The 71,883-nt window shown below is 54.3% G+C and overlaps 2 protein-coding genes across 5 annotated transcripts; one reads left to right on the plus strand and one right to left on the minus strand.

Annotated features, from left to right (window-relative positions):
* The first annotated feature begins 14,215 nt into the window (after positions 1 to 14,215).
* Positions 14,216 to 47,658, plus strand: TELO2 (telomere maintenance 2). 4 transcript variants are annotated; one of them, XM_075283880.1, is made up of 21 exons: positions 14,216 to 14,330; positions 17,305 to 17,641; positions 19,375 to 19,655; positions 20,277 to 20,345; positions 23,929 to 24,076; positions 24,244 to 24,346; positions 24,478 to 24,546; positions 25,919 to 26,060; positions 26,156 to 26,292; positions 29,889 to 29,986; positions 30,070 to 30,153; positions 31,701 to 31,789; positions 32,252 to 32,340; positions 32,460 to 32,576; positions 38,572 to 38,643; positions 38,895 to 39,089; positions 39,250 to 39,341; positions 40,284 to 40,383; positions 40,650 to 40,714; positions 46,399 to 46,514; positions 47,378 to 47,658. In XM_075283880.1, the coding sequence occupies exons 2-21, from the start codon at positions 17,316 to 17,318 to the stop codon at positions 47,482 to 47,484; spliced, it is 2,499 nt and encodes an 832-aa protein (XP_075139981.1). In that variant the 5' UTR covers positions 14,216 to 14,330; positions 17,305 to 17,315; the 3' UTR covers positions 47,485 to 47,658. The 4 variants fall into 4 exon arrangements, with proteins under 4 accessions (XP_075139981.1, XP_075139982.1, XP_075139983.1 ...); XM_075283881.1 differs by lacking the exon at positions 38,572 to 38,643; XM_075283882.1 differs by lacking the exons at positions 32,460 to 32,576; positions 38,572 to 38,643.
* A 7,835-nt stretch (positions 47,659 to 55,493) lies between these two features.
* On the minus strand, positions 55,494 to 61,541 carry SMIM10L3 (small integral membrane protein 10 like 3). Its single transcript, XM_075283943.1, has 2 exons — positions 61,330 to 61,541; positions 55,494 to 56,115 (listed from the first exon to the last, which is right to left on the minus strand). Exons 1-2 carry the CDS (start codon positions 61,510 to 61,512, stop codon positions 56,095 to 56,097), a joined length of 204 nt encoding a protein of 67 aa, XP_075140044.1. The 5' UTR covers positions 61,513 to 61,541; the 3' UTR covers positions 55,494 to 56,094.
* Between the last annotated feature and the right edge of the window lie 10,342 nt (positions 61,542 to 71,883).

The following is a 71,883-nucleotide window of genomic DNA, read 5'->3' on the forward strand; positions in this document are numbered from 1 at the left end:
TCCTCCTGATAACCAGCCATGATGTCCTTATTGTGGTCGGGTTATCTTCTCATACATGTAGTGTCCTCCTGATAACCAGCCATGATGTCCTTATTGTGGTCAGGTTATCGTCTCATACATGTAGTGTCCTCCTGATAACCAGCCATGATGTCCTTATTGTGGTCGGGTTATCTTCTCATACATGTAGTGTCCTCCTGATAACCAGCCATGATGTCCTTATTGTGGTCGGGTTATCTTCTCATACATGTAGTGTCCTCCTGATAACCAGCCATGATGTCCTTATTGTGGTCGGGTTATCTTCTCATACATGTAGTGTCCTCTCCTGATAACCAGCCATGATGTCCTTATTGTGGTCGGGTTATCTTCTCATACATGTAGTGTCCTCCTGATAACCATCCATGATGTCCTTATTGTGGTCGGGTTATCTTCTCATACATGTAGTGTCCTCCTGATAACCAGCCATGATATCCTTATTGTGGTCAGGTTATCTTCTCATACATGTAGTGTCCTCCTGATAACCAGCCATGATGTCCTTATTGTGGTCAGGTTATCTTCTCATACATGTAGTGTGCTCCTGATAACCAGCCATGATATCCTTATTGTGGTCAGGTTATCTTCTCATACATGTAGTGTCCTCTCCTGATAACCAGCCATGATGTCCTTATTGTGGTCAGGTTATCTTCTCATACATGTAGTGTCCTCTCCTGATAACCAGCCATGATGTCCTTATTGTGGTCGGGTTATCTTCTCATACATGTAGTGTCCTCCTGATAACCATCCATGATGTCCTTATTGTGGTCGGGTTATCTTCTCATACATGTAGTGTCCTCCTGATAACCAGCCATGATGTCCTTATTGTGGTCAGGTTATCTTCTCATACATGTAGTGTCCTCCTGATAACCAGCCATGATGTCCTTATTGTGGTCAGGTTATCTTCTCATACATGTAGTGTCCTCCTGATAACCAGCCATGATGTCCTTATTGTGGTCAGGTTATCTTCTCATACATGTAGTGTCCTCCTGATAACCAGCCATGGTGTCCTTATTGTGGTCGGGTTATCTTCTCATACATGTAGTGTCCTCCTGATAACCAGCCATGATGTCCTTATTGTGGTCGGGTTATCTTCTCATACATGTAGTGTCCTCTCCTGATAACCAGCCATGATGTCCTTATTGTGGTCAGGTTATCTTCTCATACATGTAGTGTCCCCTCCTGATAACCAGCCATGATGTCCTTATTGTGGTTGGGTTATCTTCTCATACATGTAGTTCCTCCTGATAACCAGCCATGATGTCCTTATTGTGGTCAGGTTATCGTCTCATACATGTAGTGTCCTCCTGATAACCAGCCATGATATCCTTATTGTGGTCAGGTTATCTTCTCATACATGTAGTGTCCTCCTGATAACCAGCCATGATGTCCTTATTGTGGTCAGGTTATCTTCTCATACATGTAGTGTCCTCCTGATAACCAGCTATGATGTCCTTATTGTGGTCAGGTTATCTTCTCATACATGTAGTGTCCTCCTGATAACCAGCCATGATGTCCTTATTGTGGTCGGGTTATCTTCTCATACATGTAGTGTCCTCCTGATAACCAGCCATGATATCCTTATTGTGGTCAGGTTATCTTCTCATACATGTAGTGTCTCCTCCTGATAACCAGCCATGATGTCCTTATTGTGGTCAGGTTATCTTCTCATACATGTAGTGTCCTCTCCTGATAACCAGCCATGATGTCCTTATTGTGGTCGGGTTATCTTCTCATACATGTAGTGTCCTCCTGATAACCATCCATGATGTCCTTATTGTGGTCGGGTTATCTTCTCATACATGTAGTGTCCTCCTGATAACCAGCCATGATATCCTTATTGTGGTCAGGTTATCTTCTCATACATGTAGTGTCCTCCTGATAACCAGCCATGATGTCCTTATTGTGGTCAGGTTATCTTCTCATACATGTAGTGTCCCCTCCTGATAACCAGCCATGATGTCCTTATTGTGGTCAGGTTATCTTCTCATACATGTAGTGTCCTCCTGATAACCAGCCATGACGTCCTTATTGTGGTCGGGTTATCTTCTCATACATGTAGTGTCCTCCTGATAACCAGCCATGATGTCCTTATTGTGGTCAGGTTATCTTCTCATACATGTAGTGTCCCTTCCTGATAACCAGCCATGGTGTCCTTATTGTGGTCAGGTTATCTTCTCATACATGTAGTGTCCTCCTGATAACCAGCCATGATGTCCTTATTGTGGTTGGGTTATCTTCTCATACATGTAGTTCCTCCTGATAACCAGCCATGATGTCCTTATTGTGGTCAGGTTATCGTCTCATACATGTAGTGTCCTCCTGATAACCAGCCATGATATCCTTATTGTGGTCAGGTTATCTTCTCATACATGTAGTGTCCTCCTGATAACCAGCCATGATGTCCTTATTGTGGTCAGGTTATCTTCTCATACATGTAGTGTCCTCCTGATAACCAGCTATGATGTCCTTATTGTGGTCAGGTTATCTTCTCATACATGTAGTGTCCTCCTGATAACCAGCCATGATGTCCTTATTGTGGTCGGGTTATCTTCTCATACATGTAGTGTCCTCCTGATAACCAGCCATGATATCCTTATTGTGGTCAGGTTATCTTCTCATACATGTAGTGTCTCCTCCTGATAACCAGCCATGATGTCCTTATTGTGGTCAGGTTATCTTCTCATACATGTAGTGTCCTCTCCTGATAACCAGCCATGATGTCCTTATTGTGGTCGGGTTATCTTCTCATACATGTAGTGTCCTCCTGATAACCATCCATGATGTCCTTATTGTGGTCGGGTTATCTTCTCATACATGTAGTGTCCTCCTGATAACCAGCCATGATATCCTTATTGTGGTCAGGTTATCTTCTCATACATGTAGTGTCCTCCTGATAACCAGCCATGATGTCCTTATTGTGGTCAGGTTATCTTCTCATACATGTAGTGTCCCCTCCTGATAACCAGCCATGATGTCCTTATTGTGGTCAGGTTATCTTCTCATACATGTAGTGTCCTCCTGATAACCAGCCATGACGTCCTTATTGTGGTCGGGTTATCTTCTCATACATGTAGTGTCCTCCTGATAACCAGCCATGATATCCTTATTGTGGTCAGGTTATCTTCTCATACATGTAGTGTCCTCCTGATAACCAGCCATGATGTCCTTATTGTGGTCAGGTTATCTTCTCATACATGTAGTGTCCCCTCCTGATAACCAGCCATGATGTCCTTATTGTAGTCGGGTTATCTTCTCATACATGTAGTGTCCTCCTGATAACCAGCCATGATGTCCTTATTGTGGTCAGGTTATCTTCTCATACATGTAGTGTCCTCCTGATAACCAGCCATGATGTCCTTATTGTGGTCAGGTTATCTTCTCATACATGTAGTGTCCCCTCCTGATAACCAGCCATGATGTCCTTATTGTGGTCAGGTTATCTTCTCATACATGTAGTGTCCTCCTGATAACCAGCCATGATGTCCTTATTGTGGTCAGGTTATCTTCTCATACATGTAGTGTCCCCTCCTGATAACCAGCCATGATGTCCTTATTGTGGTCAGGTTATCTTCTCATACATGTAGTGTCCTCCTGATAACCAGCCATGATGTCCTTATTGTGGTCGGGTTATCTTCTCATACATGTAGTGTCCTCCTGATAACCAGCCATGGTGTCCTTATTGTGGTCAGGTTATCTTCTCATACATGTAGTGTCCTCCTGATAACCAGCCATGATGTCCTTATTGTGGTCAGGTTATCTTCTCATACATGTAGTGACCTCCTGATAACCAGCCATGATGTCCTTATTGTGGTCGGGTTATCTTCTCATACATGTAGTGTCCTCTCCTGATAACCAGCCATGATGTCCTTATTGTGGTCGGGTTATCTTCTCATACATGTAGTGTCCCCTCCTGATAATCAGCCATGATGTCCTTATTGTGGTCAGGTTATCTTCTAATACATGTAGTGTCCTCCTGATAACCAGCCATGATGTCCTTATTGTGGTCAGGTTATCTTCTCACTCAACCACACTCCCCAGCTCTGCTCCTTGACCAGACACCGCTGTGAAAAGTCCTGCAGCACTACCTGATGGTGGTAGTAGTTTCCCCAGGGACCTCTTTCCTCTGAGCCAGTGTGATGGTGGTGGTAGTTGTCTCCCTGGCTGTGATGGTGTTCAAAAGGGCCCCCATGGTAAGGCAGGAACGACTCCGGCAGCCAGATCCGCAGTGAAACGGGATAACTCTTTTCTCAGCCACTGAATAAGTAATCACAAGCAGCTTCCACAATGTAGTTCTCAGTGTCCAACTCCCAAGTCTTGGTCATAGGCGGTTCCCAGGAATGTTTAAGGCTCTGAGGATAACTCCACTCCGACTATAACTCCCTTCATCCACCTCTCCCAGCTGTAGATACTGAGGGTTGTAGTGCAGGGTAGTCTTGACAGGGATCTGTTTACCTTGTATATAGTGCTGGGCCTCCTGTTACAGTTCTCCACTGCTCCTCCTGGTACAAAGTGTAAGCTGTAGACAGCTGTATTCCTAGGCCTCAGTGTGCAGAGCAGCAGACCCCGTCACACTGTAACTGCTAGACAACTCTCCAGCACAGAACTGGGGCAGCAACGGTTCCCCACGAGACCTTAGTCTGCTAGACCCCGCCCAGTGATAGGACAGGGCTGTACTAAGTCTACGCCAGGGCAGTACCAAGTGTAGGCCAGGACTGTACCAAGTGTACAAGTACTCCTTCTGACCTGGACACCTTCAAAGCTTCCACCTTCCACTATACTCCACCGACAAACTGAAGAAGGTCTATATAAGACCGAAACGTTTTTGTCGGATGTAAATAAAAGTTCACAATATTTTGGAAGCATTAATTTGAGTGCAGGAAATTTATTTCTGTTTGCTATGGCTATGAGAAGCCTTTTCCTGGCACCAAACTTCTTGACCGAGTGACGGTACATTAAGATTATAATGTACCAAGTGTATGCCAGGGCTGTACTAAGTGTAGGCCAGGGCTGTACCAAGTGTACACTAGGGCTGTACCAAGTGTAGGTCAGGGCTGTACCAAGTATAGGCCAGGGCTGTACCAAGTGTAGGCCAGGACTGTACCAAGTGTAGGCCAGGGCTGTACCAAGTGTAGGCCAGGGCTGTACCAAGTATAGGCCAGGGCTGTACCAAGTGTAGGCCAGGGCTGTACCAAGTGTAGGCCAGGGCTGTACCAAGTGTAGGCCAGGGCTGTACCAAGTGTAGGCCAGGGCTGTACCAAGTGTAGGCCAGGGCTGTACCAAGTGTAGGTCAGGGCTGTACCAAGTGTAGGCCAGGACTGTACCAAGTGTAGGCCAGGGCTGTACCAAGTGTAGGTCAGGGCTGTACCAAGTGTAGGCCAGGGCTGTACCAAGTGTAGGCCAGGGCTGTACCAAGTGTAGGCCAGGGCTGTACCAAGTGTAGGCCAGGACTGTACCAAGTGTAGGCCAGGGCTGTACCAAGTGCGGGGTTTGAAACACAATGGGGAAACTACAGAGAAATACCAGGGGATGATCTGCAGAACACAATATGTAATATGTAGGAACACAGAATATAGAACAGAACATAGCAACATAATCCAGAGATACATGGGACAGACAATGAAGGCAGGAGCATTCTGGGATGCTGCACACATAACCCCAACCATCCAGGGCAGGTGGGAGGGCGATGGTCGCTGTTTGGGGTGCTGCTCCCCATGAGAACTGTAGATTGACCCTTCCCCTCACCGGCCCTTCCTTTAAAACTTTTGACTCCTCCCACATTTCCCCCACTCATCCTCTGCCTGGCCTTAACCCCTTGGTCTCCGGACCCTCTCCCCTGTCATGTCGCCCTCTTCCTTATTGTCTGCACTCTCCCCAGTATTCAGATGACATATGTGCGAGGGTTCATCTGTCTATAGCGATGGATTCAGCAAGTTCTCCGCTATAAGAGGCTGTAAAAGGAGGACTTTGGCTTTACCTGGTGGTTGTTTATTCTGAGCTCAGGACATTGACATCTCGCACAAATCACCAGCCATAGAAGATGAAGAGCGGAGGAAGAAGATCAGAGATTTGCCTTTGACAGATGTAAGATAAGATAAGATAATCCTTTAATAGTCCCACAGTGGGTATATTCAGTTTCATAGATGGTACAGTAGTATATAACAAGAGAGAAACACGTACAAGCTCATGGCAGATAGAGAAATCCTAGGAATCAGAGCAACGAGAGATGAGCGAACACTAATGAATGGAAGCGGCTACGTCCCGGCTGTTCCGAATAGTGTTCGCTCATCTCTAATAGCAACTAAAAAGAAAGTAACACAGACACACTGCAGGATCATTTAGTCAGAAACGTGATTTTTGCAGAGGTGGGGACATAGGCAGCTATCATGATAACATGTGGCAGTTCCTTTGGTAGGTGGTGAGATCTCCTGCTCACAGCTGATAGTTCGGTATCTTGTATCAGCACTATTGTCCATTAACCACAAAAAATGCCCCAAATGTCCTTCATCACAAGCTGTCCTCTTCCTCCTCCTCCTTCCTCCTCCTCCTCTTCCTCCTCCTTTCTTCTTACCACTGTGTTCTACTGCCCAGAGAGGTCTGCAGCCATCCCGGTATACATGGTGCTGCTCTCTGGCCAAGCTTCCATAACTCCTGGGGTAGGTGGGTGATGGTTTCCAGGCTGTAGCAGAGTCCCACGTGTCCACAGTAATAGAAAGAAATCCCAGTCAGCTGTAGCATCTTCACACATCAGCAATAGACGCCAGAAATCATCTCCTTGAAGGAAGAAGTCCGCATTTCCATGTAGGTTTCTCCTCCATGCCGCATGGTGTCCATGCTGTCCTTAGCTCCTGGGGGGATGGTAACAGACACATGTGCACACAGGAATCTCCAGCTCATCAGGTCTTGAGTCTTGTCCATGCTTAACAATAGAAACAAAAGGAAAAAATACTCCACAGGGTCTTCCATCCGATTTATAGCTGCTAATTCATAGTGCTAGGTTACTTGAGTAGAGGATTCTTGAAGATACAGACAAAAAGAGTGAAAAGGAAGATAAAGGTTGTTCTCAGCTTAGAGCTCTGTATCGAGGCAGCCACTCAGTGCGGCGCCATCTTAAGAGGGGCAGCCAAGGATTTCAGAGAATCCTCCTGCAGCTCTTCAGGTTTGTCGGCCATGGGAGAATCACACAAACGCAATGGGCACCGATGAGAGTCACACAACGCAGAGGCTGACATACCCACTCAATAAGAAGATAGTCCTGGTGGATAACCGGGGCTGCGCCTCAATGAACATCTATGAGGCCGGAGAGGTCTCTGCCCAACTTGGTAAGTGTACGACCCCCTGCACACAAACCTTTTCTCAACATCAGTGACACGTTGGCGATGGTGGACGTGTCCTATAAGTAGCTAGCGATGGGACCTGACATTTGTTTCAACACATATTCATTCATGACTTCCATGTTTACTCCATTAACCCCTGAATTTTTGGGGGAAATTTTGGATTTTAGGGCTATGAAGTCTGTATCACTCTCTGTCCCCTCAGTTCTTGTGATACGCAATCATCTCATTATTGTACTGCAGAAAACCCCGAGACGTGATGTGAAGGATCTGGACACGGAGCTGAAGACTCGGAGCCAGAATAGTCGATTCTAGTATGAATTATTTCTTGCCCAATTTCACAGTTCAGGAAACTTGTTGCCTCTGCACCAGCCGGTCGGGTGGAATAAAGGATTCAAGCTGGCCGACAAGATAGTGGAGGCAGAAGCCGACGTGAAGGCTGAGATCTCATTGTCCCATATTCGTCCGCCGGTATGAGATGAGACTTTCTGGCCCATGTACAATCCTATAAGATATACTTACAAGTCTTGCTCACATGTCTCAGGGTGGAAGGTCAGACGTTGTGGCTACCATGTAAAACCTTTGATAGGACGGTCACCTATAGTAAGTCACTTATAGCAGCAGAGTGTTGTGTCCTAGAATACCCCCAGGGGGCGCTTACACCCCCAGTATGATGGGAGACTTACTGTACAGGAGGGAGATGGTGGCGGAGGATTCTCCAGGATTCCCACTAACACTCTTACATGGCGTTCTGTATCATCGCACAACACGCCAAGGCGACCCAATACACAGTATATCAGCTGGGCCCTTCCTCTCCCCCTCTATACGCAGCTCTATATGTACCTGATTACACTGGAATCAATCATTTAGTATTATTCAGTGTTATCCAGTCACCAACCACCAAACTGAAGGACGAGCTAAGAGAAATCTTCAGAACTGCTCGAGAACTGACCAGTAAGTGTCTGCCGGTATGTACTGCCCCTGCCACTCCAGCGGGGGAGGGGTTATCTGTCACGGCCCCTTCTTGGCTCGTCTGCGACACATTTCTCACTTAGGTTTGTGCGGGATATTCTTAGTGTTGGTGATGCTCTTGTAGATGTATAGCGGCTGGATGAGATGGCGCCCGGCTTGTCCCTTCCTCCATGTTCTGCCGGATGTTCCATATGATGACGTGAAGGCTACGTCAGTGCAGATACAGGAATTAGAGAAGGGTCGTCTTGTCGCAGCAGCCACTTCTAACATAGGAGGACGATTCAGATTCTAACATTTCCCCCTCCAATGACTTATCTTTAGGCCCAGGTGGTGGAAACGCAGCAGAAAAAAAACGCAAAGAGCAGCAAATGAATGAGAATCTACCTAATCCCATCCAACATCGCAGGAAACATCACTGCAGAGACACACAAGGCCAGTTTCTTTTAGTCCAAAACAAAAGTAGATTTATTTTCACTCGAAAAGGTAATGCAGCAACAAAGGGAACAATACAAAAATCCCTCCCTGCCCGGCACTAACTAATCATAGAATAGGCGACCTCACCTAGAAGAACAGAAACCCAAAAGCCAGAGAATCATTCAGGACACAGCTCCAAATATATGACCTCTCTGTCAGCTCTCCAGCCAAGCTCTGCCCCCGGTCTGCTGCTGGAGCTTCTTAATCCTCCATGACGGGGAGACTCTCTGCAGCTGAGCAACTGCCGGAACATCCCCAAAGTGTGGACTGGAGCGGGGTGGAATGACAGGTCCCACCACTACCAACCTACCTGCCATTCCTAAAAATCCAGCCCAATACTGAGCATTTACTAAGCCACCATTACCCGACCAGCCATCCGCTTACAATCTATGAGGAGGGAGGGCCTGGGCACAAGAGCTTACAATCTATGAGGAGGGAGGGCCCGGACACAAGAGCTTACAATCTATGAGGAGGGAGGGCCCGGGCACAAGAGCTTACAATCTATGAGGAGGGAGGGCCCGGGCACAAGAGCTTACAGTCTATGAGGAGGGAGGGCCCGGGCACAAGAGCTTACAATCTATGAGGAGGGAGGGCCCGGGCACAAGAGCTTACAGTCTATGAGGAGGGAGGGCCCGGGCACAAGAGCTTACAATCTATGAGGAGGGAGGGCCTGGGCACAAGAGCTTACAATCTATGAGGAGGGAGGGCCCGGGCACAAGAGCTTACAATCTATGAGGAGGGAGGGCCTGGGCACAAGAGCTTACAATCTATGAGGAGGGAGGGCCCAGACACAAGAGCTTACAATCTATGAGGAGGGAGGGCCCGGGCACAAGAGCTTACAATCTATGAGGAGGGAGGGCCTGGGCACAAGAGCTTACAATCTATGAGGAGGGAGGGCCCGGGTACAAGAGCTTACAATCTATGAGGAGGGAGGGCCCGGACACAAGAGCTTACAGTCTATGAGAAGGGAGGGCCCGGGCACAAGAGCTTACAGTCTATGAGGAGGGAGGGCCCGGGCACAAGAGCTTACAGTCTATGAGGAGGGAGGGCCCGGGCACAAGAGCTTACAGTCTATGAGGAGGGAGGGCCTGGGCACAAGAGCTTACAGTCTATGAGGAGGGAGGGCCCGGGCACAAGAGCTTACAATCTATGAGGAGGGAGGGCCCGGGCACAAGAGCTTACAGTCTATGAGGAGGGAGGGCCTGGGCACAAGAGCTTACAGTCTATGAGGAGGGAGGGCCCGGGCACAAGAGCTTACAGTCTATGAGGAGGGAGGGCCCGGGCACAAGAGCTTACAGTCTATGAGGAGGGAGGGCCCGGGCACAAGAGCTTACAATCTATGAGGAGGGAGGGCCCGGGCACAAGAGCTTACAGTCTATGAGGAGGGAGGGCCTGGGCACAAGAGCTTACAGTCTATGAGGAGGGAGGGCCCGGGCACAAGAGCTTACAGTCTATGAGAAGGGAGGGCCCGGGCACAAGAGCTTACAATCTATGAGGAGGGAGGGCCTGGGCACAAGAGCTTACAATCTATGAGGAGGGAGGGCCCGGGCACAAGAGCTTACAATCTATGAGGAGGGAGGGCCCGGGCACAAGAGCTTACAATCTATGAGGAGGGAGGGCCCGGGCACAAGAGCTTACAGTCTATGAGGAGGGAGGGCCCGGGCACAAGAGCTTACAGTCTATGAGAAGGGAGGGCCCGGGCACAAGAGCTTACAGTCTATGAGGAGGGAGGGCCTGGGCACAAGAGCTTACACTCTATGAGGAGGGAGGGCCTGGGCACAAGAGCTTACAATCTATGAGGAGGGAGGGCCCGGGCACAAGAGCTTACAGTCTATGAGGAGGGAGGGCCCGGGCACAAGAGCTTACACTCTATGAGGAGGGAGGGCCCGGGCACAAGAGCTTACAATCTATGAGGAGGGAGGGCCTGGGCACAAGAGCTTACAATCTATGAGGAGGGAGGGCCCGGGCACAAGAGCTTACACTCTATGAGGAGGGAGGGCCCGGGCACAAGAGCTTACAGTCTATGAGGAGGGAGGGCATGGGCACAAGAGCTTACAGTCTATGAGAAGGGAGGGCCCGGGCACAAGAGCTTACAGTCTATGAGGAGGGAGGGCCCGGGCACAAGAGCTTACACTCTATGAGGAGGGAGGGCCCGGGCACAAGAGCTTACACTCTATGAGGAGGGAGGGCCCGGGCACAAGAGCTTACAATCTATGAGGAGGGAGGGCCCGGGCACAAGAGCTTACAGTCTATGAGGAGGGAGGGCCTGGGCACAAGAGCTTACAGTCTATGAGGAGGGAGGGCCCGGGCACAAGAGCTTACAGTCTATGAGGAGGGAGGGCCTGGGCACAAGAGCTTACAATCTATGAGGAGGGAGGGCCCGGGCACAAGAGCTTACAATCTATGAGGAGGGAGGGCCTGGGCACAAGAGCTTACAGTCTATGAGGAGGGAGGGCCCGGGCACAAGAGCTTACAGTCTATGAGGAGAGAGGGCCCGGGCACAAGAGCTTACAATCTATGAGGAGGGAGGGCCCGGGCACAAGAGCTTACAATCTATGAGGAGGGAGGGCCCGGGCACAAGAGCTTACAGTCTATGAGGAGGGAGGGCCTGGGCACAAGAGCTTACAGTCTATGAGGAGGGAGGGCCCGGGCACAAGAGCTTACAATCTATGAGGAGGGAGGGCCTGGGCACAAGAGCTTACAGTCTATGAGGAGGGAGGGCCTGGGCACAAGAGCTTACAGTCTATGAGGAGGGAGGGCCTGGGCACAAGAGCTTACAGTCTATGAGGAGGGAGGGCCCGGGCACAAGAGCTTACAGTCTATGAGGAGGGAGGGCCCGGGCACAAGAGCTTACAGTCTATGAGGAGGGAGGGCCTGGGCACAAGAGCTTACAGTCTATGAGGAGGGAGGGCCTGGGCACAAGAGCTTACAGTCTATGAGGAGGGAGGGCCCGGGCACAAGAGCTTACAGTCTATGAGAAGGGAGGGCCCGGGCACAAGAGCTTACAATCTATGAGGAGGGAGGGCCTGGGCACAAGAGCTTACAATCTATGAGGAGGGAGGGCCCGGGCACAAGAGCTTACAATCTATGAGGAGGGAGGGCCCGGGCACAAGAGCTTACAGTCTATGAGGAGGGAGGGCCCGGGCACAAGAGCTTACAGTCTATGAGAAGGGAGGGCCCGGGCACAAGAGCTTACAGTCTATGAGGAGGGAGGGCCTGGGCACAAGAGCTTACAATCTATGAGAAGGGAGGGCCCGGGCACAAGAGCTTACAGTCTATGAGGAGGGAGGGCCTGGGCACAAGAGCTTACAATCTATGAGGAGGGAGGGCCCGGGCACAAGAGCTTACAGTCTATGAGGAGGGAGGGCCCGGGCACAAGAGCTTACAGTCTATGAGGAGGGAGGGCCCGGGCACAAGAGCTTACACTCTATGAGGAGGGAGGGCCCGGGCACAAGAGCTTACAATCTATGAGGAGGGAGGGCCTGGGCACAAGAGCTTACAGTCTATGAGGAGGGAGGGCCCGGGCACAAGAGCTTACAATCTATGAGGAGGGAGGGCCCGGGCACAAGAGCTTACAATCTATGAGGAGGGAGGGCCCGGGCACAAGAGCTTACAGTCTATGAGGAGGGAGGGCCCGGGCACAAGAGCTTACAGTCTATGAGGAGGGAGGGCCCGGGCACAAGAGCTTACAGTCTATGAGAAGGGAGGGCCCGGGCACAAGAGCTTACAGTCTATGAGGAGGGAGGGCCTGGGCACAAGAGCTTACAATCTATGAGGAGGGAGGGCCCGGGCACAAGAGCTTACAGTCTATGAGGAGGGAGGGCCCGGGCACAAGAGCTTACAGTCTATGAGGAGGGAGGGCCCGGGCACAAGAGCTTACACTCTATGAGGAGGGAGGGCCCGGGCACAAGAGCTTACAATCTATGAGGAGGGAGGGCCTGGGCACAAGAGCTTACAGTCTATGAGGAGGGAGGGCCCGGGCACAAGAGCTTACACTCTATGAGGAGGGAGGGCCCGGGCACAAGAGCTTACAATCTATGAGGAGGGAGGGCCCGGGCACAAGAGCTTACAGTCTATGAGGAGGGAGGGCCTGGGCACAAGAGCTTACAGTCTATGAGGAGGGAGGGCCCGGGCACAAGAGCTTACAATCTATGAGGAGGGAGGGCCTGGGCACAAGAGCTTACAGTCTATGAGGAGGGAGGGCCTGGGCACAAGAGCTTACAGTCTATGAGGAGGGAGGGCCCGGGCACAAGAGCTTACAGTCTATGAGGAGGGAGGGCCCGGGCACAAGAGCTTACAGTCTATGAGGAGGGAGGGCCTGGGCACAAGAGCTTACAGTCTATGAGGAGGGAGGGCCCGGGCACAAGAGCTTACACTCTATGAGGAGGGAGGGCCCGGGCACAAGAGCTTACAATCTATGAGGAGGGAGGGCCTGGGCACAAGAGCTTACAGTCTATGAGAAGGGAGGGCCCGGGCACAAGAGCTTACAGTCTATGAGGAGGGAGGGCCTGGGCACAAGAGCTTACAATCTATGAGGAGGGAGGGCCCGGGCACAAGAGCTTACAATCTATGAGGAGGGAGGGCCTGGGCACAAGAGCTTACAGTCTATGAGGAGGGAGGGCCCGGGCACAAGAGCTTACACTCTATGAGGAGGGAGGGCCCGGGCACAAGAGCTTACAATCTATGAGGAGGGAGGGCCTGGGCACAAGAGCTTACAGTCTATGAGGAGGGAGGGCCCGGGCACAAGAGCTTACACTCTATGAGGAGGGAGGGCCCGGGCACAAGAGCTTACAATCTATGAGGAGGGAGGGCCCGGGCACAAGAGCTTACACTCTATGAGGAGGGAGGGCCCGGGCACAAGAGCTTACAGCCTATGAGGAGGGAGGGCCTGGGCACAAGAGCTTACAGTCTATGAGGAGGGAGGGCCCGGGCACAAGAGCTTACACTCTATGAGGAGGGAGGGCCCGGGCACAAGAGCTTACAATCTATGAGGAGGGAGGGCCTGGGCACAAGAGCTTACAGTCTATGAGGAGGGAGGGCCCGGGCACAAGAGCTTACACTCTATGAGGAGGGAGGGCCCGGGCACAAGAGCTTACAATCTATGAGGAGGGAGGGCCCGGGCACAAGAGCTTACACTCTATGAGGAGGGAGGGCCCGGGCACAAGAGCTTACAGCCTATGAGGAGGGAGGGCCCGGGCACAAGAGCTTACAGCCTATGAGGAGGGAGGGCCCGGGCACAAGAGCTCACGCTCAGATTTTTTTTGTTCTGTGTGAACACTGACGGCATCTTGTTGTAATAACACTCGGCCGCCACTAGAGGGTAGACGAGCAGCAGACACTACACGGAGCTGCACTTCCGGCCTCCTCTGTAGTTCTGCAGGGGGTGTAGTAAGATGGCGGCTCCTCACTTCCGGTGGCCGCGCTCAGGAGTTTCGCCTTGTGCTGAGTGATGGAGAAGTGTCAGAGCCCTGAGAGCCGCGGCCGCTGCTGAGCCCTGTCCGGTCCTGTCCGGGGAGTCTGGTGAGCGCTGCCCGGGCGGGTAATACATGACGTCCATGTGCCTTCTATGGGGCGGCCATACTGCCAGTGCTGGGACTTGTAGTCCCCCCGTGTGGTCCCTGCAGATCCCTGTCAGTCATTAACCCCTTCCTGCCACAACCTTCTCATCTTCGTGTTTTATTCGCCTTCTTTCCTCTCAGACGTAACTTCATTTATTGTTTAGTGTCCTCCAATAACCCGGAGAAGGAAAAACCTTCAGAATGGACCGAAATGACAGAAACCTCATTGTCTGATTATTATATTATCAGTATTATTATTTATCATTATTATTATTATTATTATATTATTATTATATTATCAGTATTATTATTTATCATTATTATTATTATTATATTATTATTATATTATTATTATTGGGGGGTTTTAGGTTTTGGAGTTGACAATGATTACAGTGAGATGTTCTTCATTTTGTTGGAGCTGATCCCAAATTTATATTTGTCTTTTCCCGGCGCGGTCCGGTCCTTCAGCCCCAGTGTCTCCCGGCACGGTCCGGTCCTGCTGCTCCGGTGTCTCCCGGCACGGTCCGGTCCTTCAGCCCCAGTGTCTCCCGGCACGGTCCGGTCCTGCTGCTCCGGTGTCTCCCGGCACGGTCCGGTCCTGCTGCTCCGGTGTCTCCCGGCGCGGTCCGGTCCTGCAGCCCCATATCTCCCGGCACGGTCCAGTCCTGCAGCTCCGGTGTCTCCTGGCACGGTCCGGTCCTGCTGCTCCGGTGTCTCCCGGCACGGTCCGGTCCTTCAGCCCCAGTGTCTCCCGGCACGGTCCGGTCCTGCTGCTCCGGTGTCTCCCGGCACGGTCCGGTCCTGCTGCTCCGGTGTCTCCCGGCGCGGTCCGGTCCTGCAGCCCCAGTGTCTCCCGGCGCGGTCCGGTCCTGCAGCCCCAGTGTCTCCCGGCGCGGTCCGGTCCTGCAGCCCCGGTGTCTCCCGGCGCGGTCCGGTCCTGCAGCCCCAGTGTCTCCCGGCGCGGTCCGGTCCTGCAGCCCCGGTGTCTCCCGGCGCGGTCCGGTCCTGCAGCCCCAGTGTCTCCCAGCACGGTCCGGTCCTGCAGCCCCAGTGTCTCCCGGCGCGGTCCGGTCCTGCAGCCCCAGTGTCTCCCGGCGCGGTCCGGTCCTGCAGCCCCAGTGTCTCCCGGCGCAGTCCGGTCCTGCAGCCCCAGTGTCTCCCGGCGCGGTCCGGTCCTGCAGCCCCAGTGTCTCCCGGCGCGGTCCGGTCCTGCAGCCCCGGTGTCTCCCGGCGCGGTCCGGTCCTGCATCCCCATATCTCCTAGCGCGGTCCAGTCCTGCAGCCCCAGTGTCTCCTGGCGCGGTCCGGTCCTGCAGCCCCAGTATCTCCGGCACGGTCCGGTCCTGCAGCCCCAGTGTCTCCTGGCGCGGTCCGGTCCTGCAGCCCCATATCTCCCGGCACGGTCCAGTCCTGCAGCTCCGGTGTCTCCCGGCGCGGTCCGGTCCTGCAGCCCCATATCTCCCGGCACGGTCCAGTCCTGCAGCCCCAGTGTCTCCCGGCGCGGTCCGGTCCTGCAGCCCCAGTGTCTCCCGGCGCGGTCCGGTCCTGCAGCCCCAGTGTCTCCCGGCGCGGTCCGGTCCTGCAGCCCCAGTGTCTCCCGGCGCGGTCCGGTCCTGCAGCCCTGGTGTCTCCCGGCGCGGTCCGGTCCTGCAGCCCCATATCTCCTAGCGCGGTCCAGTCCTGCAGCCCCAGTGTCTCCTGGCGCGGTCCGGTCCTGCAGCCCCAGTATCTCCGGCACGGTCCGGTCCTGCAGCCCCAGTGTCTCCTGGCGCGGTCCGATCCTGCAGCCCCATATCTCCCGGCACGGTCCAGTCCTGCAGCCCCAGTGTCTCCCGGCGCGGTCCGGTCCTGCAGCCCCATATCTCCCGGCACGGTCCAGTCCTGCAGCTCCGGTGTCTCCTGGCACGGTCCGGTCCTGCTGCTCCGGTGTCTCCCGGCACGGTCCGGTCCTGCTGCCCCAGTGTCTCCTGGCACGGTCCGGTCCTGCTGCTCCGGTGTCTCCCGGCACGGTCCGGTCCTGCTGCCCCAGTGTCTCCCAGCGCGGTCCGGTCCTGCAGCCCCAGTGTTTTCCTCTGCACGTGTGACTACTGTGGCCACTGATGAGGTCAGTCCCTCTGATGTCCCCAAGTCCTTTCCTTAGGACGCTGATTGACCTTAGTGGTCACTTGAATCATTGGCCTAAGGCAAGGGACCCAGAATGTCACAGCGGGCGAGGACATCAGACAGCTGAGCAGCAGGACTGGACCGCGCTGGGAGACTCCAGGACAGGGAAGGGTTTTTTTTGGTGGGAAGGCGGTGCACCTCCCTGACCTAATTTACAAAAAAAATGCTGGACAAGCACTGCGGCAGAGCGGGCGGGGTTAGCGGAGTATTTGGGGCACTGAGGCAGAGTGGGCGGGGTTAGCGGAGTATTTGGGGCACTGAGGCAGAGTGGGCGGGGTTAGCGGAGTATTTGGGGCACTGAGGCAGAGTGGGCGGGGTTAGCGGAGTATTTGGGGCACTGGGCGGGGGTTAGCAGAGTCCTGGACTGGCTTAGCACCGAGCGGTGGATTGGGGAGTCCGCTGAAGCAGCGCTGCTCCGGCAGCCTCCCCTCACGCTCAGGCAGAGAGCAGGTCCTCTCCGTGCCTGCGAACGCCGCTAAGCCCCGCCCCCCTTTGCTTCGCCCCACCTCCTTCGCTCCGCCACGCCCCCTCCGCTCTGCCCCCTCCTCCGGGGGGGGGAGGCTTTCTGTCGTTCGCCTCGGGCGGCGAAAGGGGTAGGTTCACCCCTGGTCAGACAGTGTGTGTGTGTGTGTGTATATATATATATATATATATATATATATATATACTGTGTGTGTGTGTATATACTGCGTGTATATATATATTTTCTGTGACGTCTTTCCTCTGGCAGATGTGATCAGTGTGACGAGTAATGTCTTTGTGCTTTCTTGCAGTCTTGTGCGTGATGGACGGCGCGGCGGTGTCGGTGCGCCGCGACCTGCGAGACATCATCACTGAGTTGGCGGAGGTCGCTGACGCCGACAGACTGCTGGAGGTTCTGTCCAGGGCCAGACGTTACTTTGGAGGAGGCGAGAACCCGCCGTCTGCTCAGGAGATTGCGGAGTTTAACAAATTCCATTACACCCCCCTGCTTAGGACGTTGTTGGCTAATATGGGACCGCAGTGGTGCGACCTTCTCACGGCGGAACGTTTGGATCTGTGGGACAATTATTTTTTGGAGGGTCCAGCAGACCAGGCCTTCCTAGTGTTGTTGGACAGCCTGGTGTCAAAGTGAGTATCCAGATAAGGTAGATTGTGTACTAGGGGATCGGCCATGTCCCCCCCCTCCTCCTCACTATCCTGGGCCTGGCTGCAGCAGGAGCCTCCCCCCATAACTGCCGGCCATACTGGTAGCGTCTCCGAACAGTCCTGATAATAAGTTATTAGAATAACATACTTGTAGTCCTCATGAAATATCGGCGTCTTCTCTCAAAACTCTACTGTTCAGAAGACGGGCCACGTGGGACTCTACTGTTCAGAAGATGGGCCACGTGGGACTCTACTGTTCAGAAGACGGGCCACGTGGGACTCTACTGTTCAGAAGACGGGCCACGTGGGACTCTACTGTTCAGAAGACGGGCCACATGGGACTCTATTGTTCAGAAGACGGGCCACGTGGGACTCTATTGTTCAGAAGACGGGCCACGTGGGACTCTACTGTTCGGAAGACGGGCCACATGGGACTCTATTGTTCAGAAGACGGGCCACGTGGGACTCTATTGTTCAGAAGACGGGCCACGTGGGACTCTACTGTTCAGAAGACGGGCCACATGGGACTCTATTGTTCAGAAGACGGGCCACGTGGGACTCTATTGTTCAGAAGACGGGCCACGTGGGACTCTATTGTTCAGAAGACGGGCCACGTGGGACCTACTGTTCAGAAGTCGGGCCACGTGGGACCTACTGTTCAGAAGTCGGGCCACGTGGGACCTACTGTTCAGAAGACGGGCCACGTGGGACTCTACTGTTCAGAAGACGGGCCACGTGGGACTCTACTGTTCGGAAGATGGGCCACGTGGGACTCTACTGCTCGGAAGACGGGCCACGTGGGACCTACTGTTCAGAAGACGGGCCACGTGGGACCTACTGTTCAGAAGTCGGGCCACGTGGGACCTACTGTTCAGAAGTCGGGCCACGTGGGACCTACTGTTCAGAAGACGGGCCACGTGGGACTCTACTGTTCAGAAGACGGGCCACGTGGGACTCTACTGTTCGGAAGATGGGCCACGTGGGACCTACTGTTCAGAAGACGGGCCACGTGGGACTCTACTGTTCAGAAGACGGGCCACATGGGACTCTATTGTTCAGAAGACGGGCCACGTGGGACTCTACTGTTCGGAAGACGGGCCACGTGGGACTCTACTGTTCAGAAGACGGGCCACGTGGGACCTACTGTTCAGAAGTCGGGCCACGTGGGACCTACTGTTCAGAAGTCGGGCCACGTGGGACCTACTGTTCAGAAGACGGGCCACGTGGGACTCTACTGTTCAGAAGACGGGCCACGTGGGACTCTACTGTTCAGAAGACGGGCCATGTGGGACCTACTGTTCAGAAGACGGGCCACGTGGGACCTACTGTTCAGAAGACGAGCCACGTGGGACTCCTTTTCTCACCTCAGTTACATACAGACCTCACGGGTGATTTTTAACATTCCAGGGGTAACTAAGAAAGACTTTTCACCCCTTCCTGATAATTCGGTGGGTTTGGTGAACATTGTGGTGCCGGAGCCTCGTGAGGACAATACGCGCCCGGTCTCCAGTGTCTTCATCCATTGCCATGAGGAATTACAGAGGAGCGCGTTATTGGCCTCCTGTTTGAGTGAATGAGAGCTGCAGTCCCGGCCACCTCTGTGGTCCCAGCTGTTGTCAGTTTGGGGGCTCCTTTACATGTTGATGTCCTGCCTTGTATCTGTTGATGTGTTCGGTGCCTCTGCGTTGCGATGACCCGCGTTCCTCTCGTTGCAGGCCGTGTCTCCGCCTTGATCGCTGTGTCCACGTCTTGGAGAAGTTCTTGCAGCGCGGCGCTCTGGCCAGGATCATCTGGGAGGTTTGTCGGCAGCAGCTGGAGGCGAAGCCGACCCCGATCTTACACGAGACTCTGCTGACCCGGATCTGCAACTTCCCCGACCACACGGCCAACTGTCTGCAGAAACAAAATAAGTCCCTGTTCTATCCTAAGAACTACTATCCGCTGGTGGGGAAGGCGATCCTGCACGTGCTGCACATGGTCTCCGCCTCTCTGAGAGGTACATGTACTGCAAATACACACGTGCTGCACATGGTCTCCGCCTCTCTGAGAGGTACATGTACTGCAAATACACACGTGCTGCACATGGTCTCCGCCTCTCTGAGAGGTACATGTACTGCAAATACACACGTGTGCACATGGTCTCCGCCTCTCTGAGAGGTACATGTACTGCAAATACACGCGTGCTGCACATGGTCTCCGCCTCTCTGAGAGGTACATGTACTGCAAATACACGCGTGCTGCACATGGTCTCCGCCTCTCTGAGAGGTACATGTACTGCAAATACACGCGTGTGCACAGGGTCTCCGCCTCTCTGAGAGGTACATGTACTGCAAATACACGCGTGTGCACAGGGTCTCCGCCTCTCTGAGAGGTACATGTACTGCAAATACACGCATGTGCACAGGGTCCGACTGACTGGAGCCAGTGCCGGGAGAGGCCAGTCCGGTTATTTATTGTTTCCCTGAATCCCATCTGATATTTGGTTGTTATTCCTGACAAATCTCCCCACAGCCTTAGAATAGGGGGCGCTATAGGACACTACAGGCTGATGGGGAGATATTCTCCCCCCCCCCCCCCGTCCTCCCCTCCCCCACTAACGCTCTTCTCTCTTTCCTAGAAGGTAAAGGCTGCTCCATCTCCTTCATATCTCAGCTCCTGGGGAAGGTCGGTATCCTGCGCCGCCATCGTGAGTATCGGGGAACTTGTCCAAATATCCTGTACCCCTGTAATGTAAAGGGGCAGCAGTCCTATATAGGATATCAGATAGATAGGTTACTGTCACCAGACCCAGCATATCACCCCAGCCCTGCAGATAGATAGGTTACTGTCACCAGTACCCAGCATATCACCCCAGCCCTGCAGATAGATAGGTTACTGTCACCAGAACCAGCATATCACCCCAGCCCTGCAGATAGATAGGTTACTGTCACCAGAACCAGCATATCACCCCAGCCCTGCAGATAGATAGGTTACTGTCACCAGAACCAGCATATCACCCCAGCCCTGCAGATAGATAGGTTACTGTCACCAGAACCAGCATATCACCCCAGCCCTGCAGATAGATAGGTTACTGTCACCAGACCCAGCATATCACCCCAGCCCTGCAGATAGATAGGTTACTGTCACCAGACCCAGCATATCACCCCAGCCCTGCAGATAGATAGGTTACTGTCACCAGAACCAGTATATCACCCCAGCCCTGCAGATAGATAGGTTACTGTCACCAGAACCAGCATATCACCCCAGTCCTGCAGATAGATAGGTTACTGTCACCAGAACCAGCATATCACCCCAGCCCTGCAGATAGATAGGTTACTGTCACCAGACCCAGCATATCACCCCAGCCCTGCAGATAGATAGGTTACTGTCACCAGACCCAGCATATCACCCCAGCCCTGCAGATAGATAGGTTACTGTCACCAGAACCAGCATATCACCCCAGCCCTGCAGATAGATAGGTTACTGTCACCAGAACCAGCATATCACCCCAGCCCTGCAGATAGATAGGTTACTGTCACCAGAACCAGCATATCACCCCAGCACTGCAGATAGATAGGTTACTGTCACCAGACCCAGCATATCACCCCAGCACTGCAGATAGATAGGTTACTGTCACCAGACCCAGTATATCACCCCAGCCCTGCAGATAGATAGGTTACTGTCACCAGAGCCAGCATATCACCCCAGCCCTGCAGATAGATAGGTTACTGTCACCAGAACAGCATATCACCCCAGTCCTGCAGATAGATAGGTTACTGTCACCAGACCCAGCATATCACCCCAGCCCTGCAGATAGATAGGTTACTGTCACCAGAACCAGCATATCACCCCAGCCCTGCAGATAGATAGGTTACTGTCACCAGAACCAGCATATCACCCCAGCCCTGCAGATAGATAGGTTAGTGTCACCAGAACCAGCATATCACCCCAGCCCTGCAGATAGATAGGTTAGTGTCACCAGAACCAGCATATCACCCCAGCCCTGCAGATAGATAGGTTACTGTCACCAGAACCAGCATATCACCCCAGCCCTGCAGATAGATAGGTTAGTGTCACCAGAACCAGCATATCACCCCAGCCCTGCAGATAGATAGGTTACTGTCACCAGAACCAGCATATCACCCCAGCCCTGCAGATAGATAGGTTACTGTCACCAGACCCAGTATATCACCCCAGCCCTGCAGATAGATAGGTTACTGTCACCAGAGCCAGCATATCACCCCAGTCCTGCAGATAGATAGGTTACTGTCACCAGACCCAGCATATCACCCCAGCCCTGCAGATAGATAGGTTACTGTCACCAGAACCAGCATATCACCCCAGCCCTGCAGATAGATAGGTTACTGTCACCAGACCCAGCATATCACCCCAGTCCTGCAGATAGATAGGTTACTGTCACCAGACCCAGCATATCACCCCAGCCCTGCAGATAGATAGGTTACTGTCACCAGAACCAGCATATCACCCCAGTCCTGCAGATAGATAGGTTACTGTCACCAGACCCAGCATATCACCCCAGCCCTGCAGATAGATAGGTTACTGTCACCAGAACCAGCATATCACCCCAGCCCTGCAGATAGATAGGTTACTGTCACCAGAACCAGTATATCACCCCAGCCCTGCAGATAGATAGGTTACTGTCACCAGACCCAGCATATCACCCCAGCCCTGCAGATAGGTTACTGTCACCAGAACCAGTATATCACCCCAGCCCTGCAGATAGATAGGTTACTGTCACCAGACCCAGCATATCACCCCAGCCCTGCAGATAGATAGGTTACTGTCACCAGACCCAGCATATCACCCCAGCCCTGCAGATAGGTTACTGTCACCGGAACCAGTATATCACCCCAGCCCTGCAGATAGATAGGTTACTGTCACCAGAACCAGTATATCACCCCAGCCCTGCAGATAGATAGGTTAGTGTCACCAGAACCAGCATATCACCCCAGCCCTGCAGATAGGTTACTGTCACCAGAACAGCATATCACCCCAGCCCTGCAGATAGATAGGTTACTGTCACCAGAACCAGCATATCACCCCAGCAGTGCAGATAGATAGGTTACTGTCACCAGACCCAGCATATCACCCCAGCCCTGCAGATAGATAGGTTACTGTCACCAGACCAGCATATCACCCCAGCCCTGCAGATAGATAGGTTACTGTCACCAGAACCAGCATATCACCCCAGTCCTGCAGATAGATAGGTTACTGTCACCAGAACCAGCATATCACCCCAGCCCTGCAGATAGATAGGTTACTGTCACCAGACCAGCATATCACCCCAGCCCTGCAGATAGATAGGTTACTGTCACCAGACCCAGCATATCACCCCAGCCCTGCAGATAGATAGGTTACTGTCACCAGAACCAGTATATCACCCCAGCCCTGCAGATAGATAGGTTACTGTCACCAGAACCAGCATATCACCCCAGCCCTGCAGATAGATAGGTTACTGTCACCAGAACCAGTATATCACCCCAGCCCTGCAGATAGATAGGTTACTGTCACCAGAACCAGTATATCACCCCAGCCCTGCAGATAGATAGGTTACTGTCACCAGAACCAGTATATCACCCCAGCCCTGCAGATAGATAGGTTACTGTCACCAGAACCAGTATATCACCCCAGCCCTGCAGATAGATAGGTTACTGTCACCAGAACCAGTATATCACCCCAGCCCTGCAGATAGATAGGTTACTGTCACCAGAACCAGCATATCACCCCAGCCCCGCAGATAGATAGGTTACTGTCACCAGAACCAGCATATCACCCCAGCCCTGCAGATAGATAGGTTACTGTCACCAGAACCAGCATATCACCCCAGCCCTGCAGATAGATAGGTTACTGTCACCAGACCCAGCATATCACCCCAGCCCTGCAGATAGATAGGTTACTGTCACCAGAACCAGTATATCACCCCAGCCCTGCAGATAGATAGGTTACTGTCACCAGAACCAGCATATCACCCCAACCCTGCAGATAGATAGGTTACTGTCACCAGACCCAGTATATCACCCCAGCCCTGCAGATAGATAGGTTACTGTCACCAGACCCAGTATATCACCGCACCCTTCAGATTCACCAGGCAAAACCCTTATGCAGGTGACCCTAACCTATCTATCTGTGGGGCTGGGTCCTTGTGACAGCCTCCCTATAATACTACATTTCCCAGTAAGATCCCAGCAGTAAGACCTCTTGTTTCCCGCCATTGCTTCTCTCATGTGACGCTCCCTTTTACGTGGATGACCTTGTCTGGTCTCTTACAGGGGAGCTGTACTCCGCGCTGTTACCTCGGCTGACCGAGCTTGTCCAGTCTGACTGTATCTTTCAGAGGATGTGTTGGAGAATGTTTGAGTCTGTGCCTGACCGCTGGTTGGAGCCGGTGGTGGTCGGGGTTGTGGAGATGGTAAATGGGTAAGTGGGAGACCGTGTCCCCTAGTGCGGGCGCTCCGCATGTCCTGACATCTTACAGATGTCCTCCGTCTTACCTCTTACGTCTTACCTCTTACGTCTTACCTCTTACGTCTTACCTCTTACGTCTTACCTCTTAGGTCTTACCTCTTACATCTTTGTCTTCCCAGGCCGGTCATTCTCTCCCACTTAATCGGTGATCTGGTCCTGAAGAATAGGAAGGTTGAGTTCATATTTTGTCAGAAGTTGATGTTTTTGCAGTATGGTCACAAGGTACTGTTCACACTGTGCTGTTTCTTTATGGTCCCCTTATTCCTCCCCCCTCTTTATATTCTGCACCCCGTTATTCAGCGCTGTACTTGTGTGACTGGTGAGGATTTCATACTCTTGCATTTCCCTATCAGAAGGAGACGATGATCTGCGTTCTGGGATACATGGCAATGAGTTTATCTCGCCGCCCGATGCTGGTCAAGGTGGGTACCCCTGTGTGTTGTGCTGGCCGTACCCTTAGATTAGGTTTAGGGTGAAGACTTGTTTGGCCAACACCTCTTCACCATACATACAAGCTCCGCCTGGCCGAGGGTCCATGTGCAGGGGGCGTTTGGCCATGTACCCCATATGGTAAAACTAAGGGTCATGGGGGTCTTAATGGCCTCGTCCACCAGCTGGTCAGTGCGGGTGTCGGTATTGGACTCCGACAAGTCTGAAGGATCGATTATCAATGTTGTAGTTATAGAAAACCTATTTAATACATAAAGTATAACAAGGAAAGTCATTAATGGCGGATGGTGGAGATTCCTTAGTCCTATAGTGCGGGGCTTAGTAATGTGTAGGGAGCGATGCCAGGTCTCCGCTGATCATGTGATGGGCGCACTGACCTGCAGGGAGTGATGCTGGGTCTCCGCTGATCATGTGATGGGCGCACTGACCTGCAGGGAGTGATGCCGGGTCTCCACTGATCATGTGATGGGCCCACTGACCTGCAGGGAGTGATGCCAGGTCTCCGCTGATCATGTGATGGGCGCACTGACCTGCAGGGAGCGATGCCGGGTCTCCACTGATCATGTGATGGGCGCACTGACCTGCAGGGAGTGATGCTGGGTCTCCGCTGATCATGTGATGGGCGCACTGACCTGCAGGGAGTGATGCCGGGTCTCCACTGATCATGTGATGGGCCCACTGACCTGCAGGGAGTGATGCCGGGTCTCCACTGATCATGTGATGGGCGCACTGACCTGCAGGGAGCGATGCCGGGTCTCCACTGATCATGTGATGGGCGCACTGACCTGCAGGGAGTGATGCCAGGTCTCCGCTGATCATGTGATGGGCCCACTGACCTGCAGGGAGTGATGCCAGGTCTCCGCTGATCATGTGATGGGCCCACTGACCTGCAGGGAGTGATGCCGGGTCTCCGCTGATCATGTGATGGGTGCACTGACCTGCAGGGAGTGATGCCAGGTCTCCGCTGATCATGTGATGGGCGCACTGACCTGCAGGGAGCGATGCCGGGTCTCCACTGATCATGTGATGGGCGCACTGACCTGCAGGGAGCAATGCTGGGTCTCCACTGATCATGTGATGGGCGCACTGACCTGCAGGGAGCAATGCTGGGTCTCCACTGATCATGTGATGGGCGCACTGACCTGCAGGGAGTGATGCCAGGTCTCCGCTGATCATGTGATGGGCCCACTGACCTGCAGGGAGCGATGCCGGGTCTCCACTGATCATGTGATGGGCGCACTGACCTGCAGGGAGCGATACTGGGTCTCCGGCACTGTGTACATTAGAGACTCTCTCGAGTGGGGCTGACGCTGTCATGTGAAGTGTAATGTCTTCTTTATCCAGATCCTGAAGACTCTTCTTGAAGTGTGGTCCTCTGACGGTGTGGTCAGACACTCGGCGCATCCTCTGCTCCATCACATCAGTCGCTCCATTTTTATTTGTTTGAGTCTGTTAAGTAAAGAAGAGGTTCACACCTGCAAGCAAGGTAAGAGCCTGTCCAATATGGCCGCCCTCCTGTGTCCAGACTGTTGTTATATAACTCCCATTTAATTTGCCTCTCTCCTCCTACATGGACCCCAGAGGTCCTCCTGGCCTTGACCTCCGGGACTCCCCTGTATTTGGAAAGTTCTCTTCCTTCTGTCAGATTCTTGGGAATGGTGGTCGCCGAACGTCTGAGCAAATACATAGACGCCGGAGGTTCCAGCCTGTCTTTCGAGGTAAGATTCCTATATGGAAACCCTAAAATGTGTCCTGCTGACTGGATGTAGTAATGTGCTGGAGCGAAGATGGGCGAATATTCATGATAACAATGTATATACATAGATTACATGTCCTGAGTTACATCCTGTATTATACTCCAGAGCTGCGCTCACTATTCTGCTGGTACAGTCACTGTGTACATACATTACATTACTTATCCTGTATTATACTCCAGAGCAGCGCTCACTATTCTGCTGGTACAGTCACTGTGTACATACATTACATTACTTATCCTGTATTACACTCCAGAGCTGCGCTCACTATTCTGCCGGTGCAGTCACTGTGTACATACATTACATTACTTATCCTGTATTATACTCCAGAGCTGCGCTCACTATTCTGCTGGTACAGTCACTGTGTACATACATTACATTACTTATCCTGTATTATACTCCAGAGCTGCGCTCACTATTCTGCTGGTGCAGTCACTGTGTACATACATTACATTACTTATCCTGTATTATACTCCAGAGCTGCACTCACTATTCTGCTGGTGCAGTCACCGTGTACATACATTACATTACTTATCCTGTATTATACTCCAGAGCTGCGCTCACTATTCTGCTGGTGCAGTCACTGTGTACATACATTACATTACTTATCCTGTATTATACTCCAGAGCAGCGCTCACTATTCTGCTGGTACAGTCACTGTGTACATACATTACATTACTTATCCTGTATTATACTCCAGAGCTGCGCTCACTATTCTGCTGGTGCAGTCACTGTGTACATACATTACATTACTTATCCTGTATTATACTCCAGAGCTGCGCTCACTATTCTGCTGGTACAGTCACTGTGTACATACATTACATTACTTATCCTGTATTATACCCCAGAGCTGCGCTTACTATTCTGCTGGTACAGTCACTGTGTACATACATTACATTACTTATCCTGTATTATACTCCAGAGCTGCGCTCACTATTCTGCTGGTGCAGTCACTGTGTACATACATTACATTACTTATCCTGTATTATACTCCAGAGCTGCGCTCACTATTCTGCTGGTACAGTCACTGTGTACATACATTACATTACTTATCCTGTATTATACCCCAGAGCTGCGCTCACTATTCTGCTGGTGCAGTCACTGTGTACATACATTACATTACTTATCCTGTATTATACTCCAGAGCTGCGCTCACTATTCTGCTGGTACAGTCACTGTGTACATACATTACATTACTTATCCTGTATTATACCCCAGAGCTGCGCTCACTATTCTGCTGGTGCAGTCACTGTGTACATACATTACATTACTTATCCTGTATTATACTCCAGAGCTGCGCTCACTATTCTGCTGGTACAGTCACTGTGTACATACATTACATTACTTATCCTGTATTATACCCCAGAGCTGCGCTCACTATTCTGCTGGTGCAGTCACTGTGTACATACATTACATTACTTATCCTGTATTATACTCCAGAGCTGCACTCACTATTCTGCTGGTGCAGTCACCGTGTACATACATTACATTACTTATCCTGTATTATACTCCAGAGCTGCGCTCACTATTCTGCTGGTGCAGTCACTGTGTACATACATTACATTACTTATCCTGTATTATACTCCAGAGCTGCACTCACTATTCTGCTGGTACAGTCACTGTGTACATACATTACATTACTTATCCTGTATTATACTCCAGAGCTGCGCTCACTATTCTGCTGGTGCAGTCACTGTGTACATACATTACATTACTTATCCTGTATTATACTCCAGAGCTGCGCTCACTATTCTGCTGGTGCAGTCACTGTGTACATACATTACATTACTTATCCTGTATTATACCCCAGAGCTGCGCTCACTATTCTGCTGGTGCAGTCACTGTGTACATACATTACATTACTTATCCTGTATTATACTCCAGAGCTGCACTCACTATTCTGCTGGTACAGTCACTGTGTACATACATTACATTACTTATCCTGTATTATACTCCAGAGCTGCGCTCACTATTCTGCTGGTGCAGTCACTGTGTACATACATTACATTACTTATCCTGTATTATACTCCAGAGCTGCGCTCACTATTCTGCTGGTGCAGTCACTGTGTACATACATTACATTACTTATCCTGTATTATACTCCAGAGCTGCACTCACTATTCTGCTGGTACAGTCACTGTGTACATACATTACATTACTTATCCTGTATTATACTCCAGAGCTGCGCTCACTATTCTGCTGGTCACTGTGTACATACAATAGCAGAGAATGTTGCGGGTGTACATGTGGGTAATATAACACTACTAGCAGTTACCCGCGACTTCGTCTGTGGGTTGGCAGTGGCGCTGAACCGCTTATATTTCTTGTCCCCCCCATCTCTGCCCCCAGATTCATGTCCCCCCCTTCATCTGCCCCCATCTTTGCCCTCAGTTTCTTGTCCCCCCCATCTCTGCCCTCAGTTTCGTGTCCCCCCCCCCCCTTCATCTGCCCCATCTGTGCTCCCAGTTTCTTGTCCCCCCCCCCCCTACATTGGCCTCAGTGTAGTTGGAGTCACCTTGCCACGTTCCCCCGCCGCTCGCTCGCTGCACATAGTTGTCGGGCGGCTGTCTGCGTGTGGCATATATGAGGCTGAGCGGGGGCCGGCGTCAGGTTGCTATGACAGCCGGAGCCTCGCGCTGCCTCCCTGGCCTGTCAGTCTTTCGCTTGTATTGCAGCCTAGGCAGGTAGACTGTAATACAGGCGCCGGTATTATACAGTGCAGTGCCGAATACCGGCGCCTCTATTGCAGTGTACGTGCCATACGCAGCCAGCCGCCCGACACCTATGTGCAGCGAGCGAGAGGAGAGAGCGGCGGGGGAGTGCGGCAAGGTGAGTCCAACTACACTGGGGCCAATGTGGGGGGGGGGGGGGGGGGGGGCATGAGGCTGGAGAATGTGGCTGATCCCTGGGAACTGCACTGACCTGTTATGTGTAGTGTGGGGTGCAGCAGCCTCCTCCTTAGCCGTCCGCGAGCTGTGTAGGTGGCCTGGGATAGCTGAGGCGCCGGGACCATGTGGGCGGCCGCCATCTTGCTCACTGTGTCCCTGCGCAATCGGCACGCCCACATTCAGCCCCCAACCTATGGTGCCGCAGCCCTGGCTCCAGAGCCCCGCCCACAGCCTGCCCTGAACCAATAGGAGGTGCGTGCACAGACCAGGGCTGGCGGAATGCCAGCTACTGCAGCCGAGCCCGGAGGGGTCTTTGGAGGGTCACGGTGGTGATTTGGGGTGAGTGACCCACATTTAAAGTAGCCTATTACCTTTTCCTGGGCAATATGTAGGTGTGTGTGAAATTTCCCCAAAATCCTTTCAGCTGTTTGGCTGTGATTGAGGAACAAACATCCGAACACACAAACTATTAATAGGATAATCACACTACTGCTTTGTTTCCGTTGCTCTGGTCCATTGGGGTGTGGCCCTATAACATGGCGGTAACACTGGGGGCCCGGGGGACATTACTCACTATAATGGGGTCCATGCGGTGGCGGTGGAGAACATCCGGAGCGCAGGCGTGACCGTGGCGTGACCCCGCTGACTGTCTGTAAATCCTCCATGTTGCAGTATGAAGAGACCGGTGAAATCAAGGAGCTGAAGTCTCTGATAAGCCCGTATGTGATTGAGGCGATGAGTCCGGTGAAGGGTCTGGATCCATCCCAGAGGTACCAGAGGGGGAGGAGGGGTGCGCTGCCGGCCGTGTGACCCTTCTGCTCCCGCTATAATACGGTCTATTATTGTCTCACAGCTCTCAGTGCAGCGCTGAACCCTACGAGGAAGGTGAACAGAAGGAGCCCAAACCTGACCCCTGCTCGGACTCTGACCTGGACAGGTAACGAAGGGTTAATAAGGGGCCCTAATAATCGGGACCCCAGAAGGAAACAAGGACCAGCTGTTATGTAGTAATCTACGGTGTTATTATATGGAATTATATTGTAGTGTTCTATGGAATCCATATGGCCGTATTATTAGGGGCTGTAGAACACTGTATGGTGGTATCATGTGACCTGTATATAGCAGTGTGTCATATTATCTGGGCGCTATATAGTGGTATTATATATGCTGTATATGGCAGTATTATCTGGGCACTACATAGTGGTATCATAGTGGTGCACAGCGCCGGGCCCTAAGGATCAGTGGGGCCCCAGATTAGACCCTTGTCCTCAGTGGGGCCCCAGATTACACCCTTGTCCTCAGTGGGGCCCCAGATTAGACCCTTGTCCTCAGTGGGGCCCCAGATTAGACCCTTGTCCTCAGTGGGCCCCAGATTAGACCCTTGTCCTCAGTGGGGCCCCAGATTAGACCCTTGTCCTCAGTGGGGCCCCAGATTAGACCCTTGTCCTCAGTGGGGCCCCAGATTACACCCTTGTCCTCAGTGGGGCCCCAGATTACACCCTTGTCCTCAGTGGGGCCCCAGATTAGACCCTTGTCCTCAGTGGGGCCCCAGATTAGACCCTTGTCCTCAGTGGGCCCCAGATTAGACCCTTGTCCTCAGTGGGGCCCCAGATTAGACCCTTGTCCTCAGTGGGGCCCCAGATTAGACCCTTGTCCTCAGTGGGGCCCCAGATTAGACCCTTGTCCTCAGTGGGCCCCAGATTAGACCCTTGTCCTCAGTGGGGCCCCAGATTAGACCCTTGTCCTCATTGGGGCCCCAGATTAGACCCTTGTCCTCAGTGGGGCCCCAGATTAGACCCTTGTCCTCATTGGGGCCCCAGATTAGACCCTTGTCCTCAGTGGGGCCCCAGATTAGACCCTTGTCCTCAGTGGGGCCCCAGATTAGACCCGTGTCCTCAGTGGGGCCCCAGATTAGACCCTTGTCCTCATTGGGGCCCCAGATTAGACCCTTGTCCTCAGTGGGACCCCAGATTAGACCCTTGTCCTCAGTGGGGCCCCAGATTAGACCCGTGTCCTCAGTGGGGCCCCAGATTAGACCCTTGTCCTCAGTGGGGCCCCAGATTAGACCCTTGTCCTCAGTGGGGCCCCAGATTAGACCCTTGTCCTCAGTGGGGCCCCAGATTAGACCCTTGTCCTCAGTGGGGCCCCAGATTAGACCCTTGTCCTCATTGGGGCCCCAGATTAGACCCTTGTCCTCAGTGGGGCCCCAGATTACACCCTTGCCCTCAGTGGGGCCCCAGATTACACCCTTGTCCTCAGTGGGGCCCCAGATTACACCCTTGTCCTCAATGGGGCCCCAGATTACACCCTTGTCCTCAATGGGGCCCCAGATTACACCCTTGTCCTCAGTGGGGCCCCAGATTAGACCCTTGTCCTCAGTGGGGCCCCAGATTACACCCTTGTCCTCAGTGGGGCCCCAGATTACACCCTTGCCCTCTGCTTGTCTCCTGTGCTTTGGTTTTTCTATGTTCTCCTCCATCCCAGTGACGATGACCTGACCCCGTATGACATGAGTGGCGACACCGAGCTGAAGAAAAGCAAAGTCCCCGCGTATATCCGGGACGCCATAGAAGGTGGGATAGAATATATACGTAGCTATATGTACCTAGGTAAATTATGCAAATGTCTTCTCCAGGATGTAATTAGGAGAGCAGTGCCCCTGTATACCGCCCTCTAGGGGCTGCCCCCTTATCATGCATTAACAAGCCTACTGACATGATGCAGGGTTTATTGCCAAACTAGCACCAGATTCTCAGCTGTGGACAGCGCTGTTTCGGTCTTTTGGACCTCGTCAGCCTAGGGCAGGGATACAGAGTGAGAGACTATAGACCAGGGTCAGGGGATAATCGTACACATCAGGGAGAGTGTGGGCTACATAGGTGTACGGAGACTTACAAGGCATTCCTGCTCCGCTAGGGATTCTGGGTAAAATATATGCAAATCTCTTCTCCGGGATGTAATTAGGATACATGTACCTGGTCTCACCGCCATGGCCTAGTCTATTCTTTAGCTTAGTCCTTCCTGTATTTCCCCAGCGCTGATGTCAGAAGATCTGGAAAAGCTGGAGGTGACCATGAGCTCAATGTCCGGCCTGATCCGATCGAACCCCTCCGCCACCAAAGAGGTAAGAGAGGGGGGGGGGGGGGTAAGGAGGGACTCCGCACTATACGTGACCTGCTCCGTAACGATCCCTATATGTGACCTCGTGTGTGGTAAAGATTCCTTGGCTATCGTCTTTGATAGGTCAGCACTGAACTGGTCAAAATTCTCTTACACCTCGATGAGCGCCCGGGCGTGGAGAACTTCATAGCGCTGAGATATTCTGCCATGGTCTCTGTCACCGTTATTGATCCCGTACCGGTAAGTACCGGCAATAATCGCTTCAAGGGATGTAGTAAGGAGCCTGGAAGAAATCGCAACTCACCTGGTGATGGCGCTCATACACGGGTATAATGGCCGCTCTCTGGTGATGGCGCTCATACACACGTATAATGGCCGCTCATACACAGGTATAATGGCCGCTCTCTGGTGATGGCGCTCATACACAGGTATAATGGCCGCTCTCTGGTGATGGCGCTCATACACAGGTATAATGGCCGCTCTCTGGTGATGGCGCTCATACACAGGTATAATGGCCGCTCATACACAGGTATAATGGCCGCTCTCTGGTGATGGCGCTCATACACAGGTATAATGGCTGCTCTCTGGTGATGGCGCTCATACCCACGTATAATGGCCGCTCTCTGGTGATGGCGCTCATACACAGGTATAATGGCCGCTCTCCGGTGATGGCGCTCATACACAGGTATAATGGCCGCTCATACACAGGTATAATGGCCGCTCTCTGGTGATGGCGCTCATACCCACGTATAATGGCCGCTCTCTGGTGATGGCGCTCATACACAGGTATAATGGCCGCTCTCCGGTGATGGCGCTCATACACAGGTATAATGGCTGCTCATACACAGGTATAATGGCCGCTCTCTGGTGATGGCGCTCATACACAGGTATAATGGCCGCTCATACACAGGTATAATGGCCGCTCTCTGGTGATGGCGCTCATACACAGGTATAATGGCCGCTCTCTGGTGATGGCGCTCATACCCACGTATAATGGCCGCTCTCTGGTGATGGCGCTCATACCCACGTATAATGGCCGCTCTCTGGTGATGGCGCTCATACCCACGTATAATGGCCGCTCTCTGGTGATGGCGCTCATACACAGGTATAATGGCCGCTCTCTGGTGATGGCGCTCATACACAGGTATAATGGCCGCTCTCTGGTGATGGCGCTCATACACAGGTATAATGGCCGCTCTCTGGTGATGGCGCTCATACCCACGTATAATGGCCGCTCTCTGGTGATGGCGCTCATACACAGGTATAATGGCCGCTCTCTGGTGATGGCGCTCATACACAGGTATAATGGCCGCTCATACACAGGTATAATGGCCGCTCTCTGGTGATGGCGCTCATACACAGGTATAATGGCCACTCTCTGGTGATGGCGCTCATACACAGGTATAATGGCCGCTCTCTGGTGATGGCGCTCATACACGGGTATAATGGCCGCTCTCTGGTGATGGCGCTCATACACAGGTATAATGGCCGCTCTCTGGTGATGGCGCTCATACACATGTATAATGGCCGCTCTCTGGTGATGGCGCTCATACACAGGTATAATGGCCGCTCTCTGGTGATGGCGCTCATACACAGGTATAATGGCCGCTCTCTGGTGATGGCGCTCATACACAGGTATAATGGGCGCTCTCTGGTGATGGCGCTCATACACAGGTATAATGGCCGCTCATACACACGTATAATGGCCGCTCATACACAGGTATAATGGCCGCTCTCTGGTGATGGCGCTCATACACAGGTATAATGGCCGCTCTCTGGTGATGGCGCTCATACACATGTATAATGGCCGCTCTCCGGTGATGGCGCTCATACACAGGTATAATGGCCGCTCATACACAGGTATAATGGCCGCTCTCTGGTGATGGCGCTCATACACAGGTATAATGGCCGCTCTCTGGTGATGGCGCTCATACACGGGTATAATGGCCGCTCTCTGGTGATGGCGCTCATACACAGGTATAATGGCCGCTCTCTGGTGATGGCGCTCATACACAGGTATAATGGCCGCTCTCTGGTGATGGCGCTCATACACAGGTATAATGGCCGCTCATACACACGTATAATGGCCGCTCATACACAGGTATAATGGCCGCTCTCTGGTGATGGCGCTCATACACAGGTATAATGGCCGCTCTCTGGTGATGGCGCTCATACACATGTATAATGGCCGCTCTCCGGTGATGGCGCTCATACACAGGTATAATGGCCGCTCTCTGGTGATGGCGCTCATACACAGGTATAATGGCCGCTCTCTGGTGATGGCGCTCATACACGGGTATAATGGCCGCTCTCTGGTGATGGTGCTCATACACGGGTATAATGGCCGCTCTCTGGTGATGGCGCTCATACACAGGTATAATGGCCGCTCTCTGGTGATGGCGCTCATACACGGGTATAATGGCCGCTCTCTGGTGATGGCGCTCATACACAGGTATAATGGCCGCTCTCTGGTGATGGCGCTCATACCCACGTATAATGGCCGCTCTCTGGTGATGGCGCTCATACACGGGTATAATGGCCGCTCTCTGGTGATGGCGCTCATACACGGGTATAATGGCCGCTCTCTGGTGATGGCGCTCATACACAGGTATAATGGCTGCTCTCTGGTGATGGCGCTCATACACGGGTATAATGGCCGCTCTCTGGTGATGGCGCTCATACACACGTATAATGGCCGCTCTCTGGTGATGGCGCTCATACACGGGTATAATGGCCGCTCTCTGGTGATGGCGCTCATACACAGGTATAATGGCCGCTCTCTGGTGATGGCGCTCATACACAGGTATAATGGCCGCTCTCTGGTGATGGCGCTCATACACGGGTATAATGGCCGCTCTCTGGTGATGGCGCTCATACACAGGTATAATGGCTGCTCTCTGGTGATGGCGCTCATACACGGGTATAATGGCCGCTCTCTGGTGATGGCGCTCATACACAGGTATAATGGCCGCTCTCTGGTGATGGCCGTTCATACACAGGTATAATGGCCGCTCTCTGGTGATGGCGCTCATACACAGGTATAATGGCCGCTCTCTGGTGATGGCGCTCATACACGGGTATAATGGCCGCTCTCTGGTGATGGCGCTCATACACGGGTATAATGGCCGCTCTCTGGTGATGGCGCTCATACACAGGTATAATGGCCGCTCTCTGGTGATGGCGCTCATACACAGGTATAATGGCCGCTCTCTGGTGATGGTGCTCATACACAGGTATAATGGCCGCTCTCTGGTGATGGCGCTCATACACAGGTATAATGGCCGCTCTCTGGTGATGGCGCTCATACACAGGTATAATGGCCGCTCATACACAGGTATAATGGCCGCTCTCTGGTGATGGCGCTCATACACAGGTATAATGGCCGCTCTCTGGTGATGGCGCTCATACACAGGTATAATGGCCGCTCTCTGGTGATGGCGCTCATACACAGGTATAATGGCCGCTCTCTGGTGATGGCGCTCATACCCACGTATAATGGCCGCTCTCTGGTGATGGCGCTCATACACATGTATAATGGCCGCTCTCCGGTGATGGCGCTCATACACAGGTATAATGGCCGCTCTCTGGTGATGGCGCTCATACACGGGTATAATGGCCGCTCTCTGGTGATGGCGCTCATACACAGGTATAATGGCCGCTCTCTGGTGATGGTGCTCATACACAGGTATAATGGCCGCTCTCCGGTGATGGCGCTCATACACAGGTATAATGGCCGCTCTCTGGTGATGGCGCTCATACACAGGTATAATGGCCGCTCTCTGGTGATGGCGCTCATACCCACGTATAATGGCCGCTCTCTGGTGATGGCGCTCATACACAGGTATAATGGCCGCTCTCTGGTGATGGCGCTCATACACGGGTATAATGGCCGCTCTCTGGTGATGGCGCTCATACACTGGTATAATGGCCGCTCATACACTGGTATAATGGCCGCTCTCTGGTGATGGTGCTCATACACAGGTATAATGGCCGCTCTCTGGTGATGGCGCTCATACACAGGTATAATGGCCGCTCTCTGGTGATGGCGCTCATACACAGGTATAATGGCCGCTCTCCGGTGATGGCGCTCATACACAGGTATAATGGCCGCTCATACACAGGTATAATGGCCGCTCTCTGGTGATGGCGCTCATACACAGGTATAATGGCCGCTCTCCGGTGATGGCGCTCATACACAGGTATAATGGCCGCTCATACACAGGTATAATGGCCGCTCTCTGGTGATGGCGCTCATACACGGGTATAATGGCCGCTCTCTGGTGATGGCGCTCATACACAGGTATAATGGCCGCTCTCTGGTGATGGTGCTCATACACAGGTATAATGGCCGCTCATACACAGGTATAATGGCCGCTCTCTGGTGATGGCGCTCATACACAGGTATAATGGCCGCTCTCTGGTGATGGCGCTCATACACAGGTATAATGGCCGCTCTCTGGTGATGGCGCTCATACACAGGTATAATGGCCGCTCTCTGGTGATGGCGCTCATACACAGGTATAATGGCCGCTCTCCGGTGATGGCGCTCATACACAGGTATAATGGCCGCTCATACACAGGTATAATGGCCGCTCTCTGGTGATGGCGCTCATACACAGGTATAATGGCCGCTCTCCGGTGATGGCGCTCATACACAGGTATAATGGCTGCTCATACACAGGTATAATGGCCGCTCTCTGGTGATGGCGCTCATACACAGGTATAATGGCCGCTCATACACAGGTATAATGGCCGCTCTCTGGTGATGGCGCTCATACACAGGTATAATGGCCGCTCTCTGGTGATGGCGCTCATACCCACGTATAATGGCCGCTCTCTGGTGATGGCGCTCATACACAGGTATAATGGCCGCTCTCTGGTGATGGCGCTCATACACAGGTATAATGGCCGCTCTCTGGTGATGGCGCTCATACACGGGTATAATGGCCGCTCTCTGGTGATGGCGCTCATACACAGGTATAATGGCCGCTCTCTGGTGATGGTGCTCATACACAGGTATAATGGCCGCTCATACACAGGTATAATGGCCGCTCTCTGGTGATGGCGCTCATACACAGGTATAATGGCCGCTCTCTGGTGATGGCGCTCATACACAGGTATAATGGCCGCTCTCTGGTGATGGCGCTCATACACAGGTATAATGGCCGCTCTCTGGTGATGGCGCTCATACACAGGTATAATGGCCGCTCTCCGGTGATGGCGCTCATACACAGGTATAATGGCCGCTCATACACAGGTATAATGGCCGCTCTCTGGTGATGGCGCTCATACACAGGTATAATGGCCGCTCTCCGGTGATGGCGCTCATACACAGGTATAATGGCCGCTCATACACAGGTATAATGGCCGCTCTCCGGTGATGGCGCTCATACACAGGTATAATGGCCGCTCATACACAGGTATAATGGCCGCTCTCTGGTGATGGCGCTCATACACAGGTATAATGGCCGCTCATACACAGGTATAATGGCCGCTCTCTGGTGATGGCGCTCATACACAGGTATAATGGCCGCTCTCTGGTGATGGCGCTCATACCCACGTATAATGGCCGCTCTCTGGTGATGGCGCTCATACACAGGTATAATGGCCGCTCTCTGGTGATGGCGCTCATACACAGGTATAATGGCCGCTCTCTGGTGATGGCGCTCATACACAGGTATAATGGCCGCTCATACACAGGTATAATGGCCGCTCTCTGGTGATGGCGCTCATACACAGGTATAATGGCCGCTCTCTGGTGATGGCGCTCATACACAGGTATAATGGCCGCTCTCTGGTGATGGCGCTCATACCCACGTATAATGGCCGCTCTCTGGTGATGGCGCTCATACACATGTATAATGGCCGCTCTCCGGTGATGGCGCTCATACACAGGTATAATGGCCGCTCTCTGGTGATGGCGCTCATACACGGGTATAATGGCCGCTCTCTGGTGATGGCGCTCATACACGGGTATAATGGCCGCTCTCTGGTGATGGCGCTCATACCCACGTATAATGGCCGCTCTCTGGTGATGGCGCTCATACACAGGTATAATGGCCGCTCTCTGGTGATGGCGCTCATACACAGGTATAATGGCCGCTCTCTGGTGATGGCGCTCATACACAGGTATAATGGCCGGTTGTAGCGGTGATTCCTCCATGTACAGTCTGTGACTTTTCTGTCGGACATGTTTGGGGTTTATCTATAACTTGTTGTTCTTTTTCTTGTCCAGGTGTCTCAGTATCTTACCGGAGAATTCTACTCCTTGAACTACAGCCTGCGCCAGCGCATGGACATATTGGATGTACGTCTAGAAGAGGTTTATGTGACCGCAGGGTCAGACTACACCGGCGCTGTTATCATGGAGACACGGGGCTGTAAAGATGCTAAAATCTTGTGAATGGAATACTTTACATGTCGGGTTTCCACACAGTTGCTTTGGGTGTCCTTGTCCCTGGGGATGACGTGTTACCCGTTACACGGGGTCTCCTGCCGTGTGTAGTATGACGCACAATCCTCCTCACTTACACAGGAATCCGTCTCTTTGTCCATCAGGTTTTAGCGACGGCAGCTCAGGAACTCGCAGAATCTGCCAACCCAGAAAAAGCAGAGACCCCCGAGACAGCGGCATCACCGGACCTACAGTCCACAAGCAGTGCCCGCGGGGACGGGAAGGACGAGGCGTCTCCTGTAGACTGGAGGAAGATTGTAGAGGAGCGGATCGCCAGCAAGACCCGCCGCTTTGCCAAGGTATCCGCTAGAGCGATTCTATTGGCTGATCAGTAACTTCCTGTAAGAGATCCTGTAACAGGAAGTAATCTCTAGTAATCCTGCCGCGCGTACAGACAGTATACAGCCAGTGCTGACCCCAGAGTGACAGTGTAATGTTGTGTCCGCATCCTTATTGTAGGGTCAAACCAGCACGACCGTGGCCGCAGCACCCAACAGATTCCACGCCGTGGCCGGACACTTCTTCTTCCCACTGGTCCAGCACTACGACAGGTACGTTACATGCAGATATATCCTATATACACACATGTATGACCATCGCCCGCTTCTCCTGTCCCCAGTCAGTGGCCTCCGCGCTCTCTGTTTGGGGTCTTGTCCAAGAGATCGAACAATTAAACTTGCTGAAGAAAATGTTATGAAGTAAAATCCACATATACAAAAAAATAATTGCGGAAGTTTAGACCCCCCCCCCCGCCATGGTACCGGATCTGCGCCAGGCATGTAAGGGTTAAATGACCACAGTCAGCAATTCCCGGATCACAGCTGTGATGAGCAGGGCCCGGGTGTCGGACCAGATCAGCGGGGCCCGGGTGTCGGACCAGATCAGTGGGGCCCGGGTGTCGGACCAGATCAGTGGGGCCCGGGTGTCGGACCAGATCAGTGGGGCCCGGGTGTCGGACCAGATCAGCGGGGCTCGGGTGTCGGACCAGATCAGCGGGGCCCGGGTGTCGGACCAGATCAGCGGGGCTCGGGTGTCGGACCAGATCAGCGGGGCTCGGGTGTCGGACCAGATCAGCGGGGCCCGGGTGTCGGACCAGATCAGCGGGGCCTGGGTGTCGGACCAGATCTGCAGCTTCAGCGCCACAGGCCGTGTGACCTCACAATTATTGGTGACATGACCTGGCCGCAGCTCGGTGCCCTCCAGTGAATGTATAAATGTGCCGCTGGTAAGTAGTGAAGAGGCGGCAGCGCTGCTGATCGGGGTCGGGAGGTCGGGGGGTGCACCCAGGGGTTCATGTAATGTCACTATTACCCCCTCACATTCATCCTAATAATAGAGATATAGAAGAATATACAGAGTCCTCAGCAGTGTCATTCCTACCGCCATGCGGCTGTATACCTGTGTGCTTCTATAACATGATCTATAGGTCTAGTCCTGCTGCGCAGCTCACACCAGGGACTGAGCTGAAGGACAATTTCATGCTTTTCTTCCAGGCCTGTGGTGACATTTGACCTCCTGGGGGACGATCGCCTGGTCCTGGGAAGACTGGTCCACACGCTCGGCATCCTGATGCATCTGGCCCTACATGCCACGGTAATGTCTGTGCAGAGGAGTCCTGTATTGTAGGTGTCTGCTGCACAGGACACATGGACTAATGACATCACTAGTCCTGGTATATCAGCTCCACATATAGTATATACATATAGATGTATACCGCTATGTATATAGCTCCACATATAGTACAGATGTATACCGCTATGTATACAGCTCCACATATAGTACAGATATATACCGCTATACTGTATACTGCAGATATATACCGTCTCTGCTGACCTGATTCTGCTCTTGCTCCGTCCCAGATTGCGTCTCAGATGGGGAAGGCGTTGCTGGAGTTTATTTGGGTCCTTCGCTTTCACACTGACCCGTGAGTATAAATCACACCACAATGATGGCGGCGTCACGTACTGTCCGTCTATTCCATGCAGCGCATCACTCTACGCCACTGTTCACATCTGCATTGGAGTCATAGTGGCCGTTAAAAAATGTCAGATGTGCAAGTCCTGCGGGTGCCCTGATATATACCTCATGTATACTGCTGTACGTGTGCCCTGATATATACCTCATGTATACCTGCTGTACGTGTGCCCTGATATATACCTCATGTATACCCGCTGTACGTGTGCCCTAATATATACCTCATGTATACTGCTGTACGTGTGCCCTAATATATACCTCATGTATACCTGCTGTACGTGTGCCCTGATATATACCTCATGTATACTGCTGTACGTGTGCCCTGATATATACCTCATGTATACTGCTGTACGTGTGCCCTAATATATACCTCATGTATACTGCTGTACGTGTGCCCTAATATATACCTCATGTATACTGCTGTACGTGTGCCCTGATATATACCTCATGTATACTGCTGTACGTGTGCCCTGATATATACCTCATGTATACTGCTGTACGTGTGCCCTGATATATACCTCATGTATACTGCTGTACGTGTGCCCTGATATATACCTCATGTATACCTGCTGTACGTGTGCCCTGATATATACCTCATGTATACCCGCTGTACGTGTGCCCTGATATATACCTCATGTATACTGCTGTACGTGTGCCCTAATATATACCTCATGTATACCCGCTGTACGTGTGCCCTAATATATACCTCATGTATACTGCTGTACGTGTGCCCTAATATATACCTCATGTATACCTGCTGTACGTGTGCCCTGATATATACCTCATGTATACTGCTGTACGTGTGCCCTAATATATACCTCATGTATACTGCTGTACGTGTGCCCTAATATATACCTCATGTATACTGCTGTACGTGTGCCCTGATATATACCTCATGTATACTGCTGTACGTGTGCCCTGATATATACCTCATGTATACTGCTGTACGTGTGCTCTAATATATACCTCATGTATACTGCTGTACGTGTGCCCTAATATATACCTCATGTATACTGCTGTACGTGTGCCCTGATATATACCTCATGTATACTGCTGTACGTGTGCCCTGATATATACCTCATGTATACTGCTGTACGTGTGCTCTAATATATACCTCATGTATACTGCTGTACGTGTGCTCTAATATATACCTCATGTATACTGCTGTACGTGTGCTCTAATATATACCTCATGTATACTGCTGTACGTGTGCTCTAATATATACCTCATGTATACTGCTGTACGTGTGCCCTGATATATACCTCATGTATACTGCTGTACGTGTGCTCTAATATATACCTCATGTATACTGCTGTACGTGTGCTCTAATATATACCTCATGTATACTGCTGTACGTGTGCCCTGATATATACCTCATGTATACTGCTGTACGTGTGCTCTAATATATACCTCATGTATACTGCTGTACGTGTGCCCTGATATATACCTCATGTATACTGCTGTACGTGTGCTCTAATATATACCTCATGTATACTGCTGTACGTGTGCCCTGATATATACCTCATGTATACTGCTGTACGTGTGCCCTGATATATACCTCATGTATACTGCTGTACGTGTGCCCTGATATATACCTCATGTATACTGCTGTACGTGTGCCCTAATATATACCTCATGTATACTGCTGTACGTGTGCCCTAATATATACCTCATGTATACTGCTGTACGTGTGCTCTAATATATACCTCATGTATACCTGCTGTACGTGTGCCCTGATATATACCTCATGTATACTGCTGTACGTGTGCCCTAATATATACCTCATGTATACTGCTGTACGTGTGCCCTAATATATACCTCATGTATACCTGCTGTACGTGTGCCCTGATATATACCTCATGTATACTGCTGTACGTGTGCCCTAATATATACCTCATGTATACTGCTGTACGTGTGCCCTAATATATACCTCATGTATACTGCTGTACGTGTGCCCTGATATATACCTCATGTATACCTGCTGTACGTGTGCCCTGATATATACCTCATGTATACTGCTGTACGTGTGCTCTAATATATACCTCATGTATACCTGCTGTACGTGTGCCCTGATATATACCTCATGTATACCTGCTGTACGTGTGCCCTAATATATACCTCATGTATACTGCTGTACGTGTGCCCTGATATATACCTCATGTATACCTGCTGTACGTGTGCTCTAATATATACCTCATGTATACTGCTGTACGTGTGCCCTGATATATATCTCATGTATACTGCTGTACGTGTGCCCTGATATATACCTCATGTATACCTGCTGTACGTGTGCCCTGATATATACCTCATGTATACTGCTGTACGTGTGCCCTAATATATACCTCATGTATACTGCTGTACGTGTGCCCTGATATATACCTCATGTATACTGCTGTACGTGTGCCCTAATATATACCTCATGTATACTGCTGTACGTGTGCTCTAATATATACCTCATGTATACTGCTGTACGTGTGCCCTAATATATACCTCATGTATACTGCTGTACGTGTGCCCTGATATATACCTCATGTATACTGCTGTACGTGTGCCCTGATATATACCTCATGTATACTGCTGTACGTGTGCCCTGATATATACCTCATGTATACTGCTGTACGTGTGCCCTAATATATACCTCATGTATACTGCTGTACGTGTGCCCTGATATATACCTCATGTATACTGCTGTACGTGTGCCCTAATATATACCTCATGTATACTGCTGTACGTGTGCTCTAATATATACCTCATGTATACTGCTGTACGTGTGCCCTAATATATACCTCATGTATACTGCTGTACGTGTGCCCTGATATATACCTCATGTATACTGCTGTACGTGTGCCCTGATATATACCTCATGTATACTGCTGTACGTGTGCCCTAATATATACCTCATGTATACTGCTGTACGTGTGCCCTGATATATACCTCATGTATACTGCTGTACGTGTGCCCTAATATATACCTCATGTATACCTGCTGTACGTGTGCCCTGATATATACCTCATGTATACCTGCTGTACGTGTGCCCTAATATATACCTCATGTATACTGCTGTACGTGTGCTCTAATATATACCTCATGTATACTGCTGTACGTGTGCCCTAATATATACCTCATGTATACTGCTGTACGTGTGCCCTAATATATACCTCATGTATACTGCTGTACGTGTGCCCTGATATATACCTCATGTATACTGCTGTACGTGTGCCCTGATATATACCTCATGTATACTGCTATACGTGTGCTCTAATATATACCTCATGTATACTGCTGTACGTGTGCCCTGATATATACCTCATGTATACCTGCTGTACGTGTGCCCTAATATATACCTCATGTATACTGCTGTACGTGTGCCCTAATATATACCTCATGTATACTGCTGTACGTGTGCCCTGATATATACCTCATGTATACTGCTGTACGTGTGCCCTGATATATACCTCATGTATACTGCTGTACGTGTGCCCTAATATATACCTCATGTATACTGCTGTACGTGTGCCCTAATATATACCTCATGTATACTGCTGTACGTGTGCTCTAATATATACCTCATGTATACCCGCTGTACGTGTGCCCTGATATATACCTCATGTATACCCGCTGTACGTGTGCTCTAATATATACCTCATGTATACTGCTGTACGTGTGCCCTGATATATACCTCATGTATACCTGCTGTACGTGTGCCCTGATATATATCTCATGTATACTGCTGTACGTGTGCCCTGATATATATCTCATGTATACTGCTGTACGTGTGCCCTGATATATATCTCATGTATACTGCTGTACGTGTGCTCTAATATATACCTCATGTATACCTGCTGTACGTGTGCCCTAATATATACCTCATGTATACTGCTGTACGTGTGCCCTGATATATACCTCATGTATACTGCTGTACGTGTGCCCTGATATATACCTCATGTATACTGCTGTACGTGTGCCCTGATATATACCTCATGTATACTGCTGTACGTGTGCCCTGATATATACCTCATGTATACTGCTGTACGTGTGCCCTAATATATACCTCATGTATACTGCTGTACGTGTGCCCTGATATATACCTCATGTATACTGCTGTACGTGTGCCCTGATATATACCTCATGTATACTGCTGTACGTGTGCCCTGATATATACCTCATGTATACCTGCTGTACGTGTGCCCTAATATATACCTCATGTATACTGCTGTACGTGTGTCCTAATATATACCTCATGTATACTGCTGTACGTGTGCCCTGATATATACCTCATGTATACTGCTGTACGTGTGCCCTAATATATACCTCATGTATACTGCTGTACGTGTGCCCTGATATATACCTCATGTATACTGCTGTACGTGTGCCCTGATATATACCTCATGTATACTGCTGTACGTGTGCCCTGATATATACCTCATGTATACTGCTGTACGTGTGCTCTAATATATACCTCATGTATACCCGCTGTACGTGTGCCCTGATATATACCTCATGTATACCCGCTGTACGTGTGCCCTGATATATACCTCATGTATACTGCTGTACGTGTGCCCTGATATATATCTCATGTATACTGCTGTACGTGTGCCCTGATATATACCTCATGTATACCTGCTGTACGTGTGCCCTGATATATACCTCATGTATACTGCTGTACGTGTGCCCTGATATATATCTCATGTATACTGCTGTACGTGTGCCCTGATATATACCTCATGTATACTGCTGTACGTGTGCCCTGATATATACCTCATGTATACTGCTGTACGTGTGCCCTGATATATACCTCATGTATACCCGCTGTACGTGTGCCCTGATATATACCTCATGTATACTGCTGTACGTGTGCCCTGATATATATCTCATGTATACTGCTGTACGTGTGCCCTAATATATACCTCATGTATACTGCTGTACGTGTGCCCTGATATATACCTCATGTATACTGCTGTACGTGTGCCCTGATATATACCTCATGTATACTGCTGTACGTGTGCCCTGATATATACCTCATGTATACTGCTGTACGTGTGCTCTAATATATACCTCATGTATACCCGCTGTACGTGTGCCCTGATATATACCTCATGTATACCCGCTGTACGTGTGCCCTGATATATACCTCATGTATACCCGCTGTACGTGTGCCCTGATATATACCTCATGTATACTGCTGTACGTGTGCCCTGATATATATCTCATGTATACTGCTGTACGTGTGCCCTGATATATACCTCATGTATACTGCTGTACGTGTGCCCTAATATATACCTCATGTATACTGCTGTACGTGTGCCCTGATATATACCTCATGTATACTGCTGTACGTGTGCCCTGATATATACCTCATGTATACTGCTGTACGTGTGCCCTGATATATACCTCATGTATACTGCTGTACGTGTGCTCTAATATATACCTCATGTATACCCGCTGTACGTGTGCCCTGATATATACCTCATGTATACCCGCTGTACGTGTGCCCTGATATATACCTCATGTATACCCGCTGTACGTGTGCCCTGATATATACCTCATGTATACCCGCTGTACGTGTGCCCTGATATATACCTCATGTATACTGCTGTACGTGTGCCCTGATATATACCTCATGTATACCCGCAGCTTTGTCCGGCAGGGCCTCCTCTTCGGCGTCTCCACCATCCTCCTCAGCGTTCCCTGGCAGTGTCTCATGGCCGACGTCTGTGAAGAAGTGCTGGAGATGAAGTGCTGGCTGTCAGGTGAGGTGCTGAGATGGCGCCATGTGCGGCTGCGTCCTGTAAGGGGGTCCTCCGCTCTGCGCAGCGCTCGCCATCACTGTATACAGGACGGAGCCGCCTCCCCTTAGTCTAATTCTCTCCTTATTTATCCTATGATGTGAATATGGGTTTATTGGTCAGTGCGCTTTCTATAAGGCCCTGTGCACACATGGCGGAGGACAATGTACTTGGTGACACTGGGAGCGACCTCACACAGGATTCAGGACTGGGAGCCCCCCATAGAGGAGAGGACGTCACGTATGCACACTCGGCCATGTACATACAGGGAGCCCCCCATAGAGGAGAGGACGTCACGTATGCACACTCGGCCATGTACATACAGGGAGCCCCCCATAGAGGAGAGGACGTCACGTATGCACACTCGGCCATGTACATACAGGGAGCCCCCCATAGAGGAGAGGACGTCACGTATGCACACTCGGCCATGTACATACAGGGAGCCCCCCATAGAGGAGAGGACGTCACGTATGCACACTCGGCCATGTACATACAGGGAGCCCCCCATAGAGAAGAGGACGTTACGTATGCACACTCGGCCATGTACATACAGGGAGCCCCCCATAGAGGAGAGGACGTCACGTATGCACACTCAGCCATGTACATACAGGGAGCCCCCCATAGAGGAGAGGACGTCACGTATGCACACTCAGCCATGTACATGCACTGAGCTCCCCCTAGTGGTGACTGCAGGCACAGACAAGTCTTTGGTCCTTGTGACTTTAGCACTCGATCTATTCCCTGCACAGCCAGCGGCGGCTTTATCTTCTAATATAGATATGTTATATGATCATATATGTGTCATGTCACTGGTATGTTCTCTTTAGACGTGGCCGAGTCGGACGCTGATGAAGATTGTCGTCGTCTTGCTGTGAGCGGCCTCCTGCTAATGGAGAAATTACAGAGTAACCTCCCGCCATCTCCCAACCAGTGACCTCCCACAGACCTGTATATGAAGTACAACCATAATAGTCCTGTGCACAGGGGGGGGGATGGGCCTCAGATATGGCGGAGTCATCATGTGACCCAGCGGATGGAGATGACGTCACTATCGCTTGTGAGCCTCGAGGACATTTCTTTGTTTAAATAAAGTGCACAAAATCATGAAGATGAATCACGGAAGTGTCTTGTGTGTCCTACTCTTACACGGATGTCGTCTCATCCCCGGAACATGATGGGAAAAGCCTGTCAAGAACTAGAGAAACATGGCGGCAGATCAGGGTGCGTCTGGTCGGGGTGGCGGCAGATCAGATCTGGATCCTAGACTAGCTGACACCCCGCCCTCAGTATGTGAGAGCCCAGGACTACTGAGGGAGAAGCTGGACCTTGGTGGAGGGACCATCACCTGTCCTACTGGATCCTAGACTAGCTGACACCCCGCCCTCAGTATGTGAGAGCCCGGGACTGTGTGTCTGACACTGATCTGTAGTACGGGGGCACCACAAGCTCCAGCTCTCGCCCCTGCTCACACTGTACACAGCTGACTTTAGGTACAACTCCTCCAGCTGTTACTTACAGAAGTCCTCCGATGTCTCTGCTATAGTCGGCCTTATCACAGACGGGGGCGACAGCGAGTACAGAGACTTATACCAGGACTGTGTGGACTGGGGTCAGCGGAGCCAGCTCAGGATTAATGCTGGGAAGACCAAGGAGATGGTGGAGGACTTTAGTAAGTGGAGAGGTGCCCCGACCCCGGTGGAGATCCAGGGGACATGTATTGAGATAGTCAGGACCTATAAGTACCGGGGTGCGCTCCCCAATAATAAGCTGGACCGGGCTGATCACCTGGAGGCGCTGCACAGAAAGGGCCACAGCAGACTCTACCTGCTCAGGAGGCCGGGGGTCCAGTGGCCACTTCTTAGGGCTTGTGGGGTCCGGGGACCACTTCTTAGGGCCTGTGGGGTCTCCAGTCTGACTCCTCTATTGCGCCCCAGTCTGACTCTGACTCCTCTATCGTTCTCCAGTCTGACTCTTACTCCTTTATTGTGCCCCAGTCTGACTCTGACTCCTCTATTGCGCCCCAGTCTGACTCTGACTCCTCTATCGTTCTCCAGTCTGACTCTTACTCCTTTATTGCGCCCCAGTCTGACTCCTCTATTCCGCCCCAGTCTGACTCCTCTATTGTTCCCCAGTCTGACTGACTCCTCTATTGTCCCCCAGTCTGACTCCTCTATTGCGCCCCAGTCTGACTCCTCTATTGTCCCCCAGTCTGATTCTGACTCCTCTATTGTCCCCCAGTCTGACTCTGACTCCTCTATCATCCCCCAGTCTTACTCTGACTCCTCTATTCCGCCCCAGTCTGACTCTGACTCCTCTGTTGCGCCCCAGTCTGACTCTGACTCCTCTGTTGCGCCCCAGTCTGACTGACTCCTCTATTGTCCCCCAGTCTGACTCTGACTCTTCTATTGTGCCCCAGCCTGACTCCTCTATTGCGCCCCAGTCTGACTCTGACTCCTCTATCGTCCCCCAGTCTGACTCTGACTCCTCTATCGTCCCCCAGTCTGACTCGGACTCCTCTATTGTGCCCCAGTCTGACTCTGACTCCTCTATTGTCCCCCAGTCTGACTCTGACTCCTCTATTGCGCCCCAGTCTGACTCCTCTATTGCGCCCCAGTCTGACTCTGACTTCTCTATTGTCCCCAGTCTGACTGACTCCTCTATTGCGCCCCAGTCTGATTCTGACTCCTCTATCGTTCTCCAATCTGACTCTATTGTGCCCCAGTCTGACTCTGACTCCTCTATTGTCCCCAGTCTGACTGACTCCTTTATTGTGCCCCAGTCTGACTCTGACTCCTCTATTGCGCCCCAGTCTGACTCTATTGTGCCCCAGTCTGACTCCTCTATTGCGCCCCAGTCTGACTCCTCTATTGCGCCCCAGTCTGACTCCTCTATTGCGCCCCAGTCTGACTCCTCTATTGTCCCTCAGTCTGACTCTGACTCCTCTATTGTGCCCCAGTCTGACTCCTCTATTGCGCCCCAGTCTGACTCCTCTATTGCGCCCCAGTCTGACTCCTCTATTGTCCCTCAGTCTGACTCTGACTCCTCTATTGTCCCCCAGTCTGACTCTGACTCCTCTATTGCGCCCCAGTCTGACTCCTCTATTGTCCCCCAGTCTGACTCTGACTCCTCTATTGCGCCCCAGTCTGACTCCTCTATTGTCCCTCAGTCTGACTCTGACTCCTCTATTGTCCCCCAGTCTGACTCTGACTCCTCTATTGTCCCCCAGTCTGACTCCTCTATTGTCCCCCAGTCTGACTCTGACTCCTCTATTGTCCCCCAGTCTGACTCCTCTATTGTCCCCCAGTCTGACTCTGACTCCTCTATTGCGCCCCAGTCTGACTCCTCTATTGTCCCCCAGTCTGACTCTGACTCCTCTATTGCGCCCCAGTCTGACTCCTCTATTGTCCCTCAGTCTGACTCTGACTCCTCTATTGTCCCCCAGTCTGACTCCTCTATTGTCCCCCAGTCTGACTCCTCTATTGTCCCCCAGTCTGACTCCTCTATTGTCCCCCAGTCTGACTCCTCTATTGTCCCCCAGTCTGACTCCTCTATTGTCCCCCAGTCTGACTCCTCTATTGTCCCCCAGTCTGACTCCTCTATTGTCCCCCAGTCTGACTCCTCTATTGTTCCCCAGTCTGACTCCTCTATTGTTCCCCAGTCTGACTCCTCTATTGTCCCCCAGTCTGACTCCTCTATTGTTCCCCAGTCTGACTCCTCTATTGTCCCCCAGTCTGACTCCTCTATTGTCCCCCAGTCTGACTCCTCTATTGTCCCCCAGTCTGACTCCTCTATTGTCCCCCAGTCTGACTCCTCTATTGTCCCCCAGTCTGACTCCTCTATTGTCCCCCAGTCTGACTCCTCTATCGTCCCCCAGTCTGACTCCTCTATCGTTCCCCAGTCTGACTCCTCTATTGTTCCCCAGTCTGACTCCTCTATTGTCCCCCAGTCTGACTCCTCTATTGTTCCCCAGTCTGACTCCTCTATTGTCCCCCAGTCTGACTCCTCTATTGTCCCCCAGTCTGACTCCTCTATTGTCCCCCAGTCTGACTCCTCTATTGTCCCCCAGTCTGACTCTGACTCCTCTATTGTCCCCCAGTCTGACTCCTCTATCGTCCCCCAGTCTGACTCTGACTCCTCTATTGTCCCCCAGTCTGACTCCTCTATTGTCCCCCAGTCTGACTCCTCTATTGTCCCCCAGTCTGACTCTGACTCCTCTATTGTCCCCCAGTCTGACTCCTCTATTGTCCCCCAGTCTGACTCTGACTCCTCTATTGCGCCCCAGTCTGACTCTGACTCCTCTATTGTCCCCCAGTCTGACTCCTCTATCGTCCCCCAGTCTGACTCTGACTCCTCTATCGTCCCCCAGTTTGACTCCTCTATCGTCCCCCAGTTTGACTCCTCTATCGTCCCCCAGTCTGACTCTGACTCCTCTATCGTCCCCCAGTCTGACTCCTCTATCGTCCCCCAGTTTGACTCCTCTATCGTCCCCCAGTTTGACTCCTCTATTGTCCCCCAGTCTGACTCTGACTCCTCTATTGTCCCCCAGTCTGACTCTGACTCCTCTATTGTCCCCCAGTCTGACTCCTCTATTGTCCCCCAGTCTGACTCCTCTATTGTCCCCCAGTCTGACTCCTCTATCGTCCCCCAGTCTGACTCCTCTATCGTCCCCCAGTCTGACTCCTCTATTGTCCCCCAGTCTGACTCTGACTCCTCTATTGTGCCGCATGGTCAGACGCAGATCCTATGCAGGTAAATAAAGCTGACTATTCCATATAACAGGTTTCGTCCTTCTGCCCTTCCCCCCAATCAGTGACCAGGACACAGAGATAAGAGCGACTCCGCTTCTACCAACACACGATTTATTGGACAATGTAAACTTTGCTTTAGCTCATGAGAAGACTGAAGTCCCCGGGTTATAGCAGCAGCAGCGACTGTAGGATCCCTGACCGTCCAGGACTGCAGGGGGCGCCGAGTCAGGCACATTGGTTTATAAAGCTACCGGCACCTCCTCTGCTGCCATGAGGACATTCACAGAAGGAGCTGGAGCGGCCACACCTGTTACTAGGAGGCTACACCCTCCCCGAAAGCTTTCATGTCTGCAGGACCCAGTGGCAGTGAGAAATGATCAGCGTCCATAATAGGAGGAGGAGTAGTCGGATTTACATAATAGGAGGAGGAGTTGTCAGGTTTTACATAATAGGAGGAGTAGTCGGATTTACATAATAGGAGGAGTAGTCGGATTTACATAATAGGAGGAGGAGTTGTCAGGTCTTACATAATAGGAGGAGGAGTTGTCAGGTCTTACATAATAGGAGGAGGAGTCAGGTTTTACATAATAGGAGGAGGAGTTGTCAGGTCTTACATAATAGGAGGAGGAGTTGTCAGGTTTTACATAATAGGAGGAGGAGTTGTCAGGTCTTATATAATAGGAGGAGGAGGAGGATTTACATAATAGGAGGAGGAGTTGTCAGGTCTTATATAATAGGAGGAGGAGTTGTCAGGTTTTACATAATAGGAGGAGGAGTCAGGTTTTACATAATAGGAGGAGGAGTTGTCAGGTCTTACATAATAGGAGGAGTTGTCAGGTTTTACATAATAGGAGGAGGAGTTGTCAGGTTTTACATAATAGGAGGAGGAGTCAGGTTTTACATAATAGGAGGAGGAGTTGTCAGGTTTTACATAATAGGAGGAGGAGTTGTCAGGTTTTACATAATAGGAGGAGTTGTCAGGTTTTACATAATAGGAGGAGGAGTTGTCAGGTCTTACATAATAGGAGGAGGAGGAGGATTTACATAATAGGAGGAGGAGTTGTCAGGTCTTACATAATAGGAGGAGGAGTTGTCATGTCTTACATAATAGGAGGAGGAGTTGTCATGTCTTACATAATAGGAGGAGGAGTCAGGTTTTACATAATAGGAGGAGGAGTTGTCATGTCTTACATAATAGGAGGAGGAGTCAGGTCTTACATAATAGGAGGAGGAGTCAGGTCTTACATAATAGGAGGAGGAGTTGTCAGGTCTTACATAATAGGAGGAGGAGTTGTCAGGTTTTACATAATAGGAGGAGGAGTTGTCAGGTTTTACATAATAGGAGGAGGAGTTGTCAGGTTTTACATAAAAACATGAAGTGAGGGTAATATTCATTTTGGTTGTCACCTGAGAACAAGGCCGCGGTGCGAGGCGTCAATGTATTGGTAAATCCAGCGCAATCCTTAAAGGAGTTCTCCAGTCCTACGGCTTCCGGATACCTACTGGGTTTATATAAAGGGGTTTTCCTACCAATGTCCTGCGCACAGTCATCAGATGTGATCGGAGGGGTCTGCACCACAACACTCAGCAGTGACGGGCGGGGGACCAGCTAATCCTAAAGTGCAGCCCCGGCCACCGTCTATCCCCCCAGCGTCACTCCTATTACACGAGAACAGACAGGTCGCGCCTCACATCTACGCGGGGGACCAGCTAATCCTAAAGTGCAGCCCCGGCCGCTGTCTATCCCCCCAGCGTCACTCCTATTACACGAGAACAGACCGCGCCTCACATCTACGCGGGGGACCAGCTAATCCTAAAGTGCAGCCCCGGCCACCGTCTATCCCCCCAGCGTCACTCCTATTACACGAGAACAGATCGCGCCTCACATCTACGCGGGGGACCAGCTAATCCTAAAGTGCAGCCCCGGCCGCTGTCTATCCCCCCAGCGTCACTCCTATTACACGAGAACAGACCGCGCCTCACATCTACGCGGGGGACCAGCTAATCCTAAAGTGCAGCCCCGGCCACCGTCTATCCCCCCAGCGTCACTCCTATTACACGAGAACAGACAGACCGCGCCTCACATCTACGCGGGGGACCAGCTAATCCTAAAGTGCAGCCCCGGCCACCGTCTATCCCCCCAGCGTCACTCCTATTACACGAGAACAGACAGACCGCGCCTCACATCTACGCGGGGGACCAGCTAATCCTAAAGTGCAGCCCCGGCCACCGTCTATCCTCCCAGCGTCACTCCTATTACACGAGAACAGACAGACCGCTAAGGCCGCGCCTCACATCTACGCGGGGGACCAGCTAATCCTAAAGTGCAGCCCCGGCCACCGTCTATCCCCCCAGCGTCACTCCTATTACACTAGAACAGACAGACCGCGCCTCACATCTACGCGGGGGACCAGCTAATCCTAAAGTGCAGCCCCGGCCACCGTCTATCCCCCCAGCGTCACTCCTATTACACGAGAACAGACAGACCGCGCCTCACATCTACGCGGGGGACCAGCTAATCCTAAAGTGCAGCCCCGGCCACCGTCTATCCCCCCAGCGTCACTCCTATTACACGAGAACAGACCGCGCCTCACATCTACGCGGGGGACCAGCTAATCCTAAAGTGCAGCCCCGGCCACCGTCTATCCTCCCAGCGTCACTCCTATTACACGAGAACAGACAGACCGCTAAGGCCGCGCCTCACATCTACGCGGGGGACCAGCTAATCCTAAAGTGCAGCCCCGGCCGCTGTCTATCCTCCCAGCGTCACTCCTATTACACTAGAACAGACAGGTCGCGCCTCACATCTACGCGGGGGACCAGCTAATCCTAAAGTGCAGCCCCGGCCGCCGTCTATCCCCCCAGCGTCACTCCTATTACACGAGAACAGACCGCGCCTCACATCTACGCGGGGGACCAGCTAATCCTAAAGTGCAGCCCCGGCCGCTGTCTATCCCCCCAGCATCACTCCTATTACACGAGAACAGACAGACCGCTAAGGCCGCGCCTCACATCTGCGCAGGGGAACGAAAAATGTGGAGAGAGAAGTCCTGCTGCAGAAGAGGGGAACAGAACAATCCGAACGCAGATGTGACTCAGGCCGAAGGTCGCAGCCACGTAGGAGACAGCCGGCGCTAGAGACTATAATGGAGTCCACCGGGTGTCTGAGGCTGAGAGCGGCGGAGGCCACAGCGGAGCGTGCACGACTACTGACAGAACATAGCCTTACCTGCAGAGGAGCAGCCGATCTGTGCGGGGTCACATCCTCATCACCTACAGGTATTAGGGAGTCTGTCACGTGCACTGTGCCTAGCTAACAAGTGCCCCAAGGGCGGTCCTAAGCTTGTAAGCCCCGCCCAGCGGTCACACTACATCAGCATTGGATTCTCTACCTGCCGCAGATTGCACCGGATGGGACAGTCAGGTTACAGTTTGGGCACTTTCCGCCGCCGTCACCTTCAGACTCAGATTTGGGTTTTTATCCATTTATACATTTCTGTTTGTGTTCTCAGATTTCTATATTTTTTTGGGAGGGGGGAGGGGGGGGGTCGTTACCCTGATCCCACTTTATAATATTAACATTCGGAGATCTCAGTTTTTCTTGCCCACTTTGGCGCTGAGCCTGTGTGATAGATAACGGGGCGGGGCCATGGATTGCCTTTATATGTATGTCATGTATATATATATGTGTGTGTATATATATTTGTGTGTGTGTGTGTGTGTGTGTGTGTGTGTGTGTGTGTATGTATATATATATATATATATATATATATATATATATATATATATATATACACACACGTGAGCTCGTAGCGGAGACCGTCAGGTCACTCATACCCCGGCTGCACAATCCTCTGTGTTACTATAGGGGGCAGCACACACAGGTCTCCATAGTTGCACCATATTGGATTTCCTCAGCCCCCGGAATGGCCGGACTAGCCTCAGCAGTAAGTGGCCACGGGCTTGTCCATCCCCCGCAGGCACAATCCACCTGACAGACCCCCCCGCCCGCCCTCCGACATAGCCGGCAGCCGCTACAGCGGAGAATCCCTTTAAGTCTCTTTTCTGCAATGACTTTGTGGCCGATGATCTTGAACATTGAGAACATATAAAATATATTAAAAAAAACAAAAGCCCCTATTGCATGAGAACATGCATGAAAGAGTTAAACAGTCCCCCCGCCCCGCCCCCCCAGGACTATCAGTCGCTCGTTGCATTCTCATCTACTTTGCTAACATGCCGCACACTTGCCATAAAAAACCCCAAGTCCATTCTTAAGAAATAAAACCCGTCTTGGCACTGGCCTGTGCGATTCCTTCAAGACGCTGCAGAAACGTAGTGAGAAAATAATCTGGGAGGCGGCAGAAGCCCCCCCCCCTATACCAGCCCCAACCCAAATCTATAGGACATCCGTAACGTTACCAGCGGCAGGATGGGCGACCCCCCGGGCAAGTGCAGCCGCCAATCCTGACGCCAAGGGGCCGCCCAGGCAAACAGGACTATAAATAAGACATAGCAGTCCCCCCGTAAGACATCGCTAAATACAAGGAGTCCAGTCCAGAAGAGATGCCGGGCCGCAGCCGCGCCGTCCCTGAGAGTCGCACAAATAACGTCTTTACGTAAACTGGCGCATTCCAGCGACTTGGAGGCGGCCGAGGAGACTTCCGGAACTTCCCATCTCGCACCTCGCGGGGATGAATCTGCTTTCAGGTGCCGAGTGTCAGTGGGATCTTCCTGGATTCTTGGACTAGACTGTAACCCGGCCATAGCTAGCCCAGCGGTCACGGAGGTCGGGGCTAGTGGATTTCAATGTGGACCTACAAAAGAAGTGTGTCAGGATGAAAGGAATGTTCTAGACTTAGCAGGACACTATTCACACAAAGCCAAACCACAGATTCCCCAACAGGCTAAAGTCTATGAGAGCTGGTGGAGAAGAGCGCCCCCTGGTGGGCAACGGTCACGAAAAATACCCAAAGTCATCTGACCAGAGCTCAGCGAGAAGGACGAGAGTATAAAGTATGAAGGAAAGAAATACAGGACACATGGGCGACCCTCAGACGGGACACAGGACGCACGGCGCGGCCCTCAGACGGGACACAGGACACATGGGCGACCCTCAGACGGGACACAGGACACATGGGCGACCCTCAGACGGGACACAGGACGCACGGCGCAGCCCTCAGACAGGACGCACGGCGCGGCCCTCAGACAGGACGCAGGACCCACAGCGCAGCCCTCAGACAGGACGCAGGACCCACAGCGCAGCCCTCAGACAGGACGCAGGACCCACAGCGCAGCCCTCAGACAGGACACAGGACACATGGGCGACCCTCAGACGGGACACAGGACACATGGGCGACCCTCAGACGGGACACAGGACGCACGGCGCAGCCCTCAGACAGGACGCACGGCGCGGCCCTCAGACAGGACGCAGGACCCACAGCGCAGCCCTCAGACAGGACGCACGGCGCGGCCCTCAGACAGGACGCACGGCGCGGCCCTCAGACAGGACGCAGGACCCACAGCGCAGCCCTCAGACAGGACGCACGGCGCGGCCCTCAGACAGGACGCAGGACCCACAGCGCAGCCCTCAGACAGGACGCAGGACCCACAGCGCAGCCCTCAGACAGGACGCAGGACCCACGGCGCAGCCCTCAGACAGGACGCAGGACCCACGGCGCAGCCCTCAGACAGGACGCAGGACCCACGGCGCAGCCCTCAGACAGGACGCAGGACCCACGGCGCAGCCCTCAGACAGGACGCACGGCGCGGGCCTCAGACAGGACGCAGGACCCACGGCGCAGCCCTCAGACAGGACGCAGGACCCACGGCGCGGCCCTCAGACAGGACGCAGGACCCACGGCGCGGCCCTCAGACAGGACGCAGGACCCACGGCGCGGCCCTCAGACAGGACGCACGGCGCGGCCCTCAGACAGGACGCAGGACCCACAGCGCAGCCCTCAGACAGGACGCAGGACCCACGGCGCAGCCCTCAGACAGGACGCACGGCGCGGCCCTCAGACAGGACGCAGGACCCACGGCGCGGCCCTCAGACGGGACGCAGGACGCACGGCGCAGCCCTCAGACAGGACGCAGGACCCACAGCGCAGCCCTCAGACAGGACGCAGGACCCACAGCGCAGCCCTCAGACGGGACGCAGGACCCACGGCGCGGCCCTCAGACGGGACGCAGGACGCACGGCGCAGCCCTCAGACAGGACGCAGGACCCACAGCGCAGCCCTCAGACAGGACACAGGACGCACGGCGCGGCCCTCAGACAGGACGCAGGACGCACGGCGCAGCCCTCAGACGGGACGCAGGACGCACGGCGCAGCCCTCAGACGGGACGCAGGACGCACGGCGCAGCCCTCAGACAGGACGCAGGACCCACAGCGCAGCCCTCAGACAGGACGCAGGACCCACAGCGCAGCCCTCAGACAGGACGCAGGACCCACAGCGCAGCCCTCAGACAGGACGCAGGACCCACAGCGCAGCCCTCAGACAGGACGCAGGACCCACGGCGCAGCCCTCAGACAGGACGCAGGACCCACGGCGCAGCCCTCAGACAGGACGCAGGACCCACGGCGCGGCCCTCAGACAGGACACAGGACGCACGGCACGGCCCTCAGACGGGACGCAGGCGCACGGCGCAGCCCTCAGACGGGACGCAGGCGCACGGCGCAGCCCTCAAGACGCGACGCAGGACGCACGGCGCGGCCCTCAGACGGGACGCAGGACCCACAGCGCAGCCCTCAGACAGGATGCAGGACGCACGGCGCAGCCCTCAGACGGGACGCAGGACCCACAGCGCAGCCCTCAGACAGGATGCAGGACGCACGGCGCAGCCCTCAGACGGGACGCAGGACCCACGACGCAGCCCTCAGACAGGACACCAGACCCGCAGCGCAGCCCTCAGACAGGACGCAGGACGCACGGCGCAGCCCTCAGACAGGACCCGCAGCGCACCTCTAGGGCCATGATATCAGTATAATGTCAGTGACATCATCAGGCTCCTTAGTCCGTATATCTGGGTATAAATAGCAGAGAACAGCGCGGGGCTCCCCCTCCCCCAGCACTAGCGACACCGGGGCGGACACTTACGCCGGGGCGGACACTTACACCGGGGCGCTTTATCTCACCCACTTCATTACCGGTTTCGATTAAAGGACTCCCAGATTTAACCCTTCGCAGTGAGGACGAGCGTCTTCAGCACAACTTCCCTGACCTTCACCCACACGATCATGTCCAGAAATAATTCCTTTATTATTGACGAGCGAAACGCTAATTAGACGGATGATAATCGGAACCGGGGAGCCCCAATAAGCTCCGGGCTGATAACGAGGCAACGACTAAACCCCCGGCCCAATTCTAGATCGATTAAAGGGGCTTTCCGGCCCCAGATTGATGACAATCACGTCCGACACCCAAATCCCGCACAGATCAGCAGAAACTAATCATGTAATAGGAGAGAAGTCACAGCCCCGCCCAGTGTATATGGAGGACCCCGGGAACGGCAGCCCCGCCCACTGTATATGGAGGACCCCGGGAACGGCAGCCCCGCCCACTGTATATGGAGGACCCTGGGAACGGCAGCCCCGCCCACTGTATATGGAGGACCCCGGGAACGGCAACCCCGCCCACTGTATATGGAGGACCCCGGGAACGGCAGCCCCGCCCACTGTATATGGAGGACCCCGGGAACGGCAGCCCCGCCCACTGTATATGGAGGACCCCGGGAACGGCAGCCCCGCCCACTGTATATGGAGGACCCCGGGAACGGCAGCCCCGCCCAGTGTATATGGAGGACCCCGGGAACGGCAGCCTCGCCCACTGTATATGGAGGACCCCGGGAACGGCAACCCCGCCCAGTGTATATGGAGGACCCCGGGAACGGCAGCCTCGGCCACTGTATATGGAGGACCCCCTGGGAACGGCAGCTCCGCCCAGTGTATATGGAGGACCCCGGGAACGGCAGCCCCGCCCACTGTATATGGAGGACCCCGGGAACGGCAGCCTCGCCCACTGTATATGGAGGACCCCGGGAACGGCAGCCCCGCCCACTGTATATGGAGGACCCCGGGAACGGCAACCCCGCCCAGTGTATATGGAGGACCCCGGGAACGGCAGCCCTGCCCACTGTATATGGAGGACCCCGGGAACGGCAGCCCCGCCCAGTGTATATGGAGGACCCCGGGAACGGCAACCCCGCCCAGTGTATATGGAGGACCCCGGGAACGGCAGCCCCGCCCACTGTATATGGAGGACCCCGGGAACGGCAGCCTCGGCCAGTGTATATGGAGGACCCCGGGAACGGCAGCCCCGCCCAGTGTATATGGAGGACCCCGGGAACGGCAACCCCGCCCAGTGTATATGGAGGACCCCGGGAACGGCAGCCTCGGCCACTGTATATGGAGGACCCCGGGAACGGCAGCCCCGCCCACTGTATATGGAGGACCCCGGGAACGGCAGCTCCGCCCACTGTATATGGAGGACCCCGGGAACGGCAGCCTCGGCCAGTGTATATGGAGGACCCCGGGAACGGCAGCCCCAATCCTGGTACTAGTGCTGGAGATCCTCGGGCAGGAAGGAAAGCCGCGCTCTCACTGTTCTCCCTGTCCATACACAACACAATATACTCTATAGGCGCTGTCTACCTAACACCAACTGGGGCGCGGGCCGGGGATTGGGGCGCGGGCCGAGGATTGGGAAGCGAGGTGCGGGCCGGGGATTGGGGCGTGGATTTCATAGCTTTGTGGTAATGTCCTCCTGTCGCCCCCACATCGGGCAGAGGGCGATACATGTCCCCGCTGACGTCCCTACAATCCTCCAAGGCCCAGATTTAGTCACAGACTATTGTGGTCTCGGCCGCCCATTAGGATCTGTCGGCAGCATCTCCAGGGCATCAGATATTTATGGCCAATCCTAAAAACACTGAACCGACGTCCCGAGTCCCCGACACCCCGGACTCCGACCTCAACGTTTCCTACACAGATCAGACATAAAATCTGCAAGAGAAGAAACTGCCGTGTGAACAAACCCTAAGGGTGAATTCACACTGAGTAAACGCTAGCTTATTCTGAACGTAAAACACGTTCAGAATAAGCGGCGTCTAAAGCAGCTCCATTCATTTCTATGGGAGCGGGGATACGAGCGCTCCCCATAGAAATGAATGGGCTGCTTCTTTCACTGCGAGCAGTCCCATTGAAGTGAATGGGGAGTGCCGGCGTATACGGCTCGGCATGAGCAGAGCTTGCCGTACACGCCGGCACTCCCCATTCACTTCAATGGGACTGCTCGCAGTGAAAGAAGCAGCCCATTCATTTCTATGGGGAGCGCTCGTATCCCCGCTCCCATAGAAATGAATGGAGCTGCTTTATACAGCGCTTATTCTGAATGTGTTTTACGTTCAGAATAAGCTAGCGTTTACTCAGTGTGAATGCACCCTAAGGGTGACGCAGAGGCGGCGGCGGATCAATCACTGACCCTATGGGAGCCCCAGGAAAGTCACAGAGAAAAACCCAGAAACCCACCTGTCCCCGGTCAGAGACCCCGCAACGCACCGCACGCCACCACTGAGGCCAATCAGGAAAGGACCTGGTGACGTCACCGGCGGAGCGGGCACAACAGCGCAGGGGGGAGGGGGCAGTACAGGCGCTAGAGGGCCCCAAACTCCTCTGTGAGGTGTCCAATCACTGGACAACCCCTTTAAGGGCACCCACTACAAGCACAACCCCTTTAAGGGTACCCACTACAAGCACAACCCCTTTAAGGGCACCCACTACAAGCACAACCCCTTTAAGGGCACCCACTACAAGCACAACCCCTTTAAGGGCACTCACTACAAGCACAACCCCTTTAAGAGCACTCACTACAAGCACAACCCCTTTAAGAGCACTCACTACAAGCACAACCCCTTTAAGGGCACTCACTACAAGCACAACCCCTGTGTGAATGAGACCTAATGGAGCCTGGCTATATAGACGTGTATCCAGTGACTGGCTGCCAGGCAGAACTATCAGAGGGCTCCTCACCTGCAGTCTGATGTTCAGCATCATGGAGGCGATGACGTACAGATACGGGAACTTGATCCGCAGCCTCCAGGCCAGGTTGAAGAAGATGAGCAGGGTGCGGGTCAGGCCCTTGGAGAAGAGGCCATAGGAGCGGACGGCGGCGGATTGGGAGAGCCAGACAACCAGCTGGGACAAGGACGCCATACACCCCGGAGGAGGAGGAGGAGCTGGGGGAGGAGCCAGAGGAGAGAGGGAGGGGAAGGGGAGGAGGACCGCGCTCACTGGGCAGGACCTGCGCAACGTCATCAACACGTGACCTCAGGGGGGGAGGAGCAATGAACGGTGTTATGTGCAGGCACTTCCGGGTAGGCAAAAGGACCTTTGATGACGTCACGAGCACAACAGCGGAAACAACAGAGAGAACTGTGACAAATAGAACAATCGGTGACGTCTGCTATTACTGAACGTGACGCACAGCTGGGGGCGGAGCTATAGGGGATGCGGAGGTGTCAGTCAGTGCCGGGCCCCGCAGCTTCATGGGGCCCAAAGGCCTCGCTACAACAGGCAGCAGAAGCTTCACAATGTCACCTGCAGGAGGATCCTCTGACCCCCATGTGACCCCCCCATGTGTCCCCTCACTGGTCGCCGTGCAGGAGTCTGCAGGACTTACACAAGATCCTCACAAGACGTTCTTTACAATGTCCCCGGGTCACTGACGGCTGTGATCGCTGAGCTGTGATGTTGGTAGATGCCCATAGCGAGTGGGGGTCCCACCACCCCTGAGCCAGCAGGACGAGGTCCCCCCACCCCTGAGCCAGCAGGACGAGGTCCCCCCCACCCCTGAGCCAGCAGGACGAGGTCCCCCCACCCCTGAGCCAGCAGGACGAGGTCCCCACCACCCCTGAGCCAGCAGGACGAGGTCCCCCCCACCCCTGAGCCAGCAGGACGGGGTCCCCACCACCCCTGAGCCAGCAGGACGAGGTCCCCCCCACCCCTGAGCCAGCAGGACGAGGTCCCCCCCACCCCTGAGCCAGCAGGACGAGGTCCCCCCCACCCCTGAGCCAGCAGGACGGGGTCCCCACCACCCCTGAGCCAGCAGGACGAGGTCCCCACCACCCCTGAGCCAGCAGGACGGGGTCCCCACCACCCCTGAGCCAGCAGGACAAGGTCCCCACCACCCCTGAGCCAGCAGGACGGGGTCCCCCCACCCCTGAGCCAGCAGGACGAGGTCCCCCCCACCCCTGAGCCAGCAGGACGAGGTCCCCACCACCCCTGAGCCAGCAGGACGAGGTCCCCACCACCCCTGAGCCAGCAGGACGAGGTCCCCCCCACCCCTGAGCCAGCAGGACGAGGTCCCCCCCACCCCTGAGCCAGCAGGACGGGGTCCCCACCACCCCTGAGCCAGCAGGACGGGGTCCCCACCACCCCTGAGCCAGCAGGACGAGGTCCCCCCACCCCTGAGCCAGCAGGACGAGGTCCCCCCCACCCCTGAGCCAGCAGGACGGGGTCCCCACCACCCCTGAGCCAGCAGGACGGGGTCCCCACCACCCCTGAGCCAGCAGGACGGGGTCCCCCCACCCCTGAGCCAGCAGGACGAGGTCCCCCCCACCCCTGAGCCAGCAGGACGAGGTCCCCACCACCCCTGAGCCAGCAGGACGAGGTCCCCACCACCCCTGAGCCAGCAGGACGAGGTCCCCCCCACCCCTGAGCCAGCAGGACGAGGTCCCCCCCACCCCTGAGCCAGCAGGACGGGGTCCCCACCACCCCTGAGCCAGCAGGACGGGGTCCCCACCACCCCTGAGCCAGCAGGACGAGGTCCCCCCACCCCTGAGCCAGCAGGACGAGGTCCCCCCCACCCCTGAGCCAGCAGGACGAGGTCCCCACCACCCCTGAGCCAGCAGGACGAGGTCCCCACCACCCCTGAGCCAGCAGGACGAGGTCCCCCCCACCCCTGAGCCAGCAGGACGAGGTCCCCCCACCCCTGAGCCAGCAGGACGGGGTCCCCACCACCCCTGAGCCAGCAGGACGGGGTCCCCACCACCCCTGAGCCAGCAGGACGAGGTCCCCCCACCCCTGAGCCAGCAGGACGAGGTCCCCCCCACCCCTGAGCCAGCAGGACGAGGTCCCCACCACCCGTGAGCCAGCAGGACGAGGTCCCCACCACCCCTGAGCCAGCAGGACGAGGTCCCCCCCACCCCTGAGCCAGCAGGACGAGGTCCCCCCCACCCCTGAGCCAGCAGGACGAGGTCCCCCCACCCCTGAGCCAGCAGGACGAGGTCCCCACCACCCCTGAGCCAGCAGGACGAGGTCCCCCCCACCCCTGAGCCAGCAGGACGGGGTCCCCACCACCCCTGAGCCAGCAGGACGAGGTCCCCCCCACCCCTGAGCCAGCAGGACGAGGTCCCCCCCACCCCTGAGCCAGCAGGACGGGGTCCCCACCACCCCTGAGCCAGCAGGACGAGGTCCCCCCCACCCCTGAGCCAGCAGGACGAGGTCCCCCCCACCCCTGAGCCAGCAGGACGGGGTCCCCACCACCCCTGAGCCAGCAGGACGAGGTCCCCCCACCCCTGAGCCAGCAGGACGAGGTCCCCACCACCCCTGAGCCAGCAGGACGAGGTCCCCACCACCCCTGAGCCAGCAGGACGGGGTCCCCCCACCCCTGAGCCAGCAGGACGAGGTCCCCCCCACCCCTGAGCCAGCAGGACGAGGTCCCCACCACCCCTGAGCCAGCAGGACGAGGTCCCCCCCACCCCTGAGCCAGCAGGACGGGGTCCCCACCACCCCTGAGCCAGCAGGACGGGGTCCCCCCCACCCCTGAGCCAGCAGGACGAGGTCCCCCCCACCCCTGAGCCAGCAGGACGGGGTCCCCACCACCCCTGAGCCAGCAGGACGGGGTCCCCCCCACCCCTGAGCCAGCAGGACGAGGTCCCCCCCACCCCTGAGCCAGCAGGACGGGGTCCCCACCACCCCTGAGCCAGCAGGACGAGGTCCCCCCACCCCTGAGCCAGCAGGACGAGGTCCCCACCACCCCTGAGCCAGCAGGACGAGGTCCCCCCCACCCCTGAGCCAGCAGGACGGGGTCCCCACCACCCCTGAGCCAGCAGGACGGGGTCCCCACCACCCCTGAGCCAGCAGGACGGGGTCCCCACCACCCCTGAGCCAGCAGGACGGGGTCCCCACCACCCCTGAGCCAGCAGGACGAGGTCCCCACCACCCCTGAGCCAGCAGGACGGGGTCCCCACCACCCCTGAGCCAGCAGGACGAGGTCCCCCCCACCCCTGAGCCAGCAGGACGAGGTCCCCACCACCCCTGAGCCAGCAGGACGAGGTCCCCCCCACCCCTGAGCCAGCAGGACGAGGTCCCCCCCACCCCTGAGCCAGCAGGACGAGGTCCCCCCCACCCCTGAGCCAGCAGGACGGGGTCCCCACCACCCCTGAGCCAGCAGGACGAGGTCCCCCCCACCCCTGAGCCAGCAGGACGAGGTCCCCCCCACCCCTGAGCCAGCAGGACGGGGTCCCCACCACCCCTGAGCCAGCAGGACGAGGTCCCCCCACCCCTGAGCCAGCAGGACGAGGTCCCCACCACCCCTGAGCCAGCAGGACGAGGTCCCCCCCACCCCTGAGCCAGCAGGACGGGGTCCCCACCACCCCTGAGCCAGCAGGACGGGGTCCCCACCACCCCTGAGCCAGCAGGACGGGGTCCCCACCACCCCTGAGCCAGCAGGACGGGGTCCCCACCACCCCTGAGCCAGCAGGACGAGGTCCCCACCACCCCTGAGCCAGCAGGACGAGGTCCCCACCACCCCTGAGCCAGCAGGACGAGGTCCCCACCACCCCTGAGCCAGCAGGACGGGGTCCCCACCACTCTTGAGCCAGCAGGATGAGGTCCCCACCACCCCTGAGCCAGCAGGACGAGGTCCCCACCACCCCTGAGCCAGCAGGACAGGGTCCCCACCACTCCTGAGCCAGCAGGACGGGGTCCCCACCACCCCTGAGCCAGCAGGACGAGGTCCCCACCACCCCTGAGCCAGCAGGAAGAGGTCCCCACCACCCCTGAGCCAGCAGGACGAGGTCCCCACCACCCCTGAGCCAGCAGGACGGGGTCCCCACCACCCCTGAGCCAGCAGGACGAGGTCCCCCCCACCCCTGAGCCAGCAGGACGAGGTCCCCACCACCCCTGAGCCAGCAGGACGAGGTCCCCCCCACCCCTGAGCCAGCAGGACGAGGTCCCCCCCCACCCCTGAGCCAGCAGGACGCAGCATCTGCAATAAAAAAAACCTCCAGCCTTGTGAGGTCACTTATAGCTAGAACCATCCACACGCAACGCAGGCTCATATAGATCACCTACAGGCTGCACTCCTATTCCCGGAGTCACACTGAGGTCCTGGGGCTCAACCCCCCCATAGACATCAAGTACATGGGGGCTCAACCCCACAAACTAGAGGACCCCCCTCCTGATAGACATCAAGTACATGGGGGCTCAACCCCACAAACTAGAGGTCCCCCCTCCTGATAGACATCAAGTACATGGGGGCTCAACCCCACAAACTATAGGACCCCCTCCTGATAGACATCAAGTACATGGGGGCTCAACTCCACAAACTAGAGGACCCCCCTCCTGATAGACATCAAGTACATGGGGGCTCAACCCCACAAACTAGAGGACCCCCCTCCTGATAGACATGTACATGGGGGCTCAAACACGGTGATGGGGAGAGTTATTGCAAAAATCCGCACTGACAGAAAATGATCAGTGTGTTTGCTGTGCGGCCCCCGCCTGATACAGCTCCGACACTGCTACATAACTAGGTGAAGCCGCACAAAACCATCCAGGACACTAAAGAATGCAAAAACATTGTAGGAAGAGTATATACAGTGTTGGCCAAAAGTATTGCCCCCCCCCCCCCCCCCGCACTTCTGTCAGATAATCCTAGTGTTCCTCCAGATAATGATTCCAGTCACAAATTCTTTGGTATTTTCTTCATTTAATTTATCTTCAATGGAAAACCACAAAAAGAATTGTCAAAAAGCCAAATTGGATATAATTCCACAGCAAACATGAAAAAGGGGGTGGACACTTACACTTCCTGTAATCTTCAGCAAGCTGAGGGCGCCTTTGATGGACAGGACTCTATGAAGAAACTCACTAGATCTAGCCATTGCCTTCACCAGGAGAGATTATTTATTATCATTATTATTAGACATCTAATATACAAGCAGATCACATAATATGCACAGTAAACGTCTATTACATTACACAGGTTTGTAGAAGACACTTACACAGACAATGGGCCTGCAGTAAACTCAATGTGATCTTAGTGTTTCCATAGAGAACTAAACACCTGTCCGAGCCTTTATCAGCAAACTGCAATTATCTGCCCTGATTGTGCTAAGCATAGAAGAGGGGGAGAGCTCAGCCCCCTCCAGAGAGCATAGAGAGAGCTCAGCCCCCTCCCCTCCAGAGAGCATAGAGAGAGCTCAGCCCCCTCCCCTCCAGAGAGCATAGAGAGAGCTCAGCCCCCTCCCCTACAGAGAGCATAGCGAGAGCTCAGCCCCCTCCAGAGAGCTCAGCCCCCTCCCCAATAGAGAGCTCAGCCCCCTCCAGAGAGCATAGAGAGCTCAGCCCCCTCCAGAGAGCATAGAGAGAGCTCAGCCCCCTCCAGAGAGCATAGAGAGCTCAGCCCCCTCCCCTATAGAGAGCTCAGCCCCCTCCAGAGAGCATAGAGAGCTCAGCCCCCTCCAGAGAGCATAGAGAGCTCAGCCCCCTCCAGAGAGCATAGAGAGAGCTCAGCCCCCTCCAGAGAGCATAGAGAGAGCTCAGCCCCCTCCAGAGAGCATAGAGAGAGCTCAGCCCCCTCCCCTATAGAGAGCATAGAGAGAGCTCAGCCCCCTCCCCTATAGAGAGCTCAGCCCCTCCAGAGAGCATAGAGAGCTCAGCCCCCTCCCCTATAGAGAGCATAGAGAGAGCTCAGCCCCCTCCCCTCCAGAGAGCATAGAGAGAGCTCAGCCCCCTCCCCTCCAGAGAGCATAGAGAGAGCTCAGCCCCCTCCCCTCCAGAGAGCATAGAGAGAGCTCAGCCCCCTCCCCTATAGAGAGCTCAGCCCCCTCCCCTATAGAGAGAGCTCAGCCCCTCCAGAGAGCATAGAGAGAGCTCAGCCCCCTCCAGAGAGCATAGAGAGAGCTCAGCCCCCTCCAGAGAGCATAGAAAGAGCTCAGCCCCCTCCAGAGAGCATAGAGAGCTCAGCCCCCTCCAGAGAGCATAGAGAGAGCTCAGCCCCCTCCCCTATAGAGAGCTCAGCCCCCTCCAGAGAGCATAGAGAGAGCTCAGCCCCCTCCAGAGAGCATAGAGAGAGCTCAGCCCCCTCCAGAGAGCATAGAGAGCTCAGCCCCCTCCCCTATAGAGAGCATAGAGAGAGCTCAGCCCCCTCCCCTATAGAGAGCTCAGCCCCCTCCCCTATAGAGAGCTCAGCCCCCTCCAGAGAGCTCAGCCCCCTCCCCTATAGAGAGCTCAGCCCCCTCCATAGAGCATAGAGAGAGCTCAGCCCCCTCCAGAGAGCATAGAAAGAGCTCAGCCCCCTCCAGAGAGCATAGAGAGCTCAGCCCCCTCCAGAGAGCATAGAGAGAGCTCAGCCCCCTCCCCTATAGAGAGCTCAGCCCCCTCCAGAGAGCATAGAGAGAGCTCAGCCCCCTCCAGAGAGCATAGAGAGAGCTCAGCCCCCTCCAGAGAGCATAGAGAGCTCAGCCCCCTCCAGAGAGCATAGAGAGAGCTCAGCCCCCTCCCCTATAGAGAGCTCAGCCCCCTCCAGAGAGCATAGAGAGAGCTCAGCCCCCTCCAGAGAGCATAGAGAGAGCTCAGCCCCCTCCAGAGAGCATAGAGAGAGCTCAGCCCCCTCCCCTATAGAGAGCTCAGCCCCCTCCAGAGAGCATAGAGAGAGCTCAGCCCCCTCCAGAGAGCATAGAGAGAGCTCAGCCCCCTCCAGAGAGCATAGAGAGCTCAGCCCCCTCCCCTATAGAGAGCTCAGCCCCCTCCCCTATAGAGAGCTCAGCCCCCTCCCCTATAGAGAGCTCAGCCCCCTCCCCTATAGAGAGCTCAGCCCCCTCCAGAGAGCTCAGCCCCCTCCCCTATAGAGAGCGCTGCACCCTCCCCTATAGAGAGCTCTGCCCCCTCCCTTATAGAGAGCTCAGCCCCCTCCCCTATAGAGAGCTCAGCCCCCTCCCCTATAGAGAGCTCAGCCCCCTCCAGAGAGCTCAGCCCCCTCCCCTATAGAGAGCTCAGCCCCCTCCCCTATAGAGAGCTCAGCCCCCTCCCCTATAGAGAGCATAGAGAGAGCTCAGCCCCCTCCCCTATAGAGAGCTCAGCCCCTCCAGAGAGCATAGAGAGCTCAGCCCCCTCCCCTATAGAGAGCATAGAGAGAGCTCAGCCCCCTCCCCTCCAGAGAGCATAGAGAGAGCTCAGCCCCCTCCCCTCCAGAGAGCATAGAGAGAGCTCAGCCCCCTCCCCTCCAGAGAGCATAGAGAGAGGTCAGCCCCCTCCCCTATAGAGAGCTCAGCCCCCTCCCCTATAGAGAGAGCTCAGCCCCTCCAGAGAGCATAGAGAGAGCTCAGCCCCCTCCAGAGAGCATAGAGAGAGCTCAGCCCCCTCCAGAGAGCATAGAAAGAGCTCAGCCCCCTCCAGAGAGCATAGAGAGCTCAGCCCCCTCCAGAGAGCATAGAGAGAGCTCAGCCCCCTCCCCTATAGAGAGCTCAGCCCCCTCCCCTATAGAGAGCATAGAGAGAGCTCAGCCCCCTCCCCTATAGAGAGCTCAGCCCCTCCAGAGAGCATAGAGAGCTCAGCCCCCTCCCCTATAGAGAGCATAGAGAGAGCTCAGCCCCCTCCCCTCCAGAGAGCATAGAGAGAGCTCAGCCCCCTCCCCTCCAGAGAGCATAGAGAGAGCTCAGCCCCCTCCCCTCCAGAGAGCATAGAGAGAGCTCAGCCCCCTCCCCTATAGAGAGCTCAGCCCCCTCCCCTATAGAGAGAGCTCAGCCCCTCCAGAGAGCATAGAGAGAGCTCAGCCCCCTCCAGAGAGCATAGAGAGAGCTCAGCCCCCTCCAGAGAGCATAGAAAGAGCTCAGCCCCCTCCAGAGAGCATAGAGAGCTCAGCCCCCTCCAGAGAGCATAGAGAGAGCTCAGCCCCCTCCCCTATAGAGAGCTCAGCCCCCTCCAGAGAGCATAGAGAGAGCTCAGCCCCCTCCAGAGAGCATAGAGAGAGCTCAGCCCCCTCCAGAGAGCATAGAGAGCTCAGCCCCCTCCCCTATAGAGAGCATAGAGAGAGCTCAGCCCCCTCCCCTATAGAGAGCTCAGCCCCCTTTCCTATAGAGAGCTCAGCCCCCTCCAGAGAGCTCAGCCCCCTCCCCTATAGAGAGCTCAGCCCCCTCCCCTATAGAGAGCGCTGCACCCTCCCCTATAGAGAGCTCTGCCCCCTCCCTTATAGAGAGCTCAGCCCCCTCCCCTATAGAGAGCTCAGCCCCCTCCCCTATAGAGAGCTCAGCCCCCTCCAGAGAGCTCAGCCCCCTCCCCTATAGAGAGCTCAGCCCCCTCCCCTATAGAGAGCTCAGCCCCCTCCCCTATAGAGAGCTCAGCCCCCTCCCCTATAGAGAGCATAGAGAGAGCTCAGCCCCCTCCCCTATAGAGAGCTCAGCCCCTCCAGAGAGCATAGAGAGCTCAGCCCCCTCCCCTATAGAGAGCATAGAGAGAGCTCAGCCCCCTCCCCTCCAGAGAGCATAGAGAGAGCTCAGCCCCCTCCCCTCCAGAGAGCATAGAGAGAGCTCAGCCCCCTCCAGAGAGCATAGAGAGAGCTCAGCCCCCTCCCCTACAGAGAGCTCAGCCCCCTCCCCTATAGAGAGAGCTCAGCCCCTCCAGAGAGCATAGAGAGAGCTCAGCCCCCTCCAGAGAGCATAGAGAGAGCTCAGCCCCCTCCAGAGAGCATAGAAAGAGCTCAGCCCCCTCCAGAGAGCATAGAGAGCTCAGCCCCCTCCAGAGAGCATAGAGAGAGCTCAGCCCCCTCCCCTATAGAGAGCTCAGCCCCCTCCCCTATAGAGAGCATAGAGAGAGCTCAGCCCCCTCCCCTATAGAGAGCTCAGCCCCTCCAGAAAGCATAGAGAGCTCAGCCCCCTCCCCTATAGAGAGCATAGAGAGAGCTCAGCCCCCTCCCCTCCAGAGAGCATCGAGAGAGCTCAGCCCCCTCCCCTCCAGAGAGCATAGAGAGAGCTCAGCCCCCTCCCCTCCAGAGAGCATAGAGAGAGCTCAGCCCCCTCCCCTATAGAGAGCTCAGCCCCCTCCCCTATAGAGAGAGCTCAGCCCCTCCAGAGAGCATAGAGAGAGCTCAGCCCCCTCCAGAGAGCATAGAGAGAGCTCAGCCCCCTCCAGAGAGCATAGAAAGAGCTCAGCCCCCTCCAGAGAGCATAGAGAGCTCAGCCCCCTCCAGAGAGCATAGAGAGAGCTCAGCCCCCTCCCCTATAGAGAGCTCAGCCCCCTCCAGAGAGCATAGAGAGAGCTCAGCCCCCTCCAGAGAGCATAGAGAGAGCTCAGCCCCCTCCAGAGAGCATAGAGAGCTCAGCCCCTCCCCTATAGAGAGCATAGAGAGAGCTCAGCCCCCTCCCCTATAGAGAGCTCAGCCCCCTCCCCTATAGAGAGCTCAGCCCCCTCCAGAGAGCTCAGCCCCCTCCCCTATAGAGAGCTCAGCCCCCTCCAGAGAGCATAGAGAGAGCTCAGCCCCCTCCAGAGAGCATAGAAAGAGCTCAGCCCCCTCCAGAGAGCATAGAGAGCTCAGCCCCCTCCAGAGAGCATAGAGAGAGCTCAGCCCCCTCCCCTATAGAGAGCTCAGCCCCCTCCAGAGAGCATAGAGAGAGCTCAGCCCCCTCCAGAGAGCATAGAGAGAGCTCAGCCCCCTCCAGAGAGCATAGAGAGCTCAGCCCCCTCCAGAGAGCATAGAGAGAGCTCAGCCCCCTCCCCTATAGAGAGCTCAGCCCCCTCCAGAGAGCATAGAGAGAGCTCAGCCCCCTCCAGAGAGCATAGAGAGAGCTCAGCCCCCTCCAGAGAGCATAGAGAGAGCTCAGCCCCCTCCCCTATAGAGAGCTCAGCCCCCTCCAGAGAGCATAGAGAGAGCTCAGCCCCCTCCAGAGAGCATAGAGAGAGCTCAGCCCCCTCCCCTATAGAGAGCTCAGCCCCCTCCCCTATAGAGAGCTCAGCCCCCTCCCCTATAGAGAGCTCAGCCCCCTCCAGAGAGCTCAGCCCCCTCCCCTATAGAGAGCTCAGCCCCCTCCCCTATAGAGAGCGCTGCACCCTCCCCTATAGAGAGCTCTGCCCCCTCCCTTATAGAGAGCTCAGCCCCCTCCCCTATAGAGAGCTCAGCCCCCTCCCCTATAGAGAGCTCAGCCCCCTCCAGAGAGCTCAGCCCCCTCCCCTATAGAGAGCTCAGCCCCCTCCCCTATAGAGAGCTCAGCCCCCTCCCCTATAGAGAGCATAGAGAGAGCTCAGCCCCCTCCCCTATAGAGAGCTCAGCCCCTCCAGAGAGCATAGAGAGCTCAGCCCCCTCCC

Source organism: Leptodactylus fuscus, chromosome 8 (assembly GCF_031893055.1).
Source record: "Leptodactylus fuscus isolate aLepFus1 chromosome 8, aLepFus1.hap2, whole genome shotgun sequence".
NCBI classification, from domain to species: Eukaryota; Metazoa; Chordata; class Amphibia; order Anura; family Leptodactylidae; genus Leptodactylus; species Leptodactylus fuscus.

Bases quoted from the DNA above. Each gene is read 5' to 3' on its own strand.
- TELO2 (XM_075283880.1), top strand. From the start codon at position 17,316: ATGGACGGCGCGGCGGTGTCGGTGCGCCGCGACCTGCGAGACATCATC. The intron at 32,341-32,459 runs GTAAGAGAGGGG...CGTCTTTGATAG, and splicing joins ACCCCTCCGCCACCAAAGAG to GTCAGCACTGAACTGGTCAA. The intron at 46,515-47,377 runs GTGAGGTGCTGA...TGTTCTCTTTAG, and splicing joins GATGAAGTGCTGGCTGTCAG to ACGTGGCCGAGTCGGACGCT.
- SMIM10L3 (XM_075283943.1), bottom strand. From the start codon at position 61,512: ATGGCGTCCTTGTCCCAGCTGGTTGTCTGGCTCTCCCAATCCGCCGCC. The intron at 56,116-61,329 runs GTGAGGAGCCCT...CTTCTTTTGTAG, and splicing joins TGCTGAACATCAGACTGCAG to GTCCACATTGAAATCCACTA.